This window comes from Helianthus annuus, chromosome 13, assembly GCF_002127325.2.
Source record: "Helianthus annuus cultivar XRQ/B chromosome 13, HanXRQr2.0-SUNRISE, whole genome shotgun sequence".
Classification (NCBI taxonomy): Eukaryota; Viridiplantae; Streptophyta; class Magnoliopsida; order Asterales; family Asteraceae; genus Helianthus; species Helianthus annuus.
Genome location: NC_035445.2, coordinates 46194009 through 46266097, shown reverse-complemented (window position 1 = coordinate 46266097; position 72089 = coordinate 46194009). Strand labels below are relative to the sequence as shown.

The 72089-nt window shown below is 35.5% G+C and overlaps 2 protein-coding genes across 2 annotated transcripts; both read right to left on the bottom strand.

Annotated features, from left to right (window-relative positions):
* Positions 1-31784: 31784 nt before the first annotated feature.
* On the bottom strand, positions 31785-35066 carry LOC110900960. Its single transcript, XM_022147814.1, has 3 exons — positions 34859-35066; positions 33536-34753; positions 31785-33448 (listed from the first exon to the last, which is right to left on the bottom strand). The coding sequence occupies exons 1-3, from the start codon at positions 35064-35066 to the stop codon at positions 31785-31787; spliced, it is 3090 nt and encodes a 1029-aa protein (XP_022003506.1).
* A 69-nt stretch (positions 35067-35135) lies between these two features.
* On the bottom strand, positions 35136-43920 carry LOC110900961. Its single transcript, XM_022147815.2, has 22 exons — positions 43771-43920; positions 43409-43676; positions 43207-43306; positions 42976-43103; positions 42790-42874; positions 42518-42681; positions 42258-42465; positions 42024-42144; positions 41876-41939; positions 41749-41807; positions 41587-41655; positions 41370-41514; positions 40214-40306; positions 39919-40122; positions 39665-39805; positions 39300-39527; positions 38968-39216; positions 38684-38888; positions 38448-38573; positions 38224-38335; positions 37997-38163; positions 35136-35337 (listed from the first exon to the last, which is right to left on the bottom strand). The coding sequence occupies exons 1-22, from the start codon at positions 43918-43920 to the stop codon at positions 35136-35138; spliced, it is 3288 nt and encodes a 1095-aa protein (XP_022003507.2).
* Positions 43921-72089: the final 28169 nt, after the last annotated feature.

Below are 72089 nucleotides of genomic sequence, written 5' to 3'. Positions count from 1 at the left end.
AAGAAGGATATCGCCATCTTCGTTGTGAAATGTCTTACTTGTTCGAAGGTTAAAGCTGAACATCAACGTCCCTCAGGCTTGCTCGAACAACCAGAAATTCCTGTCTGGAAATGGGAGAGCACCGCTATGGATTTTATCACTAAGCTCCCTCGTACTTCTTCTGGTCATGACAGTATTTGGGTGATCATGGATCGATTGACCAAATCAGCTCACTTTCTTCCCATTCGTGAAGATTTCAAAGTTGAGAAATTAGCTAGAATCTACACTGATGAAATCATTTGTGTGACAACTGGCACCAAACCGGTAATTTTCGTACACTTTAATTATTATTTAATGACAACAATTATGTGCTTAAATGTCAACATTGTTTGATTTCATACTATAGAAGTGAATTCATGCATGTTTTATACTACAAAATATTGCTTCATGCATTAACAAGAGCGTTGCGTCAGAAATACTAGTAAACTCACCGGTAAAGACACAATATGCCAACAACTCTGCGGAAAGCAGTCAGGCAATAAAATTAGGGCCTAGGAGTAGGTCCAACAACAAGAATATATTAAAACCCAAGAGTACATACAAGAGTTTATATATAGACTCTACAGAAGCTAAAATACGCACTAAAAGCACCCGAAACGCACTTTAAATGCAGAAATCTGCATAATTCAGCACAATTCAGCTATAATCAGCTTTTTAACACATTAATATCATGTAGAAACTGTGCTTAATTGTCCAAAATAACTTACAAAGTGTCGGGAATCGAAACTGCCACAAAAAGGGGCTCCATACATGGTGAAACTGCGTAATTCAGCACTTTAACGAACGGTAACGAACCGAACAACCGGACAATAACCGGGACATCAAAATTTGACTAGAAGTAATGTTTTTATGATATTAAGCTAGTATTGGTGCTAGAACACCTTAAAAATCATAAAAACACCTAAACAAACTTATACTAACTTAAACCTTCTAGTTTGCATTATAAACCCTCAACCTCCAAAAAAATTTACATTTTAAACCCCCCCCCCCTTCACCATAAATGGCTCCAAATAGGCCCCACATGCCTTTTGATTATTTTATTTACTCTTGTCCCCTAATCGTGTGCAAGAATCTCTAAAGGTGATCATGTGTTGGAAAATCTTTTATAAAAACCACAAGTAAGTATACTTTGTCCATTATCACAAAACAACTTCATCTTCTTCCTTTCTTTCTTCCTTGGTCTCGGCTCACCATCACCACACTACCACCACCATTTTTAAGCTTCAATCTCATGATCCAAGGTCACTAGGAGGTGTAAGAAGCTTATCTAAGAAGGTGTAAGGTGCTAGAAGTGGAAGGACCTCACTTTGGAGCTTTTAACCACTTGATTTCTTTCTTGTTCATCTTCTTCATTCTTGTGCCACTTCCCTAGCCATTAGAGCTAGTAGTAAGCTTCTTGATCACTAAATATGTCATGTTTATGTTATGTACAAGTTTCACCATCTAAACAACTTAACTTCTAATGTTAAAAATAAGAAGATCTAACATATTTATGAAGAAAATAAGTGATTACATGAATTTTTAGTGTGTGTAATGAAGCTGTTGATGTGGTATCTTGCTTTTATGATTAGATCAAGTATGTTAAAGCTAGGATCTACCAAGTTTAAGCATGGATCTTGAAGGATCCATGGTTAAACTTGAAGGTGAACATATGAAGCATAATGTGAACTTGAAATATTTTCTTTCTTTCTTTTTTTTTTAAAAAAAAGATCAAAGTAAGATGATAAACATGTAGATCTAAATATCCATGAGTGGTTTTTCAAAAGAACCAAGTTAAAAATACAAGTTTTACTTAATCTTGGTTCTTAAACAAATAAACCTTATTTTTGGTGGTTAATAAAGTAAAGATACACATGTGTAACAATAAAAATACAAGAAGTAGTATTTTTAGAAAACATGAACATAAGTTGTAAAGAATTATATTCTTTAAAAATGAAGCTTTTAAAGAAGCAATCACACTTTAAAGGGTAACAAGACTTACTAGATACCCTAGTAAGTTACTACACATTTTTATAAATTTTCAAGTTCATGAAATATAGAAATTAGTGTATGTTGTTGATGATTGTTGTTGAAATTGATTGATGATGATTTCTAAAAGAAAATAAACACATGTTTTGAAAACATGGGAAACCTCCATTTTTAGGGGAAACTCTGTCAAAATTTTTATAAATTTTGACACTTAGAAAAATATATAAGTTTTGAGAAACTTATTCCCTAAAAATGTATACCAAGGTAATTACCAGGGTTTCCCAAATTTTTGAGTTAAGAAACGATGATTTCGTCAAGGTTAAAAATTGACATTAAGTATGTATATTTTTGAGAAAATATATATATTATTTTATCACCAAACTTTGTGCTAGTGTATGTAGTATGTATTATACGTACTAGTGTATTAGGACTTGAAAATACACTAAATATTCTTGAGAAGTAAAAACACAAAAATACACATACAACATACTTAGACAAATACAAGAAAATATATTTGTGAAAATATATTAGTTGATAGAATAAATAACTTGGACAAGTTATGGACATAAAATGAAGTTTGAACAAAGATACATAATTCGGGTGCAAAGAGCAAAATACAAGATACTTATATTAATTTTTGAGAAAATAATATAGGTAAGATACATAGTTAAAAATATAAAATATTTTTAACACAACAATATATATACAAAAGATAGTGACTTGTGCTTATACGATACAAATCTAGTGACTAACGATAATAAAACACGTTTAGGTCACGACGCACTATAAGCAAATCCGGTGAAGTTTACGACGCAAGGAACGTAAAGTTGTGAGTTCATGCTCCCCCTTTTCTTTAAACTATTTTTGTTTTACACTTCGGGGGTGAAATACATGTTACAAATTTTACAATGTTTACATGTGTTATGATGGGTACAAAAATATTCAAGTGAAACATTCTAGGCCATGTCTCGAATAGGGTACCATAAGCACCATTAATCAACGTATACATTCAGACTGCGGAACAAAAGGTTAGATCTAATGGGTTTCAGGCAACCCCACTCTTGGCCTACTTCTACCAACGAGTGCTTCTGTGTCTCAGTCAAAGTTGACAAAAAATGCCTAGGTTTGGTGACTTCCTATGTCGTGACATATGTTAGTGGCCTTGCAAACCACTAGCAATCTCACACATTCAAACAGTCATAGTACCCAGTTACAGATACGTCTTACAAGTTACCTTCAAACATTCATACATTCTACAAGTTTCATACTATGTTTTCATTCGAGTATTTTAAACATTCAAAACAATCACTGCATGAATTCACACCAACATTATGTTGACGTTTTTTTTCCAAAACTCACATGTATTTCAGGTAACTAAAGGTGGATGTGCGCGCGGTCTTACTCATGCTGGTGGATGTCGTCTATGTTTATGTTTAAATAAAGTGTAAACTTTTAAGAAAATGTTTCATGCTATCTCGCGATGTAAACACTAAACTTATGTTTTCAAATTATGAAATGTTTGGTATTTGAAGTTATTTTATGAGCATGTAGTATGTTTACTTTTCGTATGCAATGAGAACCTTTCATGATCACACCTCGTGCTTCCGCCGTAGAAAGGGGTGTGACAGATTGGTATCAGAGCTGCGATTGTAGTGAACCAGGATTCCTTCTCGAGTCTAGTCTACAATCTCTAGGATCCTATCACGAAAACAATTTTTCAAAATGTTTTCATTGCATAAAACGTTCCGCGACATCCACTACCTGAAACTGTTCACAAGAGTCTAAAAAAGACACTACGAAACTTAGGGTGCACTGGAGTAGCACTTGTCTTTAACTAAGGAATTACTTGCAATTGTGTGTGATAACTAGCATATACATATACTAGAAGTAGAATACCACTAGTATACATGATTTTACCTGAAAACAATGGCCTATCTGGAAGAAGAAATACGAGGATGAAACGAACTGTGCGGACTGTACAAGGAGTTACGTAATTATGGATGCATACATAATTATGGAATTCAGTGCACGGAAATCACAGCAAGTCTTGTCACGTATAGCTTCCCTCAGTGCAAGAAAAAGTCAAACATGAACACCCCTCCCCCAGCCTACTAAATGCTCTGCTAGAGTAATAATTGTTTGATGTCATTTATGTGGCATATGCCTGTGTATATATATACTACTATTATGACTATGTCGAACAAATGTCTAACCCTGTTGTGTTATGTTCTGTCAGAACATGGCACCCAGGAAAGCTGTGAACGCTCGTGATCAACCTCCTCCTCCCCCACTGCCAAAAACTGCTGAAGAGCTGAACGCTCTACTGGAAGAGAGGATCTCCGCTGCTATCGCCCAGTACGAGGCGAACCGTACTCAAGACAGTGGAGGACCAAGCAATGCCAGACGTAACGGACATGGAGATTTGTCCGGAGGAAACGCAGCTCAAGGTAACCTTAAGGAAATTTGCTAAGCATGGAGAAATTTATGAACGGTCTTTGTTTCATTATTTCTTCGATTGCTCACATGTGAGTTGGTTGGATCAATTTCAGGCTGCACTTTCAAGCAGTTCCTCGACTGCAAACCCCTGAACTATGATGGCACTGGTAGTGCAGTGACATTTGTACGTTGGACAGAAAAGACTGAAGCCACCATCCGTATGAGCAAGTGTACCGCGGATCAGCAAGTCACTTTTGCTACTGGGTTGTTTGTCGATGAAGCTCTGACTTGGTGGAACTTGCAAGTCCAAACGCTGGGTGATGATGCCGCGTATGGCATGACTTGGGATGAACTGAAAGAGAAGATGAGAGAGAAGTATTGCTCTCGTGCTGAACTCCAGAGGTTGGAGACTGAATTCTGGAAACTATCCATGGAAGGTGCTGACATTACTGGTTATACCCGAAGGTTCCATGATCTATCAAGAGTGATCCCTTACATGGTGACTCTTGAGTTTAAGCGCATCGAGCGCTACATCTGGGGATTGGCGCCCGAATTTCGTGGCATGGTAACTTCGGCCAAACCACAAACAATCACTGAGGCTGTAACTCTGGCTGTCAGCCTTACTGAAGATTGTGTTCGTATGAAGAAGTTATCGCTGAACCCCACTGAAAAGACCGAGACGCATGCTGAGTCATCTGATGACAAAAAGAGAAAGCATCCAAATCTGAACCAAGCAACCCGCAGCAACAACAAGGGTTTGAACAACAAGAAGCGAAATACTAATTCACCTACGGAGGCAAAAACATTTGCGGCTGCAAACGACACTGGAACTAAGAAGTATCAGGGCACTCTGCCCAAATGAAACTGCTGTGACTTTCACCACGTGGGAAATTGCCGCGTTGGAAAATGCGAGAAGTGATGGAAGCCAGGCCACCGTACCAAAGATTGCCGGGGAAAAGGTATTGGAGGCCGCAATGGTAATGGTAATGGAAACAATGGTGGTAATGGTAATGGAAACCATGGTGGGAATGGCAATGGTAACCGGAACGGTAATAGAGTTGGGCGGAAGCAAGGATGCTTCAGCTGTGGAAGCAACGATCATTTAATGAAACATTGCCAAAAGAAAAACAACGTTCAGGCTCGAGCATTTGTGATTGGAGCAAGGGACGCACGCGAGGACCCTAACGCGGTCACCGGTACGTTTCTTGTTAACAATCACTTTGCATCCATATTATTTGACACTGGTGCCGATTATAGTTTCATGTCTGTGGAATTTAAACGTACGCTTGGGATAGAGTCTAGTAGATTGGATATTCCTTACTCCATAGAACTAGCGAATGGCAAACTGGTCGAATCGGGTGAAGTGGTTAGAGGTTGCTCATTAAAACTTGGCGAACGAAATTTTAGCATCGATCTCTTACCTATTCAATTGGGTAGCTTCGATGTAGTGGTCGGAATGGGTTGGTTGTCCAAGAACAAAGTTGAAGTTATTTGTCATGAGAAAATCATTCGCATCCCTTTGGCGAATGATGAAACTCTCATCGTACATGGAGAAAAACGAGACGCACCCCTGCGAATCATCAGTTGTATGAAGGCACATAAGTGCTTAAGGAAAGGATGCTTCGCTTTCCTGGCACATATTGTAGACAGGAAGGCTGAGGAGCCGAAACTCGAAGACATTCCTGTGGTGAAGGAATTCCCTGATGTTTTTCCCGAAGATCTACCAGGACTACCTCCGCAACGACAAGTTGAATTTCGTATAGACTTGGTTCCAGGAGCCGCTCCTGTAGCCAAGGCACCCTATCGACTTGCACCATCCGAAATGCAAGAATTATCTACACAACTCCAGGAGTTGTTGGATAAAGGATTCATAAGGCCAAGCTTCTCACCTTGGGGAGCTCCAGTATTGTTCGTGAAGAAGAAGGATGGAACACTGCGGATGTGTATAGATTACAGAGAACTGAACAAGCTCACTATCAAGAATCGGTACCCACTACCGAGGATTGATGACTTATTTGATCAATTGCAAGGATCAAGCTACTATTCCAAGATCGACCTTCGATCTGGTTACCATCAGTTAAGGATACAATAGGAAAGCGTACCAAAGACTGCATTCAGAACACGCTATGGGCATTACGAATTCCTTGTGATGCCATTTGGACTGACGAACGCGCCAGCGGTATTTATGGATCTGATGAACCGCGCATGCAAACCATATCTTGATAAATTCGTAATAATATTTATCGATGATATCCTGATCTACTCACGGACGAAAGAAGAGCACGAGCAACACCTCAGAACCATACTGGAACTACTGAAGAAAGAGAAACTCTATGCAAAATTCTCAAAGTGCGAATTCTGGATTCGCGAAGTTCAATTTCTTGGTCATGTTGTGAATGAGAAGGGCATTCACGTAGACCCATCCAAGATTGAAGCCATAAAGAATTGGGAAGCCCCCAAAACCCCAACTGAAGTTCGTCAATTTTTGGGATTAGCGGGCTATTATCGACGGTTTATTGAGAATTTCTCAAAAATAGCTCAACCGCTAACAGCCCTTACGCAGAAAGACAAGAAGTACGACTGGGGCGTTAAACAAGAAGAAGCCTTCCAACTACTCAAAAACAAGCTATGCGATGCACCAATACTGCCATTACCCGAAGGCACTGAAGACTTCGTGGTATACTGCGACGCTTCGCGCCAAGGTTTGGGTTGCGTGCTTATGCAACGCCAAAAAGTTATCGCTTACGCTTCAAGACAATTGAAAGTGCATGAAAGGAACTACACCACGCACGACTTGGAACTTGGTGCGGTGGTATTCGCCTTGAAGATCTGGCGACACTATCTGTATGGTACTCGATGTACAATCTTCACAGATCACAAAAGCCTGCAACACATACTTTATCAGAAGGAACTGAACATGCGCCAGCGGCTATGGGTCGAGCTGCTAAATGATTACGACTGTGAGATTAAGTACCATCCTGGAAAGGCAAATGTTGTAGCGGACGCTTTAGGTCGAAAAGAAAGGGTTAAGACCCTAAGGGTACGAGCATTGGAAATGACTATTCGAACGAACCTCACTTCACGTATTCGTGACGCACAACAAGAAGCCCTTAAGATGGAAAACCATAAGGCTGAATACCTTTGGGGTGCATTAAAGTACATGGTGCCAAATGAAGAGGGCGCCTTATACTTTAAGAAGCGTATTTGGGTTCCGCTCTATGGCGGTATTCGAGAAGTCATCCTTGTTGAAGCGCATAAATCGAGATACTCAATCCATCCAGGATCGGACAAGATGTATCAAGACTTGAAAGAATACTATTGGTGGCCGAGACTCAAGAGCGACGTTGCTGTTTATGTTGGAAAATGCCTAACCTGTGCTAAGGTTAAGGCTGAATATCAGAAACCGTCTGGCCTACTGCAACAACCAGAGATACCCATGTGGAAGTGGGAACAAATCTCGATGGATTTCATAACGAAATTACCCAAGACCCCTAGAGGACACGATATGATATGGGTGATTGTCGATCGGCTAACGAAGTCTGCGCATTTCCTACCAATCCGAGAAAAGGATAGCACTGGAAAGCTTGCTGAGATATACCTGAAAGAAATTGTGACGCGTCATGCAGTGCGTATCTCAATCATTTCAGACAGAGATGGACGCTTTGTCTCAAGAATCTAGCGATCCTTTCAAGAAGCCTTTGGATCTCAGCTAGATCTAAGCACATCATTCCATCCACAAACGGACGGCCAGAGCGAACGAACCATACAAACACTAGAAGATATGCTTCGTGCATGTGTCATGGACCTAGGCGCAGCTGAGATACTCACCTACCTTTAGTTGAGTTTTCCTACAATAACAGTTATCATACAAGCATAAAAGCCACACCGTTCGAAGCTCTGTATGGCCGCAAGTGCCGATCGCCCTTATGTTGGGCAGACGATGGAGATAAACGTATGGTTGGTCCTGAACTTGTACAAGAGACAACCGACAAGATCACGCAGATCCGAGAACGTATTAAGGCGGCTCGAGATCGACAAAAGAGCTACGCTGATCGAAGACGAAAGCCATGGGAATTCGAGGTGGGAGACAGGGTTTTGTTGAAAGTCTCACCTTGGAAAGGCGTAGTCAGATTTGGAAAGCGTGGAAAGCTGAATCCACGATACATCGGACCATTCAAGATCTTAGAAAGAATTGGTACCGTGGCATACAAGTTGGAATTACCGGAAGAACTTAATGGAGTACATGATACGTTCCATGTATCCAACCTCAAGAAGAGTCCAACGCAAGAAAACGTGATCATCCCTGCAGATAAAGTACATATTGATGACGCCCTCCGATTTACAAAACAACCCGTTGAGGTTACCGACTGGAAAGTCAACAAGACCAGGAGGAGCAGTGTGAAACTTGTCAAAGTACGTTGGAACTCTAAGCACGGACCCGAGTACACGTGGGAACGTGAAGACCAGTTCAAAGAAAAGTATCCCCACCTGTTCAAGAAGACTCCTGCGAGAGTTAGTTCAGCCTGAATTTCGGGACGAAATTCTTTTAACGGGGGAGACTGTGACAACTGGCACCAAACCGGTAATTTCCATACACTTTAATTATTATTTAATGACAACAATTATGTGCTTAAATGTCAACATTGTTTGATTTCATACTATACAAGTGAATTCATGCACGTTTTATACTACAAAATATTGCTTCATGCATTAACAAGAGCCTTGCGTTAGAAATACTAGTAAACTCACCGGTAAAGACACAATATGCCAACAACTCTGTGGAAAGCAGTCAGGCAATAAAATTAGGGCCTAGAAGTAGGTCCAACAACAAGAATATATTAAAAACCAAGAGTACATACAAGAGTTTATATATAGACTCTACAGAAGCTAAAATACGCACTAAAAAGCACCCGAAACACACTTAAAATGCAGAAATCTGCATAATTCAGCACAATTCAGCGATAATCAGCTTTTTAACACATTAATATCATGTAGAAATTGTGTTTAATTGTCCAAAATAACTTAAAAAGTGTCGGGAATCGAAACTGCCACAAAAAGGGGCTTCATACATGGTGAAACTGCGCAATTCAGCACTTTAACAAACGGTAACGAACCGAACAACCGGACAATAACCGGCACATCAAAATTTGACTAGAAGTAATGTTTTTATGATATTAAGCTAGTATTGATGCTAGAACACCTTAAAAATCATAAAAACACCTAAACAAACTTATACTAACTTAAACCTTCTTGTTTGCATTATAAACCCTCAACCTCCAAAAATATTTACATTTTAACCCCCCCCCCCTCACCATAAAGAGATCCAAATAGGCCCCACATGCCTTTTGATTATTTTACTTACTCTTGTCCCCTAATCATGTGCAAGAATCTCTAAAGGTGATCATGTGTTGGAAAATCTTTTATAAAAACCACAAGTAAGTATACTTTGTCCATTATCACAAAACAACTTCATCTTCTTCCTTTCTTTCTTCCTTGGTCTCGGCTCACCATCACCACACTACCACTACCATTTTTAAGCTTCAATCTCATGATCCAAGGTCACTAGGAGGTGTAAGAAGCTTATCTAAGAAGGTGTAAGGTGCTAGAAGTGGAAGGACCTAACTTTGGTGCTTTTAACCACTTGATTTCTTTCTTGTTCATCTTCTTCATTCTTGTGCCACATTAGAGCTAGTAATAAGCTTCTTGATCACTAAAATATGTCATGTTTATGTTATGTACAAGTTTCACCATCTAAACAACTTAACTTCTAATGTTAAAAATAAGAAGATCTAACATATTTATGAAGAAAATAAGTGATTACATGAATTTTTAGTGTGTGTAATGAAGCTGTTGATGTGGTATCTTACTTTTATGATTAGATCAAGTATGTTAAAGCTAGGATCTACCAAGTTTAAGGATGGATCTTGAAGGATCCATGGTTAAACTTGAAGGTGAACATATGAAGCATAATGTGAACTTGAAATATTTTCTTTCTTTCTTTTTTTTTTTTTAAAAAAAGATCAAAGTAAGATGATAAACATGTAGATCTAAATATCCATGAGTGGTTTTTCAAAAGAACCAAGTTAAAAATACAAGTTTTACTTAATCTTGGTTCTTAAACAAATAAACCTTATTTTTGGTGGTTAATAAAGTAAAGATACACATGTGTAACAAGAAAAATACAAGAAGTAGTATTTTTAGAAAACACGAACATAAGTTGTAAAGAATCATATTCTTTAAAAATGAAGTTTTTAAAGAAGCAATCACACTTTAAAGGGTAACAAGACTTACTAGATACCCTAGTAAGTTACTACACATTTTTATAAATTTTCAAGTTCATGAAATAGAGAAATTAGTGTATGTTGTTGATGATTGTTGTTGAAATTGATTGATGATGATTTCTAAAATAAAATAAACACATGTTTTGAAAACATGGGAAACCTCCATTTTTAGGGGAAACTCTGTCAAAATTTTTATAAATTTTGGCACTTAGAAAAATATATAAGTTTTGAGAAACTTATTCCCTAAAAATGTATACCAAGGTAATTACCAGGGTTTCCCAAATTTTTGAGTTAAGAAACGATGATTTCGTCAAGGTTAAAAATTGACATTAAGTATGTATATTTTTGAGAAAATATATATATATTATTTTATCACCAAACTTTGTGCTAGTGTATGTAGTATGTATTATACGTGCTAGTGTATTAGGACTTGAAAATACACTAAATACTCTTGAGAAGTAAAAACACAAAAATACACATACAACATACTTAGACAAATACAAGAAAATATATTTGTGAAAATATATTAGTTGATAGAATAAATTGTGACAACCCGTACTCTCGTTGTCAAGAGAAGGGCATTTTAGTAATACGCACACTTATTTCTTTTATTTTTAATATTATTATTATTATTATTATAATTATTATGATGTAATTACATAAAAATAATCCGCGATGAGAGGGTTGTCCGGCTATCTATTTTATTTACCGTTATCTTACAGATAAACCGGGCCAGTCGGTTGAGACACGTAGTTGTTAGATGAACTCGCACACTTGGGCTAGGCCCAACCTAACCAACCCAAACCGTACACTATTTAACTATCTTAAACCCCACCCCCCCTCATTTTGGACAAAACCCTACAAGATTTATGGCAGCCGCACAACACCAGACACCCCTCTTTCTCCCATCCCGAGTCCGGCGACCGGAGCCACGATTTCCGGCGATCGGTTTTCTGTCCGATCAACACCCAACTCCCAGAACTCATCCCCTCCATGTTCATCTTCTCCTAAACCCACACGTACATCCCCTCCTCCCTCAGCCACGCACAACCATCACCTCATCCCCTCTGATTGAACTAACGGCCAACACTCACGTTCGTTCCTCCGATGATGACGACGGCGGTGGATCTAAACATCGACGTAAGAGAGAGAGACGATAGAGGAAGAGAGAGAAACAGAGAATTCCGGCGATGGCGTTGTTCCGGCGACGACGCTAAAGTCGGAGAAGACAGCAGCAGCTGCTGAGAGTAATGGATGTTGCAGCGGCGGTATCGGTGATTGTTCTCCGACGAACCTGTAGCGCCGGCGACGGAAACAATGGCAACAATGGGTGGTTCGTTCAACCCACGAATCAATCGGTCAGTATATGTTGGCTGTGTTTATATGCATTTTGTGGTTCTTGAACAATATTAGTGGTTTGCTTTCATTCACAGTTGAGTTGGTAGTGTTGGTAATTATTGAGATTTTGAGTATATAATTATTAAATGTCTGTTGTATGAACCAGTTTGAAAGAACGACCGCTGTTAACTGACTATTGCTAACTGATATTAATAGGGATGATATGACTCTTTTTGTATAAGCTGTTTTTGTGTATTGTGCGGATTGACCAGCCGTATGCTTTCGTCTTACAGCTTGAGCTTAGTCTGTTTCTTGTAAATTGTGCTGAATTTTGTGTAGGATGTCTAGTATATAAAAACTTGCGTCCGTTGTGCACATTTTCTTTGTCAACAATATTGATAAAGTGCTAGTGATGAACAATATTGATTGTTATTATGACCTAATCATATGTGTGAAATAACGCATGTCTTTGAGGTGTATGGTGGTAGACTTCATATAGCAATCTATTATGTGTTTGCTTGATGATTAGTTATAAGCAAGTGTAGGAATCTCATTATTTTGGCATGATAGGAGTGAATAAGATTATGAATCTGATGGTTGATACATGGACAAATTGCCTCATGATGGTTTGTAGAAATTTATAATATCCGTAAATGAAGTTGTGATGACTAGATGATTGGTGAATTATTTAAGCTATAAATTTGATAAGGAAGTAATAAGAAATATCATGATTTTAGACTGAATAAATTAAAAGGGGCTACAATTTGAAATCTACTGTGTTGATCCGATCTGATGATTGTACGACATTTGGAGCACGTTAATAAAATCTGATTGGATAGTACATGTTAATGAAATTTGATTGGGTAATACGAATATGAAAAATTCTAGAAGCATCTGCATAGTCTACGAGTCAAGGCCTTACGGTTACGACTCGAGACCATTGAAGGACAACTCGAAACCAGATAAGGCACTCCAGGAGTCGAGACCTGCACGGTTGCGACTCGAGATCTCATGATCTCGACTCGAGACCTCTACGGTTGCGACCCCAATATTCACAACTCGAGACCAACCGTTGCGACATAGAATCTAGTGGTTGCGACTCGAGACCTCATAGTCTCGAGTCGAGACTATCCGGTTTCGACTGGGCTACTAAATTGTTATTGGGCTACACAATGTGATGTCATGTTTTGGACTATGTGTTATTAACTGTTTAAACTGCTCATATGCTAGGATAGGCCCGAAAACGTATATGCCAATATGACTTACGTGCTACGTGTTAAATACATGTTAAATACGTGTAGTTTGTGCGTGACATTACTTACATACAAACCTAATAAATATTTACAAACCATAATAGGGTATGGTTGATCAAAGTAACACAAGTAAATTAACTACCGAGCAAAGCAAAGGTGAGTTCACTACTTTCTACTTAAAGCATGCGTTCCCGGTGGTTGGGAAACGGAACGAAACAACTTTTCCTGGTTTGGAATTGCTCACTATCTCCTTATGAGGGATGCGGTATTTCTATCTCCTTGTGTGGGATACGGGTAACAACATTATCCCCGGTGAGGGATACAAACTTACTTTTCTTCCCTGGTTACTGGGAACTTTTAGTTAATTACTGTTTATACGGAAATGCAACGAGCAACACTAAACGAAACTCTATCACTTAAGTCCCTACTACATAATACCGATTAGTCGCCGGGGCCAGGCGAACGGGTTATTAGTTGATAGCGCTATTTAGGTCTTACCAACCTCACACCGTGCCATGGTATGGGATCGGTCGTGAACTAATGTACTCAGGCATCCGTCAATGATGATAGAACATTGACATCGGGGCATCCTGCGGAAACGCAACGGTTACCTAGTGTTCGATATTGGAAAAACAGTTTAGTCGCTTACTTATGGGGTAGCTCCCCATGGCATGTATAAACGGGTAAATTAACTGGTTAAAACAAGTTTTTTTGGAATTAAAACTGGAAAACTGCAACCACGTGAACTCGCCAACATTATGTTGACACTCTACTGCATGCTTTGCAGGTTGCTCGATACAGCTTTGGACGGACGTTGCAATCGGATGGAGTGCGTGGTTCGTAAGTAACATGTTAATAAACTTGTGGTTTCAATTATGATACGTTTTCTTCCCCTTTCCGCTGCGAACATAAACTATGTTTTGAAAAATTTAAATTAGGTCACTAAATATGCTAATGTTTATAACCATAACTAATCCGTTCAAAATAATTAGTGGCTAAGATCCTGGTCAGTCACGCCTCCAAGCGGTGATACTCCGCATGTGGATTTTGGGGGTGTGACAGATTGGTATCAGAGCCATTGGTTATAGCGAACTAGGTTTTAAATATAAAATATTTTGGTTTAGGAAATAAAATATTTTTATAAGAAAACCAGACTATAACCGTTCTTTAATGAAAAACCACAACAACACCACACTCCGGATTGCAAGGTTCGTCAACCTAAGATGCTCACCTGGTAATGGTAGGCTAACGGCATTTACTTGTGCATAACTTATGTCTGCGAACATGCATGTGTGTATGTGTATAATTAGCATATATGTGTTAGTATGTATGTGTATATTTAGTATTTAACACAGTGGATCGTACGAAGGCTAGGCAAGCGTGTTACGTGCTAAACAGGAGCGAGTCCTCCTAAACCTGGTTCGAAACCACGATACACTAAGGGCAAGGAGCATGTTATTCCAAGTCCTCGTCCACGTATTTCCTGATATCATCCTTGGACTGCAAATCGACACGAAGGACGTTTACCCGACAAACCTGCTCAGGAAAGGTCTGCTATGGACCAAATAGAGGAGTTACGAGAACGAATCGACAAAAGGGAGCCATTCTTACATCATGGGATATTAGAAGGAACGACGTCATTCGCATCCTTTTACTCGCGTATTTCCTTTCTCAACTTCAATAGTGAGACTTGTTCCCTCACACGACTTATCACCAGGACTCTTGGGGCATTCTAGTAAGTCTACACTTTTCGGGTTTCTGTTTGCATGTCTCGGAAACGAAAAGCATGCGTGGTGTATGCTTCTCATTATAGTGCCAGTAATTGAATCACCTTTCCATGGACCATAGAGTTATTTCTCCCTAATCCCTCGTTACATGGTTAATCCTTATTCAAGTTGAACCTTATACCATAGCACGCCCCGAAACCCCGCAAATTGGCATCTTTCTTACTGGTATGTTTGAAAACGTGGCAAGACGAAGACACGAGCCAATCAACCTACCGACGAGTACGGTGACCTAGATCCTTACCTTATCCTTTATTTACCAGACCCGTTATTCTTTGACAACTTTTCTGATCCCGTGAATCCTTTCGCTAACTTTCCTACGAATTCACGTTTATTGCCCAGAAGGTATCCCCACTTCTATCGTTTCTTTATCACGACATCCGCGTTTCTTCATATAGAAACCTTGACCAGATGCCCCTTCGGTTTGGTGAATTCAACAACTCGACCTTTAGTCAACAAACTTTTTAGCCCTTGAAATTCAACAACGTGTTACTTCAATCGTACTTTCTCGAAAACCTGTTTTCGCAGTTTCACATCGAAACCCCCCCCCCCTCGACGCAAGCGCTACTTTAAACCCGTTCACTCGACTTAGAACAATTCACTCGAACTTGATTTTCTACCGACCTGAGAAACCACATCCTGGCGGACGTCTCAGTAGGACCTGTAACCTACAAATCCACGCAACGATCATCCCTCGCTAGCTACTCCTTTTTGTGCTAACACAATCGACGTAACACCCCTTGTCAGCAAACGACATCCTTTTACACCCATAACTTGTGTACGACCAGCTACCTCATCGACGCCAGATTAACCCCTATTGCTGATCCCAAAGCCTTTATGTTTTGTCACAGGTTAAACGCACCAATTCTGACTACCCTTCTTGCATTATCACGCTACTCGTGTTATGTTTCACAGATTCCATGATCCTTATCCTATTCTACTCTGCACAAATTCCCGTCTGGACGAATTACTTTCTGCAAATGTTACTCGTTGGAGCAACGAGCCAAAAATATACCCCGGGGGTAAAAAGGGTATCGCAAGCACTGTTCTTCGTACTCGGTACGATCAACACTTAGCTACGATGCTCGAATCCATTCCATCCTGTCGAAATTTCAACACGTGATTCTTTCGACGATACCTGAACCTACTCTGAAAATCCGAGGTGGTCCGAACGACTCCTCCGCTCTACCCTGGTACTTCTACGACTCAAACCGCCTATGTTAAGTTTTCAATGCGCGACTTTTAACGTCGCAAAGCCCGCTTTTCTCGACCGTATACGCAACCCCCCTCACGATTTGAATTCGAGAGGGCAGCACCTAGCATCCGAGAGATGCTCAAATATCCGCAACTCAGCAATTGGAAGATGATCTACGAGGTGCTTCTATCTTACTCTATCCTATCCAAAGCATTGATGAAATGCCTGCCAGTAACGGCACGTGACCAAAGAAACCAACAGGTTTTCGAACTTGCAACCATCTACTTGGTAGAAGTAGATACTAGGCACAGGATGCCAACTTCTCTTATATTTGATCGTAACCCACGTTTTGCATCCGATTCGTCACAAGGCTGTGCACCAAAGACTTTTGACTCACGGTTAGACACGAGCACCGTTTATCGCCCGCAAACTGATGGTCGGGCCAAACGCACCATCCAAACATTCAAAGGCATGTTAGGAACATGCGTATTGACCATGGATATGAGGGACACCTCCCTTATGTAGAAATCTCTTCCAACAACTACTACCGCACTAGCATTCAGGCAACACAGGTTGAGGCATTGCACAGACGCAGATGCCGGTCACCCCTATGTTGGGCGGAAGCCAAATTTCCGGCCCAAAACTTGCACTTGACACAATGGGTAGGATTGCCCAGGGCAGACAACGCACGGCGGCAGCTCCAGACCGTCAGAAAGGCTACGCGGATAAGCATAGGAAACCTCTAGAACTCCGAGTCGGAGACTGGGTTCTACTTAAAGTTTCACCCTGGAAGGGTGTGGTACGTTTTGACAAACAGGGCAAACTTAATCCGTGATATGTTTGGCCGTTCGAAATTTACCGAGAGGAACGGTAAGGTTGTTTTAGACTAAACCTGCCTGAAGAGCTGAATGCGGTACACAACGTCTTTCGCGTGCCTAATCTGAAGAAGTGTCTATCAGATGAAACATTTGTTGTTCCTTTTAGGAACCCGTGATCAGCCACAAACTACGCTTCGTTGAGAAACCAATTGAGATCGAGGATCAGGAAATCAAAACCCTCGAGCGTAGAATAACCAACAGAACGAGTTCGTTGTAACTCACGTTGTGGCCCAGAGTTTACCTGGGAACGGGAAAACCAGCTGATGCGCATGTATCCCCAGTTGTTTACGAACATAACTTCCAGCACTGAAGCTACAACTGAATTTCGGGAAGGAATTTCCAGCCAACATGGGGATGATGTGACACCCCACGAAAACGTTTAATCACACTAGCTTGCCAGTGGCTGCGCGCTAAATTTCGGGACGAAATTTCTTGAACTTGGGGATAATGTGACACTTTGGGTCTTCCTGTATGTTTCATGGATGTTATAATTAAATTTGTGAAATTCTATACTATGTGAAATACATACACACTCTGTGGATCTTGTGCTACGTGACTTTTCGTACTATGTGACTTTATGTGCTATGTGACTTGCATGTTCATTTTGGTGGACTTTGTGAAAATGCTTGTATCTACGTATAGTAATGGAATCTATGTTTGCATATAGAGCGCAACGTACGACCTTAGCTTAAATTTCGAGGACGAAATTCCAGTAACATGGGGAGAATGTGACAACCCGTACTCTCGTTGTCAAGAGAAGGGCATTTTAGTAATACGCACACTTATTTCTTTTATTTTTAATATTATTATTATTATTATTATTATAATTATTATGATGTAATTACATAAAAATAATCCGCAATGAGAGGGTTGTCCGGCTATCTATTTTATTTACCGTTATCTTACAGATAAACCGGGCCAGTCGGTTGAGACACGTAGTTGTTAGATGAACTCGCACACTTGGGCTAGGCCCAACCTAACCAACCCAAACCCTACACTATTTAACTATCTTAAACCCCACCCCCCCCCCCTCATTATGGACAAAACCCTACAAGATTTATGGCAGCCGCACAACACCAGACACCCCTCTTTCTCCCATCCCGAGTCCGGCGACCGGAGCCACGATTTCCGGCGATCGGTTTTCTGTCCGATCAACACCCAACTCCCAGAACTCATCCCCCCCATGTTCATCTTCTCCTAAACCCACACGTACATCCCCTCCTCCCTCAGCCACGCATAACCATCACCTCATCCCCTCTGATTGAACTAACGGCCAACACTCACGTTCGTTCCTCCGATGATGACGACGGCGGTGGATCTAAACGTCGACGTAAGAGAGAGAGACGATAGAGGAAGAGAGAGAAACAGAGAATTCCGGCGATGGCGTTGTTCCGGCGACGACGCTAAAGTCGGAGAAGACAGCAGCAGCTGCTGAGAGTAATGGCTGTTGCAGCGGCGGTATCGGTGATTGTTCTCCGACGAACCTGTAGCGCCGGCGACGGAAACAATGGCAACAATGGGTGGTTCGTTCAACCCACGAATCAATCGGTCAGTATATGTTGGCTGTGTTTATATGCATTTTGTGGTTCTTGAACAATATTAGTGGTTTGCTTTCATTCACAGTTGAGTTGGTAGTGTTGGTAATTATTGAGATTTTGAGTATATAATTATTAAATGTCTGTTGTATGAACCAGTTTGAAAGAACGACCGCTGTTAACTGACTATTGCTAACTGATATTAATAGGGATGATATGACTCTTTTTGTATAAGCTGTTTTTGTGTATTGTGCGGATTGACCAGCCGTATGCTTTCGTCTTACAGCTTGAGCTTAGTCTGTTTCTTGTAAATTGTGCTGAATTTTGTGTAGGATGTCTAGTATATAAAAACTTGCGTCCGTTGTGCACATTTTCTTTGTCAACAATATTGATAAAGTGCTAGTGATGAACAATATTGATTGTTATTATGACCTAATCATATGTGTGAAATAACGCATGTCTTTGAGGTGTATGGTGGTAGACTTCATATAGCAATCTATTATGTGTTTGCTTGATGATTAGTTATAAGCAAGTGTAGGAATCTCATTATTTTGGCATGATAGGAGTGAATAAGATTATGAATCTGATGGTTGATACATGGACAAATTGCCTCATGATGGTTTGTAGAAATTTATAATATCCGTAAATGAAGTTGTGATGACTAGATGATTGGTGAATTATTTAAGCTAGAAATTTGATAAGGAAGTAATAAGAAATATCATGATTTTAGACTGAATAAATTAAAAGGGGCTACAATTTGAAATCTACTGTGTTGATCCGATCTGATGATTGTACGACATTTGGAGCACGTTAATAAAATCTGATTGGATAGTACATGTTAATGAAATTTGATTGGGTAATACGAATATGAAAAATTCTAGAAGCATCTGCATAGTCTACGAGTCAAGGCCTTACGGTTACGACTCGAGACCATTGAAGGACAACTCGAAACCAGATAAGGCGCTCCAGGAGTCGAGACCTGCACGGTTGCGACTCGAGATCTCATGATCTCGACTCGAGACCTCTACGGTTGCGACCCCAATATTCACAACTCGAGACCAACCGTTGCGACTTAGAATCTAGTGGTTGCGACTCGAGACCTCATAGTCTCGAGTCGAGACTATCCGGTTTCGACTGGGCTACTAAATTGTTATTGGGCTACACAATGTGATGTCATGTTTTGGACTATGTGTTATTAACTGTTTAAACTGCTCATATGCTAAGATAGGCCCGAAAACGTATATGCCAATATGACTTACGTGCTACGTGTTAAATACATGTTAAATACGTGTAGTTTGTGCGTGACATTACTTACATACAAACCTAATAAATATTTACAAACCATAATAGGGTATGGTTGATCAACGTAACACAAGTAAATTAACTACCGAGCAAAGTAAAGGTGAGTTCACTACTTTCTACTTAAAGCATGCGTTCCCGGTGGTTGGGAAACGGAACGAAACAACTTTTCCTGGTTTGGAATTGCTCACTATCTCCTTATGAGGGATGCGGTATTTCTATCTCCTTGTGTGGGATACGGGTAACAACATTATCCCCGGTGAGGGATACAAACTTACTTTTCTTCCCTGGTTACTGGGAACTTTTAGTTAATTACTGTTTATACGGAAATGCAAAGAGCAACACTAAACGAAACTCTATCACTTAAGTCCCTACTACATAATACCGATTAGTCGCCGGGGCCAGGCGAACGGGTTATTAGTTGATAGCGCTATTTAGGTCTTACCAACCTCACACCGTGCCATGGTATGGGATCGGTCGTGAACTAATGTACTCAGGCATCCGTCAATGATGATAGAACATTGACATCGGGGCATCCTGCGGAAACGCAACGGTTACCTAGTGTTCGGTATTGGAAAAACAGTTTAGTCGCTTACTTATGGGGTAGCTCCCCATGGCATGTATAAACGGGTAAATTAACTGGTTAAAACATGTTTTTTTGGAATTAAAACTGGAAAACTGCAACCACGTGAACTCGCCAACATTATGTTGACACTCTACTGCATGCTTTGCAGGTTGCTCGATACAGCTTTGGACGGACGTTGCAATCGGATGGAGTGCGTGGTTCGTAAGTAACATGTTAATAAACTTGTGGTTTCAATTATGATACGTTTTCTTCCCCTTTCCGCTGCGAACATAAACTATGTTTTGAAAAATTTAAATTAGGTCACTAAATATGCTAATGTTTATAACCATAACTAATCCGTTCAAAATAATTAGTGGCTAAGATCCTGGTCAGTCACGCCTCCAAGCGGTGATACTCCGCATGTGGATTTTGGGGGTGTGACATAAATAACTTGGACAAGTTATGGACATAAAATGAAGTTTTGAACAAAGATACATAATTCGGGTACAAAGTGAAAAATACAAGATACTTATATTAATTTTTGAGAAAATAATGTAGGTAGGATACATAGTTAAAAATATAAAATATTTTTAACACAACAATATTTATACAAAAGATAGTGACTTGTGCTTGTACGATACAAGTCTAGTGACTAACGATAATAAAACACGTTTAGGTCACGACGCACTATAAGCAAATCCGATGAAGTTTACGACGCAAGGAACACAAAGTTGTGAGTTCATGCTCCCCCTTTTCTTTAAATTATTTTTGTTTTACACTTCGGGGGTGAAATACATGTTACAAATTTTACAATGTTTACATGTGTTATGATGGGTACAAAAACATTCAAGTGAAACATTCTAGACCATGTCTCGAATAGGGTACCATAAGCACCATTAATCAACGTATACATTCAGACCGCGGAACAAAAGGTTAGATCTAATGGGTTTCAGGCAACCCCACTCTTGGCCTACTTCTACCAACGAGTGCTTCTGTGTCTCAGTCAAAGTTGACAAAAATGCCTAGGTTTGGTGACTTCCTATGTCGTGACATATGTTAGTGGCCTTGCAAACCACTAGCAATCTCACACATTCAAACAGTCATAGTACCCAGTTACAGATACGTCTTACAAGTTACCTTCAAACATTCATACATTCTACAAGTTTCATACTATGTTTTCATTCGAGTATTTTAAACATTCAGAACAATCGCTGCATGAATTCACACCAACATTATGTAGACGTTTTTTTTAAACTCACATGTATTTCAGGTAACTAAAGGTGGATGTGCGCGCGGTCTTACTCATGCTGGTGGATGTCGTCTATGTTTATGTTTAAATAAAGTGTAAACTTTTAACACAATGTTTCATGCTATCTCGCGATGTAAACGCTAAACTTATGTTTTCAAATTATGAAATGGTTGGTATTTGAAGTTATTTATATGAGCATGTAGTATGCTTACTTTTCGTATGCAATGAGAACCTTTCATGATCACACCTCGTGCTTCCGCCGCAAAAAGGGGTGTGACAATTTGTCGTCATGGTATCCCCATTGACATCATTTCTGATTGTGATGGTCGCTTTACGTCCCTTCTTTGGCAGATTTTTCAATCCGCTATGGGTACTGTTCTTAACCTTAGCACCGCTTTTCATCCTCAGTCAGACGGTCAAACCAAGCGTACTATCCAAACCTTAGAGGGTCTGCTTCGTTCATGCGTAATCGATTTTGGTGGCAACTGGGATTCACAATTGCCTTTGATCGAATTCTCGTACAACAATAGTTATCACGCGAGTATTCAAATGGAACCCTTCGAAGCATTGTATGGTCGCAAGTGTCGTTCGCCTATTTGTTGGCACAAGATTGGTGAAGTTCAAATCACTAGTCCCAAGCTCATACAAGAGACAACGGATAAGATTTTACAGGTTCGAGACAACTTATTGAAAGCCAGGAGCCGACAAAAGAGTTACGCCGACAAGCGTCGCAAGCCCTTGGAATTCGAGATAGGTGACTTCGTACTTCTCAAGGTATCCCCTTGGAAGGGAGTGGCTCGATTTGGTAAGAAAGGAAAACTCGCACCTCCCTACGTTGGTCCTTTCTAGATTCTCGAAAGGATTGACAAGGTTGCATATAGACTGGACCTACCTGAAGAACTCAACAACGTTTATCCTGTCTTTCACGTTTCAAACTTAAACAAGTGTCTAGCTGAAGAAGGACTTCAAGTTCCACTCGAAAATCTTCAAATCAATGAGACTCTGCATTTCGTGGAGAAACCTGTCGAAATCATGGATCGAGGAGTCAAGCAATTGAGGCGCAGTCGAATTCCTATCGTCAAGGTTCGATTGGAAGGTAAACGTGGCGCTGAGTTTACTTGGGAACTCGAAAGTGATATGAAGGCTAAGTATCCGCAACTGTTCGTTACATCTTCCTAAATTTCGGGACGAAATTTCCTAAAGGAGGGGAGACTGTGACGCCCTGCTTTTTCGTAACTTTCCGTTTTTAGAAAGTTCGTCTTATATTTCTATTTCTGGAAGCTTGTATTCCTTGTAATCGTATTTCGTTGTATCGTTGTAAAATCCGAGACTTTGATCATAATAAAATTTGTTACTTCAAACATATTATACTTTGCTTATTCATTCAACCTTGTATGTTTCGATTCATTATACATTTTTTGTCTTATTCGGGAATCTTGTAAACATATGATAAACCTACAAATACATATCATATAATCATGACTCATATACTTCGCATACGCTTATACGAAATTTTGGACACTTGCAAATATTTATTCATAATTATCATACTTGTTACATTTTATATATTATGCACACTTACCTTTATCACAACTTTTTGTTCAATTAAAACATGTTAAATACCCATTTTAGGCTTGGTTGTATACTAACCATACAGTAAACTATATGTAACTTAACTAGGTTATAACCCGTGAATACTCACGGGTTGTTAATCTATCTTTCTTAACAAAAAGAATATATACAAATATATATATATATATATATATATATATATATATATATAAACAAATAATTGTATGATGAATAAGGTGTATAAATAAATGAAATGTGAATACTTCTGATATAAATGATTTATGTTAGGTAAGAATAACGGACTGTAGGGATAAAATTATAATGGCAATTTGAAATTAAAATAGTAAAAAAAAACGAACGCATTGTACCACAAACGTAAATAAAAGGGGGATCGAAAAGTAAATGTAAGATATATGTTTTTTCGGGTTTTAAAAAAACTGAAAGTCTATTACTGTAGCGCTTCTGCTTGCTAGAGTTTCGTAACCAATAACTTGGAATTCGTTTTTGACCAGTTGAAAAAACAATCTTCACCTAAGGAAATATGTTCAGCTTCAAGTATATCATGCCATCCAACAACACCATACCTATGATTGATAAAATATGAAAAAAATTGTTAGCAATACATATACAAATAGGGTAAAAGATACATAATAAATAAGATAATAAATTGATGGACAAACCTTTTTTGACCATCAATATTGTGTGTACGAAGATTCTTAACCCAAGTATTTCCTTTAATAACTTTGATCTTTACTTCAGAAAACTCATTTAAACCACTTAAGTCAGTAATCAATTTCTGAAGAATCTACATTTTGTAAGAACATTCAAAATATGTAAATGTTATTAAATGAAAAACACTAAAAACTAACAAAAAAATAAACATAAAAGAGCATAGTATAATACCAATTCACTAGTTACTGGCATTGCAAAAAAAGGATAGTTAGGATCGTCACTAACTTGTCGATAACGTTCCACGTTGCTAATATGTTCATATTCTTGCTCAATCAAAGGAGAGTTGTTTAACAAAACTTGACGACCGTGTTTATTGAATATAGTAATATTAAAATGTTTCACATCGTTTATTTTAAAACACAAAATATCCCCAGGATTTAACCTTAGATCTTCAATAAATTTAAACCAACCATCAGCAAAACAGTAATTTGGACCAATCTTTATAATACGCACTCCCATTTATGATTCTCGGATACGTTAAGTATAAACGGGTTATCCGGTAAAGGATAATCATAATGTTTGGAAAGAAAAGTATCTGGTAGAACCTGTAAAAAAATCAATTATTAAAAATTGATGAGTATTATGTTTTTAATAAACCGAGATAAAAATATAAAAATATATAAGAAAATTACGTACCATTGGACTTTGTAAAGGATTTTGAATAATTTTACAAAAAGGTTTCCCCCACTCTTGATTTGGATCATGACAGAAGAGCTTGAACTTGAAAGTACGATGACCAAGATAATTGAAAATAATAAAGAAATATCCATGGCCAAAGCAGTTTAACATTTCAGACCATCCATCGGTAAAGTAGAATACATCTTCTATTAATTTGATAACAACACGCCATGAATGTGTTTCATCAAATTTAAGAGTAACTGTTGAGGATTGTAACTTATTCATCCATATAAATCTACTCATACATATAGGTATTGCCTGAAAAGCAAACAAAGAAACGGAAAATTGATTTAGAAGAAAATATAAAACAATATGAATGATTAGTTTAAAAAAAATTAATGAAAGTTATGTACCTGTTGAATGGAAACCGGATCAAGTATAGTTATGATAAAATACGGACCATGACGATACATGTTAACCCAAACACGAAAATTCAGAAAGTAGACTAACAATAAAATAGCACTGTAGCACATAGAATGAAAGAAAAAATTATGAGTATGTATTTATAAGAGAAAATTGCAAATTTATAATTAAAAATACAATACAATCATAAGTTGTTGTAACTATTTATGTAAATTATTATTCAAGTGAATATTGGGACAAAAATATACAATTTAATGTAAATGGGTAATAAAAAATTTAACTTATTCGTAAAATGTTGGTAGTAATAAAAAATTTAACAGATTTTTAAAATCTGGGTACTAAATAGTCAATATCTATTTATGTATAATATTGAATAAATAATGGCCAAAAAAATACGTTAATGTAATATGATATAAGAAACCGATATATACAAAATAAAAATATCATTAGTTAAATATTAAATTTAAAATAACTAACAGAAAAATCACCTATCAACTGACATTTGCTTCAACACGCATAACATCTTCAATCAAAAGTCACAAGGCTCAAGAAACTTGCAAACGGCGGTTGAAGAAGAAATTGGTAAAGTTACTTTACCGACTTATTTTCCGATCATTTTACCGGCAATCTTCGCTTTGATTTACACACTACTTATCTAATCAGTTGAACGGGAAATTTCGCTTTCACTTACTTTACCGACTTGTTTCCGACGATTATTGCAAAATTTGACGTGAAATCAGGTTCTAGTTTTTTAATGAAAATAAATGTTGTGTATCTTATGTGTATCAAAAAGATATTAGATTGTATTGCATGTGTTGGAAAGTATAGAATTTCGGTTAATTATATTTTTTGGTTGATATATTATGTAGATCTTGTTGTGAAATTTAAAATTTCTTGATTTACTGTGCTTATATTTGGATGATTGAATACTTTATAACATAAAAATTAAAATTGAAAAGTTTTTTCTTGAATGAAAAGGGCTTTGTATGCGGGTACTTAAAATTTAGACGTCAAATCTGGTTTAGGTTTTTATAAAACTGAATGTTGTGTATGTTATGTGTATCTAAGAGGGATTAGATTGTATTGTATGTCTTTCAAAGTATACAATTTGGGTGAATAAAGTTATTTGGTTAATATATTTTGTGTATCTTTTTGTATGTTGTATTATTGAAAATCTACATATACAGATTTTATGTAGAATATGAATTAGGAATAGGAATACTGATATTATTGGTTAAATAATATCAGAATACAGTCTAGAAATATAAAAATAATACAGTAAAATTAAGAAAAACGTATATCTAGTATTGCTTAAGATGTAATTTTGTTATTCATATCAACTTATATGTATGAATTCAAGTTGAATACTAAATATTTTTAACAGTTGTTTATATGTTACAGGTATATAAAAATGAGTTTATCATGCATAGCTGTGTTAGATGAGGATTCATCGTTAAACGTGGTATGTTACAAATGTTAGAAAAAAAGTATATATAAATTGTGTTACATATGATCTATGACATAAATTTATACACAGGTCCTGCCAACTGATTTTGTTAAGACTGTATATGGTGATTATTGGCAAAGAAGAAAGTTATGGATACATCATGAAAGTGAAAGAAGTTGGCCAGTTTCTTTAAGAAGTGTAAGTGGGGAATCTGTTATCACTGACGGATAGCGTGACGTGGTAACGGATCTTCAGTTGACAAAGCAGACGTTATTGCGCTTAAGGATAATCGAAGATAAGAATATCCAAATGGATTGTTTCGTCGATAACATGTGTAGTGAATCCTTTATAACAGTAAACCTATTAAGGCATTTTAAAGATAATAGTAAGTATACTAATATGTACGAATCACTTTTTTTATAGTTGAAAAAGGAATGGTATACATCTATAATTAACAATAAAATGCTATATAACTTTTTAGGTGATTCCAGAAGCGTATGTCACGAAAAATTACTCTTACACGCCAGTGAACGATTCTTATAAAATATATGCAGCAGGTCAGATTTGGAAAGTTGGACAAAATAAATGATATCTATGTTTTTACAAAAGGTTGTCCAAAGTTATTTCATGATCTTGGTATAGAAGATGATGATATACTGTTGTTGATGAAGACGGACATCAACACATTTGAGTTAAAAATTTATCGTCGAGGAGTTGAGGTTGTTTTGACCAACAAAGAAGAAAGTGAAGATGATTCTGTGCAGGAAATACCTAAAGACACATACTACAAAAACGTTCAGTTTGTAAGTATTTTCAACTAAACTATAATGGTTTACTAATAAATACGACTTATTTACATATGTTATTATATAACAGACATTTTGTGATGATGATGAGTTGATGGATGAGATGCTTTCTGAGGTACTAAATTTACATTTATGTAGAATAAAATAGATTGCAATCAGATTTTGTAATATTTTTAATTATGATACACAGAATGATGAAGTTAGTAAGAAAGAGGAGGTGAATAAAAACATTGCTGGAAAAGAAAAGTGGAAGGAAGAAACAAATATTTCAATGAGAGAAGACACAAACCAACCAACAAAAGATGACGTAATTATTTCAAACTTAATAATAGATGATTTGTTTCATTAATATATGTAGACATATTTAGCTAATAATCATTGGTTATTGTTATCTAAAGTTAGTTTTTCTGTTAACAGGTTAACAATAAAGGAAAACAGGTTGAGGAGTACTGTCATGCAACTGACAATAAGGAGCTGATATGTGGGACAGAAGTTGATATGCCAAAAGTCTCCACAGTTGGACAGAGAACTCGGAACCGGTTGGTAAGTATATTTAAGATAACAACATTGATAAATCACTATTTATTATAAATTAAGATATTACTGTATATATAATGTATTTGTTATAAAATAAGGTAAACGAACAAAGAAAGAGAAATGATAAGGCTTTGAAGAAACCAGATGTTGAACGAAAAGTTGTTGCAAGGATAAATACTGTTCATGGAAGTGGTAAATATGAATTCACAACAAAAAGTGGAAACCTCATGGTATGTATTTTTTAACTTATTCAATAACAAACAGAAATAATATAACATGCATAAGCCTAATTTACTTGTTAATTATGGCATTCATGCAGAGAATGCCTGCCAATGTTGTAAAATTTGTCGGATTCAGAAATAAGGTGCATGAGTTAAAAGTGATAAACATGAATGGAAAAACCATCGATATGAATCTTAGGCGACAGAAGAATGGAGATGCTGTAAGGTATGCAATCGAAGGTTGGCCGATGTTCATGAAGGATAATGGCCTTCGTTTGGGTGACACATTGCATTTCACATTTGTAAGTGAAGGAAATCTCCTTATCTTATCACACGTGGATGGGGTTAATGCAGGTTAACAACTACTCTAATGATGAAGGTGTTAGTGTAGAACAAATCATGACTATTTTATGCTACTTATTTTATGTTAATTTTGTTTTGGACACGTAAATAGTGGTTATGATGTTTTATTTTGTTACTTGGTAGTTTAAGTTTAAAGACAATTAATGTTATATCATCACCCATAAACCATATTTTAGTATGTAAGTAAGGTTGCTATTGTGAATCAATGTTTGGTGATTATCAATGTTTAAGTATATATGTTTACATAATAAGTTGTTGATGTTTGTATGATATAGAAAATTTTGAAATGTACGTAAACTTAGTATCTTTTACAAATAGTTGTGAATCTATATATATATGTTGAATATATATATATATATATTTACAAATTAAATTGTAATTACTTATAGGTCAACCAGATTGTTTACGTAATTGGTGACTAATAAAAGAACCTGAATTAAAATTAATTTTTTTTTATAAAAATCAATCTCAATAGCAGTTATAAAGTTGGTTCTTAATATAAAAAAAATAATTAGTTAAATGAAACTATAAATTTGATAATATGTCTTTCTAAACTACATAGAAGTGTTATTAGAAACCGGTAAGCAATGTAGTAAATTACATCTTTCGCCATCCAAATACAATTTGCATACCTTACGCCTCTCATTGCACACGTCTTGTTTAACTGCTAGAGTTAAAGCTGTATTAAACTGGGAAACCAAAGAAACGATAAAATAGCATTGGGTATCTAAAAAAATAGTAAAATTTATTAAATTTAAATAATTATATATTAAATACTTTGAATATATATTTCGTATTGTTAGTTACATAATTATATATTATATACTTTGAATATATATATAAACTTTATATGATTTTCAAGTTATATATTAGTAAAATACTATATCACGAAATATATTTCATTTATTAAGTCAACATTATTTATATTTCAAAATTATAAATGAAAAATTTGGAATAAATGGTTGGATCCAATGCAAATTCATTTATAAATTGATTTTAAAATAAAGTTACCAAATATTTTTTTGATTAAGTATGTATGTAAGTTATTAGACTAAATATTGGAAATATAAAACAAAATAAATATAGGTAAATGTTGAACATAGAATCTATTGCATCTTCACCAAATAATTATGAATTAAGTATTTACAGTAATTATTTTAGTAAATATTGAAAATAGAAAACAAAGTTAAATGTAAATAATAAAATAAACGAATTTTAAATTACAAATAATTATCTCTTTTATAATATCTATGACAATCATCATTACACCATATACACATCAATAACTACTGAAACATCACTTCACTATCCTTCACATAGCTCAAGAAGAACACAAAAGAAGGTTGAAGAACACATTAGTAAAGGTATTTTCCGATCTAATCTCCGATAAGTTCTATGCCGACTGTTATGTTGTTACTCTCAACAGAAAATTCTGATAATTTTTCCAAATAACCCATATGATGTTTCTTTTTAAGCGAGTAATGAGTAAGTAGACGTGAAATCGGAGTGTAAGTAGTTGTTAAGAAAACTCAATTATTTAGGGATTATATGTATTATATGTATTTATGTAAAATTAAAAGGGATTATATGTATTGCATGTGCTTGTAACTTTAGTATTTTGGGTTAATAATGTGATTCCGTTTAAATATTCTGTTGACAATCTTATTAAACATAGGATTTTCTTGGTTTATAGTTTGATTTGGATGATTAAATGGTTTTGGTTGTTGCATAAAAAAATTTTGATTCAGTATTCTCTTTTCATCAATAACTGACATAAGATTTTATTAAAGTTATATATTTATATTTTATCTCATGAATTAAAATATGTGTATAGCATAATATTCAACAATGAATCATTCTTTATTTGTAATCAAATAGTTTTTTGTGATAGCAGTTCTATAATAGTATTGTTTATATGTGTGATAACAGATGTTGGAATAAACGATTATATGATAAATGTTAAAGTTCAATAAACTATCATTATCTTAAACGAAACAATTATGAGTTGTCTAATACGATTAGGGTATATAGAAAACTTGTTCCCGTCTATTGACTTATTGGGTAATAAAAGATGTAACAACAAAGACGTTTAACGTAATTTTGTTTTCTTATGTATTGTCTTATACAATTGGGTAATTTAGATTGATAAAAAATGATTAATAATATAGGATATGTATGACATACCTTTAAAGTAATTCAAATACAATAGAAATGAAACATCAAAACAAATAAACGTATTTAACGTATGTATGTCATTCATTTAAAGTACAACAAAATAATTGCATTATTTGTTATAGTTTGTATTATATTTTAAACGGGTTAACGTTTTATATGTCTCGTAGAATGGCTGGAATTGAAAACGATGTTTTCGTCATATCGGATTCTGAAGACTCTTCGGATGACTCAGAGGACCGTGATGATGATGATATTGGTCCGTTGATATTTATTGTGCCATACACGAAACGCTTTGTAAGTTCTGACAACAAAAATATGTTAATAGCCATCAAATATGTTTACATAATTTGATTAAGTTTTGTATTTTTTAAATTAAGTACGTCAATATAATTTTAATGGAAATTATTGTTATGTTTTGAAACTTATAGCGCATACCAGTTGAAGTAGCACGGATCACAGGAATTGACGAAACCTTGAAAGTTAAGATCGCCAACAGGCAGAATGTGGAGACAAAACATGATGTTAGGGCAGAAACAAATAAAAACAGTATCAAGTATGTGGTGAAAGGCTGGCCGAAATGGCTAAAGGATAACAACATACAAGAAGGTGATCATTGCAAGTTCCAGTACTTTCCAGATATTTGTGTTTTCTTCCTTTCCGGCGTTTTCCGCTAGTGGTGATTGTTTAAACTTTGAAACAGGGTTGAACCATAATATATAGTAATTTTGGCTAATGTTTAGAAAGTAAAGTAAGTTATGTAGTGTTATCAGTTGTTTTCTAGTAGGTTAACATGTTTAATAGTTACGATAATTATGTAGTTTGGACTTATATTATGTAACCGTGACTAAAAATATCTACATGTTCTAGTTTTTGTTTATATGTTATATTTATACATAGTAATATCATCTTCTATTGATATAACAATGAAAAACCATAAAAAAATAAAACAAAATACATAGTCATTATATAAATATCCTACAGACATGGAATTGAAAAAACCCAACATACAATAAAAGCATACAAAAAAACACACCATATTTCCCGAATACAACTCATAACAAAATTTTAAACTACAATTTCCCGAATATTTCTTTGTAAACAACGTTTGTAGTTTTATTTGTTGGCCTCCCATCTTTGTCGAATATTAAAACCTTAACGCCATCCTTAGTCTTTACCTTCGACAACGCAACATAAAGCTGACCATGTGAGAACACGGGGTCTCTCAGGTATATACCAACTCTCGATAGAGATTGTCCTTGACTTTTGTTAATAGTCATCGCAAAACATACGGTTATTGGAAATTGCCTTCGTTGAAATTTGAAGGGTATTTTCTTGTCAGATGGTATCATGCTAATTCTTGGGATGTAAGTTCTTGATCCAACATTACTTCCTGATAATATCTCAGCCTCAATAACACGTTTACCAAGACGTGTGATTTGAAGACGCGTACCATTACACAAACCGTTTTGCTGATCAATATTCCTCAAAAGCATAACCGGAACACCCAATTTTAATACCAATCTATGATTTGGTAACCCTGATACTTTCACACTGTTTAACACACCTGGATTATACAAATCTTGATGTAACGGATCGTTAATTTCCTCAGTCGGACGTAAACTATCAGAGCTAAGATACTCTACTTCTTGACCGGGAAACAAATCAAGCAAACGGTCATTTATCTCATGAAAAACTTCATTCTTAGGAGCGAGTATAGCTCTCTCAGAAAAGTAGTCACGGTCTTTGTAACGATGAAGAACTGAAGGATATACAAAGTCAATCAAACCTTGAATTGGATCATTTTCATCAGTTATTAAGAGATGAGCAGGTATTTCAATATTTGCATCACCATCGATAGAATCACCAACATTACCTTCGCCGATGTCAAGAAGCCATTTACCAAATTCATTTATCTCCTCGACGTTTGAGCTACTGGATCCAACCGACAAACGCATGTTGGTTGTCAATTTCAACACCTTGCAACTGGACCAGATGTGGGATGAACATAAAGAGGCGTTTACGATATCTTGCCTGCTTCCATTTTGTACAACAGGTACGATTTGTCTAAAGTCACCACCAAAGACGATAGCTTTCCCACCAAATGGAAGTTCTGAATTTCGTGAATCAAAAACACTCAAAACATCCTTCATTGTACGATCAAGAGCCTCGAAAGCATGTTTGTGTATCATCGGTGCCTCGTCCCAAATAATCAACTTGGCTTCATATAGAAGATTCGCAATTTCAGTATTAGGCTTTATATGGCAAACCGAATCTTCATTGACATTAATTGGAATATGAAATCGAGAGTGAGTAGTACGACCTCGTGATAACAACAAAGATGCAATACCACTTGAAGCGACATTAATAACAATATGTCTATTGCATCTAATGGAAGCACCTAAAGTTTTCCACAGAAAAGTCTTGCCCGTACCACCATAACCGTACACAAAAAACACACCACCCTTACCAATCCGAACAGCATCCATAATTTCATTATACACTGCTCTTTGATCGCCGTTTAGATACCTGTGAAGATTATTGAACTCAGCCGTAACTTCATCCGTGTCAAAAGAAAGCTCCTCGTTTATCAAACGGTTGCTCTCGGACATTAGATAGTCATCATCAGGATAAGGCATTGGTGAGAACCTGTGCAAGCTGGATCCATTACGAAGAAGGAATTTTTCGATTTTCGACAACATTATATTCTTTAAACGTTCGTCAGAAACAACGAAATCTACAATGATAAGAAAAATTATTTAATATAACGAAACAACTTGAAAATATAACATAACAAAATATAACAAAAGGATAAAAAACATACCGCTCATGCCAGAATCTTTCCGCATATTGTATAAAATGTCCTCGGACAATAGCTCCCACGTTTTCTCCCAAACAACTTCAGGTCTAGAAAGCGTATTAGACAATAGAAGTGTTGCAAACAAAGAACGAAGATAATGACCGTTTCCAGTGAAACTGGATTCTTTAATACACTCAATATATTCATTGTCATCATCTAACAGGCCACGTGCATAACACGCATCCCTAAACGTAGGATAAACAACACCATCATATGTTCTTATTTCTTCAAATGATCGTGGTCCTTTAACCTTAGTAAGAAGAATTCTTAGGTAATAAGCCTCACCAAGAGAAGGAGACGCAGAACAAATTCTCCCAATAACAACATAATTTTGGCGTTCCTGCCAGCAACGATCTTTTAACTTCCACACATATTTTGTAGGAAACTCAACATAAGTAAGTTCTCTTGCTTCAGGCTTAGAATTGTTCATCTTCATCCATTCTAAGAAAATAGAGGAATTTACTTGAGGTTTGTTTAGGACATCCTCAATATCATCGTCACAACTAAATACAACATTTTGTTGTCCTGGAAGATGAAAGGGTAATCTCATAACAGAAGGATACCGATAATGAACATCATTGGCAAATATTCTCCAGCTGGCTGCATATGCGGAAGCATATCTAGCTTCGTAATACTCTTTAATTTCATCTTTTGGAATCTCCTCATCGGGGCCTCTGTCTGAATCAAAAACAGCAACAGTGGCTCGATCAGGTCCTTTATTAATGTATTTAAACAAATACTTTATCGAGCCAGCCTGATTGCACCATTCCACGTTGATGTGCGCCTGATATCTTTTAAGTAGCTTTTTGTTGTATGGAACCACACTCCTATTGTCTAAAGTAATGCCTTTCTTCACAACTGTGTGACCAGAATCTCTTCTCCTATAAACGAGAAATCCATCAGAATCAATGGAAGTGGAATCCAAAAAACTCTTTGGAAAATTCTTAGAACAACGGTTCCCAACCATGCATGGACATTTCATGTTGGCATGTCCACAAGGACCATGAATCATAAAGTCACTCACAAGAGAATACAATTCAGGATCCTCGTTCTTATCAGGAATTTCAGCTGATATAAAGGGATCAATGTGTTCAACCGTAGGAAGCTTATGATCAGCTTTCATAAATAAGCAAATATGCGCATGTGGCAAACCACGCTTCTGAAACTCAACTGTATAAACAACTACAAAACAAAAAATATATTAACGATAAGTAAAAAAAATTAAATATAATGTATGGAAAGACCAAAAAATTGTATAAATTGAAAGTAGCTGATGTATTGACATACCTGCATTAATATCGCCAAAAAAAGTTTTTTGCTTCATATCTTTTATCAATTCATCAAGTTTCATCTTAAACAATCGACAAAGTATGTCAAGTCTGTCTTCTGGCTTAATTAAAGAGTCACCAATAAATCTTACAATCTCAGGCCATTTCGGATTACATGTGATTGTGATAAAGAAATCAGGATACCCATACTTCCGACATAACGCCATAGCATCTAAGTAATTTTGCATCATGTACCGAGAACCACCCATAAAAGATGAAGGTAATATAACAGGTTGTCATGTATGACTCAAATCACTCTGACCAACATCTTGAACATTTTTAAGACTGTTAAGCGAATCAGATCTCAGTTTGATTTGCTGAAAACGTATATAGTTTAGCCTCTCACTTTCAATCATTGTGTAGGCATCGACTAAAAACTGCTGAAACAACCTTCTTGCATTAAGAATTAGGGAAAACTTGTTATGCCTATCCTGAATTCTATAAGCAAAAAACTCCCTTATAGTACAAGTTGGTCTTGTCTTCTTTGTATTAGGACCAAAATCCCTATGAGAAATGTTAATCCTATATCCATCGTCTCCATACGGAAAAAGAATTGGATACTTGTAATGCTCCGTTTTTTCGTAACTTTCCTTAATTAGAAAACGTGTCTTGTATCTCTATTTTTGGAAGCTTGTTCCTTTTGTATTTCGTATTTTGTTTCAAACCATTGTAAATCCGAGACTTCGATCGTAATGAAATTCTATCTTTATACATGCTTATACGTGTCGCAATACTTTGGTTATACGTTACCAATCTCGAATGCATACGCGCAACCGATACCCGACATACTGATACTCATAACTTATACGTGCTTGTTAACTATTAAATACATGGTTAATTAATAATAATAATAATAATAATAATAATAATAATAATAATAATAATAAAAATAATAACTTTACTAAACATCAACATTAACGTTGATGTATGTTGTCAAAAAAAAAAAGATAGAAAAAAAAAAATAAAAGCTGAGCACACAGCCCCTTTGCGAACAGCAGCCTTTAAGGCATTTAGTTATTTTCTTTTTTCTTGAATATTAAACCATCTAAGCACATAATGTAGTTTTTTTTATTAAATTGTTAGTCATAGAATTTACTAATTCAACATAACAATACCTAACTCATGTTGTTAAAACAAAGAAAATATAGAAAGTTAATGGCTGAAGACAGCCATGCGTACGCAGCCAGGTGGTGTGCTTGGTTTTGTTTTTTTTTTAATGCCAAAGTCCCAACTACTAGTATTAAATGCCAACCCAACTTAACCCTAATCGTTTCCCCTATAAATACAACTTAATCTCAGCCTCCTTACCACTTTACAAACTCAAATCTCACTCTCAAACACACACAATTCGCAGCTGATTGCAGGAGCAAGACAGATTCATACCTCTTCACTAAAGTGAGCATAACTTCACTCAATTCTTGTCTGATTTACTCCATTCTTTTTTCTATGTGTTTGGATTGACCTTAACTTCGATTCCATGGGTTTTTCACAGAGAATAAGGCCCTGGAACTCCAGAAAATAGGCTCCAAAGTTCACTGTTTTTATTCATCTTTACTAAACATTGTTTATACTTGTGCAAACTTGAGTTTAACTCACTCAAACCCACATGCTTATGCTTATAACCTCTTCCATGGTTAGTTAAGCTTAGAAACGGGGCTAAGACATACAAAATCAGAGGTTAACCCTCAAATACTTTCTGTTTTATTTAGGGTTTTTGACGCACAAGTGGTGTTCGAGCTTCAAGCTTGATAAAGGTGTGATTGTGGACTAACTTGGGTTGTCCAACATAAAATCCCCACATCCCTTGATGATTTCTCATAGTGTAGATGTTTTTTATTCTTGTATTAATCTTAGTTCATGACCCTCCTTGGTTGTTTTTACATCAAGAGTAGTGGTGAACAATTAAGAGGTACCTAAATGGAAGCTTGTTCTTCCTACCTCCTACATGATTTCTATGACATTAGAGGTACCTAAATGAAGATGTTAATCTTCTACCTCATGCTTGAACTACTAATCTTTTGGACTTAATAATATGTATATAATATATGTAATACATAAATACATAATCCAAATAATCAAATCTTAGATGATGAACTAGTGTTCATATGTCCAAGTACTAGATTATATCATCCTATAGTATGATAACTTGATACGATTCTAATGGAACCTTGTTTCATGAAACCATATAAACTCCTTGGAGTACATAGTGTCAAAAACAAGTATCATATGTATTAGATGATTATTTTCACATGTTATTCTCATATGTTATTTTCATATTCTTTTATTCCGAATCTCGACTCTAAACATACTTGAACTTTAACCCTTACATATTCAACCTTCTAACCTCATCAACTTCGTCACATTGGATAATTGGAAAGCCTATGCAATATTGTGAGTATACTCGCAACCCCCTTTTTACTTTTACCACTTTTGGGGTGTAACATGTTTACCTATCAACAAACTTACACATGAACATTTTGCTTAAACACATGAACATTCCTATAACATGCTTGTATACGTGATGGCTTGATACTTTAAACTTGGGTGATTCTTATGTGTTGAACTTATCATTAACTTCGTACGAGCCTAACCGTGACATATGTAGCGCTATAGGATTAACGACCCGCCCTTTATCATCGGTAATGTCATGAGCATATTGCGTTTCCTTGGTTTGATATGTTAGACACATGCTATGTTTAAACGGTTATCTTGAATCACATGCTTGCTATGAGGAATTGTTTAAAACTTATCTTTTAATATGTATGTATCAAACTTGTATACTCGCCTTTTCTTTTGCATTGAATTGTATTTTAAACATGTTACAGGTTGATGATGACGATGCTATGAAAAGAAGTAGCGTTGATGCCTAGATACACATATAGACGTTAGGTTTAATATGTCGTATCAATTTTGCTTATGTTATCATGTATTTCTTTTGAAGTTGTTGTTACTTGAGTTTATGTAATGTTGACAATTGAAAGTTATGAAATGAAATGGGAATTATTTAATTATCGTCACAAATAGTGTTATGATGTCTTGAGCAATCTTCACACTTCTCATCCCGATGTTTCCGCCATTGGTTGGGGTGTGACAATACTGTAGAGCAAGATAAGAAGGATGTAACTCGCTAATACGCTTAAGATCTCCGGAACGCATTTCGACAATAATATCACGGCTTTCAATCTTGAGATCAGGTTCATCAACTATCAAAGCAGCAACTTCAGAACACGTAGGTAAATTGTAAGTCCTACCGTCTCGATCTCTCTATGAGATTATACAAAGTTTAAGAGTAACATTAGGATTCTCATGGAGATGGTCTCGTACCATCCTGTAAGTTTTAACCAACATATTTGTAGAATCTAACATGTTCGTAATAAACTTTATAAACTTAACATCAAGTTCCTTTGCCCTTATCAATGCTTTGCTTGAAGAATCACTGTAAGAAAATAAACAGTTTTAAATTATAGTTTCAAACGTTGAAATGGAAAAAAATATAAATCTAATTTGTAAGTTAACATTAACATACTGATAAGTAAAAAAAAAAATACCTGAATAACAACTCCCTATTAGCAAGCTCATTCTCAGTATCATAGATATAAAGCTGTGAAAATTTTGGCTGGGCTCCATGCTTAGGAAGAAGACTACCCATACTATGTGCATTCTGACCACTGATTCTATAAACAAATGGAGCATTACCTTTGTTTATTTTAGTATCTACTTTTCCTCCCATTGAAGTAAAGGAAAACATCGAATTGTAACGTCTTATGTTCTTTAAGAAAAAAACTTGCTTTCCTGATCTAAACAGCGAAAAAGCATCTGATAAGATGGATCAGAATCTTTATATTCAGGCAAATCAACTTTACCATATCCACAACATAAGCTATATGTTTGCTTTTGAAGTGTAATGCGACCCTTTCCACCTTCGGTTGGCCATAACTTTGCAAAGCATAAACCACACGTAAGAGATTGGTCACCATGGTCAACATAATCTGAAGATTTAACATAAATTGAATAATACAGTAGGAAAAATAAAATATGAAACAACAATGAATAACATTAATCAGTTACCTTTAGATACGCCTTTGGTGGTGTCTAACACAACCTCGTTAACATGATTTTCGTCATCAGAATCAAGAACAGCCATTGGTATGGGTTCTATTTCAATTGGTTTATGAATAAGTCTACGCTTTCCAGAAGACATCTTTTTTATCGAGCTAAATTCAGAGGTCAAAGATGTTGTGTTACGTTTATTGGTTATTCTGGGATTAAGAGAATAGCAATCATTCAATGGTAAAGTTGATGAGCTTGCAATATTATCTGAAAAACCAAAAAAATTTTTTCGTAAACTATTTGAATTAAACAATTAAAAATGTATGTAAAAATATAAATATAAAATTTACCCGATGATATACGATTCAAAGAAGACATAGCATTAGAAAACTGCGGTTCAGTTTGAACTTGAGAACGTATGTTTGTAATACACGAAGTTGGTGTTATGTCTTCTTTGTTTGACCTCGTCATTCGTCGTGTTGAGGTAGAAGAATCATGCAAAACATTTGTGTTTCTATTCTGATTTGAAAACGCTCCAGATGAATATGCTACATTACTCAAATAATTAGAATTATTTGCTGAATTAAAAAAATAAATAAATAAGATAATTCAAATAAGTATTTTACAAATAATTTGTTCAAATATTATATGTAGTAAAAACAAACAAAATGTGAAACTTCAGCAAGTAGTAATTATTTGATTTTGTTTTACAAACCTGGTATTGTGTTTGCTATGTTTGTAAATGGTGTACGGTTAGGTGTTATAAACTGATCTTGTAGTACATTTCCTTTCTTCTTCAAAGTAGATTGTGTAATAATGGAAGATCTTACATTAAAGGACGAATTTAAATGATTACCTAATAAGATATAAACAATAATTATATAATATGTAATATAATCGAACTGAAGTTGACGAACTAAATTAGTAATGTGAAATATGTAACATTATGTAACATAAATCTAAACTTACTTGTCCCAATAACAGTTGAAGATTCGGTAGGAAAGGTTGTGATTGAAATATTGGGAGTTAAATTCTCTTTGTTATTTAAAAGGATTCGTGTTGATGATGACGATGTTGAAGCACCACCTCTAGAAATGATTTTTTTAGTAATCTTTGATCTCTTACTATCAAGGTATAGTTTTCTTAACTTGCGCCTGTGTTTAGCCTCTACAGCTATAATATAAAAAAAAATAAGGAATAAAATATGACATATGTAACATTAAACATTAAAAATAATACAATATATAAATGATAGAAAGTTTACCTCTGACAACATAATCCGGAAAAGCAACTGCACTTGATTTCTTACTATCAATATATAGCTTTCTTAACGAACGCTTACATTTAGCTTGCTCAGCTAAAATGAAAAAAAAAAATACAACAAAATTAAATAAACAGAAACAAATGAATAATTTAGAACATAGAAACTTTTGAAAAAAAGAAATTGAAGACTATTAAAAATGTTTAACATAAAAGAAATAAAAAAACACTTACATTTATTTTCAAGGTCAATATGTGGACGTTCAGAAGAATACGACTTAAATTGTTCAAACCTATTATGCATTTTTTAAACAACAGAAAGAACTACAAAAAAAACACTAATACCTTTAGAATGAAAACCAAAGACAATAATTAAAAGAAATATAACAAACTACATAAAAAACTTACTGGAAATGTAAAGAATAATGAAAAAAGTTATTCGACCGGAGAAGGAAGCTAAGAATGCAAATTCAGAAAACCATGATGATGTTTCAAAAGTATGTGAAGTATCTGAATTTATAGACCTAAGGTAAAAGTTATTTATGGAATTCATAATATACATTACCAAAATCAATTTTTAACCAAATTAATGATCATAAATATAAAACAAATCTATATTTATTAGTTTCGTATATTTGAAGAAACTGTGTCATTTTGTAAAAATAGAATTGCTAAACTTACAAAATTTTTTAAAAAAAAGTTTATAAATGTAACAGAATAATATAAATTGACATGATTAGCATATTTCTTAAAATAATTTTTGAATTGTAACTGAATTGTCAATACTAATATTAATAGTAAATTGTAAATCTATATCTATATATAGATGAAAACTAATACCGTAAAATTTTTACATTTTTCCAGTATTTATATTATGGCATTATTACATTACAAATATAAAATCAGTAATCAACGTAGTATCATACAATAATCATACAATAAACAATATAACCAAACATAACTCTCAACCAAAAATATTATAGGATACCTAAAAAGTGACAATATATAGGCAAAACTTAAAATGTCTTGAAACATCAAAAAGTCTTACGAACAAACCAACATTCCGATATTGAAATACCAAATAAATACTTCTTATTATTAAAATCAACATTTCCCATATCTCCTTTAAGATTTCTTCTCAACACACATGCGAGGCTTACTTGCTGACGACGCCAATCCAACTTCATTCAAATAAACATCATCAAGGTTACGCTTCATATCAGAAGATGATTGTTTCAAGTCAACCGCATAATCCTTTGAAACAGGTGTGGTGTTATCCCCATCCCCAGTGTAAGAATCAGCATCCTTACAAAAATAAACAAATTATAAGTAAGACAACTATTAAAGTTATAGATAACTTAATTTTTTAAGTTATACCTTCAAACCTTCAGCAGCAGAAGTTTGCAACTCAGACTGACTCATACCAAAAGTTTCAGAAACATCAATCTGTGAAAACATGAAAAGCAAACAACAAATAGTTCAACTTAGATTAAAACGGTTTTGAAAGTGGAACTATATATTAATAAAACAATCACTTACTTGGTCTATTTTAAATTTTTTGTTGAGCTTATCCAAGATGTCATCATCAGTTGTAACAACTGATATTCCATAATTCTCGACACCATTAGCAATATTAAAGTCAGTTACTTTAATCACGAAAGCACACTTAGATTAACCAACTCTTCAAATTCAACGGGATATTCTCTTGAGAAATCATTTGTCTTCAATAACTATATTAAAAAAATATAATGTGTCATTACAATAAATATAAAAAACTTTAATTTTAATAAATATAAAGTATAACTAAATATAACCTCGTCCTGAATTTGAATAAGTTCCTTTGCAGTTTTCCCAACAAACTTCAACGCCTCATGGTCAAATAATGTAAGCGTCACAGTTCCGGTTGAATCTTGAACGCGAACCGGTATTTTAAACCTTAAAAACAGTTTTTAAATAATAACAAATAAATGTGAATAGATCATATAGACGACCTATGTCATTGTTGTTGTATGAAAAATAACTTAAAGTATTACTAACAAACGGTTTACCTGGACAGCGGGAAAACTTCTTTTCCATTACAATCCTTGTTAGAACATTGATACAACTTCGCATCTCTAACATCACTTGTTCCATCATCCTTATCATAGGTTTCAAACTTTTTCTCAACTTTTGACTTGCAATAGTTACACCCATCATAATACCACATCTTATCTGAAACGATTGCTACAATAGTTCCAACAACACAACTTTCTTTGGCTGTTTATTATTACAAAATCAAAAATTGCAGGTTAAAATTTTGTTAAAATACAAAACATAAAACAATAAATGTTAAGGAAAACCTCTAAGATTGATGGAAGATAAGCAATTGGTGAAAAAACATCATTCTTTAAAAGATCATCTTCGACAGAACACATCATATATGACCCAGCATGGCTACTTGACTCACTTGAAGCAGAAAGTTTTGCAAGAAACCTATAAGACATTTTGAATAAATAAAATTGTATAATAAAAAATAAATAATACATAAAATTACGAAAACTTGATAAAATTTTAAGAATTTGTTAAAATAATAACACTTACTTTTGCTTGAACAATAGCATGTCATCAAAGTTGTCGTTAATGAAAAGTCTTGAACCATCAAAGTTATTGGAAAATCCCCATTTGCCTATTGTTAGGTAAAAATAATTTAAGAAATAAAAAAATATAAAAAAGTAATAATTCTATTTATATGCATTTTTATAAAAAAATGCAGTATGAATTAAATACCTTTGTATGTTTTAACTGCACCAAAATGGACAACAACGACAACATGTGCTTCACGCTTTTCGTTAACCATGTAAGAATACATGTCCTTAGCGTAATCGTCCCAAAGAGTTAAATCGATCTGAACATCTCTACAATATAATATAAGAAAAAAATAATTTTAAAAACATTTTGTATATTTAAATGCATAAAATGGAAAATAAAAAATAAAACACAATTTATAAAATGTATTACTCAAGATCTTGAAGCTTAAGATTAAGGCGTTTCCCTTTACTACCATCCTTTTTGTTAGTCTCCTCAATGTTATAACAAACACCAACATACCCAATGAAATCTACCAAAAAAAATAGATAACATCATATATAAGAAAATAAAAAAATATATAAAATAAGTAAAAAAATATTATGCTATATAAAGATTGAAAAAAAAAACATACCTACTGTCGTACCCTCTTTTATTTTCTTAGAAAGAACATCATTAAACTCAACAAAATTGAAACCGTATTGCGAACCTTCCCATATATTGCACTTTTCCACAAAGGTATGATAATAAAAAGAGAGCTTCTGATTGTTAGGAACAATCTTGAAAGATACAGTGTTCCCAGCAAGAGATGGCCATTTAATGATAAGGCATTCATCAACATTAAGATGTCTCTCAAACTTTGAAAATAGCCTATGCAAGCAAGAAGCTTGAATCTTGCTACCCTATGTATAAATACAGAATAACATGCAAAGGGTATGTTAAAAGGCTAACAACATCAACTTAATATAAACAATAAACAAAAATTCATTAATTTACCTTTTTATCCATCAGTATCATATCTATTCGATATGTCTCCCTTTCATTATCCCTCATCTTTTTCCTCCACAAACTAACAATTTTAACCTTGATAGTGTAGTTTGTGGCATCGATATCGTTTAGCAATGTGATCCGATCATCGTTTTCCATGATAGCTAAGAAGAAATGGACTGTTGGAAAACTATTACTTTTTGGCTTACAAAGAAAACAAATGATCTATTTATATCAAATTAATAAAGTTCTAATTTTTAGTAATATATTATCATTATTTCTAATCAAAATAAAACTCCTTTCTAAAACAGTATAAGTAAGGAAACGATATAATTTATAATTAGATAATAACAATTAACATAAATTCAAATTTGTAAAATCGGAAACTGTATATATTAAGTATATTACTCCGAGTTTACATTAAGAATTTAAAAGTTATTTAAAATTATTAACGTAAAATTTTATATTTGAAACATATTTTATAACCTTTACTAAAATACAAAAAATATATTTTTTTTACATTTTTATGAATAATAAGTTTCCATAATTATAATTAACAAATTGTAAAATAAGATTATTCAGTTGCAAAATAAGGACTAAATTTTGAATTTGCAACAAACTAACTGACAGTTGACTTTCTATAATTAAAATGAATATAAAAATTGTTATTTATGAAAAATGTTATATAAAAAACTTATAATGAAACTTCGGAAAATTAAAATTCACGATTTAAAAATGATAATCAAAGTGTAATCTATCTATTGTATATGTAGTACTAAAGATTCATAATACTATGTTATAATAATAACAACTATATACTATATGTAGATTAATTAAAAAGATTAAAGAAAGAATGGGATCCAAAATTATTTTAAATCATGTTAAATGGTTAATTGATTAACATAAAATTGTTTTCCATATAATTTTTGAATAAATTTGTAACATCATTAGCATCAGACAACGATTTATAAAATTTAAGAAATTACTATTTAACACATAGATTAAACTTTCAACACATGACAAATGAGTGGTTAAAAGAAAAGAAATTATATGGAATAAATGAAATAACTTGAAATTAAAAACCATAACAAATGTGAAAAAACAAAAAAACCATATATAGAGTTAAAATGTAACATATGAAAGGCAAAAAAATTTCCATAAATGTAATATAACTAATGAGTACGCCTATCGTAAGGTTCAACTCGTTCAACACTAAACACTTGGTCATTCTCATCAAAAGAATAGTGAACCGTGTCAAGGACGTTAATTCTAGCAACTTTCATGAACTTCCTCCAACTGCTTAACGCGTATCGCCAACCTCCTCCTGTTCTTTTTTCCCGTCTTGTACCGTTGGTAAATTTCTTAGGTGGATCGAGATGCATAAGCCTAACAGTGATATCTTTTAAACCTTCATGAAGTCTAGCCATCCGTGAAACAGGATCAAGAATCCTCTGTCTAGATGTAAAAATAAAAAAAATAATAAATATGAAAGTAAAATAACAATGTATATTAAGTAACAAAAAATTGCAAAACTTGTTTTTTAAAGGTTGGTAAATTGATATTAAAACTTACAAAATAACGTTCACCAGCCATACGACTAAAACGACGAACAGAACCATGTATTTGTTCTCCAACTTCATTTTCAGCATCGATAGGTGCAACTTCAGCCTGCAAATTAGATATATAAAATGTATGACATTAACATATACAAAACATATAATTAAGTAACAAAATTAAACTTACCTGATCGATATCTACATGAGAAAAATCCATTTCAACACCGTTTTTTTCCAAAAATTTTTAAATGGAAAAAATTACCAAAACCTTTTGTAAATAACAAAATACAATCAACCTTCAACTGTAACATACTCACAATTACGTCAAAACCAACGGTAAATCCAACTTTACCGTCAGACGTTTCAGTGGCAACTTTGAAAATTTTGTTATCCAACATTACAGTAGATATTACATCATTTGAGGAATATTCATAAACTTTTGGCAGGATGCATTCAGGAATGACCTGTGGGAATAATAAACAAAGAAAAAAAAATATAGTCAGAATATAAGTAAAGTAATACATCAATACAATACGAAAAAAAAAGAATATATCTTACATAAAAATTCGATGATGGAGGGAGCAAATACGTCCAAAAAGAGCCACGACTAACGCCATCAACGTAAGATGTTGATTTAAAAGTAGTAGAAGATACATGATTAAATACTACCAAACAGCCTTTTGTTAGACTCAAATGTTCTACAACATTGGACCAACCATGGAAGAGGAATAACTTTCCTTTAGCAGCGCTTAAAGAAACATTAAATAATCGGCCATCTTGAGTGTGTATCATAACATTCGTAGAACCTTTATCAACACCCCATAGTTTGCAAGCAGCATCATCTTGAATGGACTAATAAAACAAAAAAAAAAGCAAAAATGAATTACAATATCATTAAATATAGAAACAACACAATAATAATAAATTGTATTTAATAAGAAGAAAACAAAAATTATGTAATAAATTATCATTTACCAAAATAACTGTGTCTGCTACATTCATTAGCCTTAAGAACCAGGGTTGTCTGAAACTGATTTAAAAATTATGATGTTAATAAAGTTTAACATGTTAAGGTTAGTGTAAGAAAAAAAATTAAAAACACCACAGATTGTACAAATGAAATGTTACATAAGGTAAAAAAAATGAACAAAAAAATACCTTGATGAACTTTCAGCCATATCAATAAGCTACAAAAACATGTTAAATAAAAAAACAACGTCAGATGAATTATTATAAAAAATATAAATAACAACAAAAAAAAATGTGAACAACATGTTATAATAACATTAAAAATGTAACAAACATCAAAAAAAATATCTTTTATTCCAAAATCTATAACAAATGGAGGCAACCGATGATATAAAGAAAATGATACCAAATGAAAAAATAACAAAATAACATCACATAAAACAATACATCAGATTGAAAAAATCACATAAAAAAATACAATCGGATTCGGGGTTTACTATAAACATCATATTCCGCATCAAATTAGATTCTAATGTTTTGCATAAGCATCATATTACGTAACAAAACCATATTCTTAAAACCCCTAAATAAACATATTAAATAAACATAAACATAGTTTACACAAATTAAATAAAAGGAAGAACACATGAATAATGATTAATGAATGAATTAAACAAAAACAACTTACAGGTTTGTAGAGCGATATGTGAAATTCAGATATGGATTGAATAAAAAGTAGATGTAGATGCAGAAGGTGACGAATGTAAAACCATCTATATATGTAGATCCACTGAAGAAATAAGTTGTTATATGGAAACCGATGGTATTCTTGGAAGAAGATTGGGGGGAAGTTGAAGAGTTGACTGGAACCATAACTGCAAAGGAAATTAAATTTTTTTAAAAAATAAAACGGCAACCTAATTATAGAAACAATGTATAATTACACAACCAAAATTAGAATTTTATATTCATAAATTAGGTTAAAAACATTACTCTGTTTAAAAAAATTAAAAAAAGTATATAAATCTATATCTATAATTATTTTTTAATTAACATTATAATTTTTTTATATTAATCTTATACATTGATATTATACTGGTAATTAATATAAAATTAACATAAAACATAATAAAATTATATATGATAAATTTTAAAAACATAAAATAAAAGTATAAGATTTAAGTAACCTTTTTGCTTGCAGAAAGATGGGATTCCGATTGTTATGCCGGAGTTCGGGATTGACATGAATAAAAAAATCAAGCAAAATCAGTAAGTGCGATAAATATAGTTGGATGTACAAAAATCAGAATAGTAAATCAATAAGTAGCTAATGAATAAACAACATACCTTCAAGATTTATGGTGGGATCTACAGAAATCAGACCAAAACAAATGTGATTTATGGTGGGATCTACAAAAATCAGACCAAAAGAAATCAGAGTATGGTGGGATAATGGAATAAACAACATACCTTCAAGATTTATGATGGGATCTACAGAAATCAGAGCAAAACAAATGTTAATATCAAACTCTGTTCTTGATTTAGAACATATAATAACAAAAATTTAGCTTCAAATTAGTGTATTTATCTTTGATGTTGACCTAATTTTTGTAAAATGGGAGAGAAGATAACCGAATCAAGAACAAAAGGAAGAGATAACATAGTAAATTGGGGTATGAATGACATAAAAAAATGAATTAGGTTATAAATGATCCAAATTTGAATGGTAAGTTGTATTCGGAGCAAAAAACCCGACCCAACTCAATTCGGATGCCGCCTCGTTTTCTATGGAATCGTGAATGTAGATAGCAAAATGGGATTTCCCTCCTAAATCAGATTGCCACATCATCCTACATGGCCAAAGACAAATGCCACCTAGCCTAAATCCATCTCATTTATATATATATATATATATATATATATATATATATATATATATATATATATATATATATATATATATATATATAGATAACAACCAACAATTATGTTTAACTTATAGTGTTATGACAAAAAATAAAAATAAATAAAATAAAAGTTGTCCATACGATCGGACAGCAACAACATCCATAGCTTTTTTTTTTTTTTTTTTTTTCCATAACCACATGGTGATTTAATAAGTTGGTTATATATTTTACTAACCTAAAATAGCATGTTTTACACTTAGTCTAATAGGTCTCACACAAAAAAGAGGTATTTAATGGCTGTTACAGCCATAACCGATTGGAACATATTGGCTGATTAGTTGGTTTTTTTTTTTTTTTTTTTAAATATATTCTACCACATGATGTTATAATGGATTTAGTGGTTAGTTTAGAGATAAATTAATATAACAACACATATTAAACACCACACCTAAGTTAGAACAAAACAAAAGAAAATAATAAGAAAGACAGCAGCTATGGCCGCAACTACAAGGCTGTTTGAGTGTTTTGGCTAAAACTATCTACACACTTGGTGTGTAGATAGTCAACTCAAAAAGAGGTTTTTTGTCTTATGTGCATACCTTGCAGTGTCGAGCTGTGGCCAAAGCGCGGTGTTTTAATCCGGTCAATCAGACAAAGACTGACGGGTGTCTGACGGGTCTGTTGACCGGATCAAAACGCCGAGCTTTGGTCGCGTTTTGGTCCTGTCAACCAGACCGGGTGTCAGTCTTTTGTCTGGTTGACAGGACCAAAACGCGGCCAAAGCTCGGCGTTTTGGTCCGGTCAACAGACCCGTCAGACACCCGTCAGTATTTGTCTGGTTGACCGGACCAAAACGCCGCACTTTGCCCACAACTCAACACTGCATAGTGTGCATATAAAACAAAAAATACCTTTTTAATGTGCAAATAGCCAAATAAGTGTCCAAATAGGTACACCCGTTATCAATTAACCCACCTAACCACTTATAATGACATTTGAATAAGTAGGTAAATTAATCCATCATAATAGATACCATATCTAAGTTACCACAACAAAATAAAATAATATAAAAAAAGAAGGATTGTATAAATGGCAGTAGGTGACCGCACCCTTTAAGAGTTGTTAGATTTTTTTTTTTTTTTTATGTTAAACACCCCACTACTTACTATTAATGGCCACTAACCCAACCCTAATTCATCCCCTATAAAACCCAAGCCTTCTCCAAGCATTTTTCACTTTCCTAACACTCTCTAATCAGTCTCAAACACCCTTAAAACGCAGCTGAATCAGAGAACAAAACAGATTCGTATCATCTTACAAAAGTGAGCATAACTCACTCATTTCTTAACCTTTTCACTTGATTCTTTTTCCCACTTGCTTGGAACAACCTTAGGAACATTTCCACAGGTTTTTCATGGAAAACCAAGATCTGGAATGTCACCAAAAAGGCTCCAAAGTTGACTGAAGTTTCTGTTTTGATTTATACTTTGTTAAATCATAGTTAAACTTGAGTTATCTCATCCCAAACCTTTGTCCTTATGCTCATAATCAATTGAATGGTTAGTTGGGCTTAAAAACAAGGTTGAGACATGTAAAGTTTAAGGATAAAACCTCACAAACTTTCTGTTTTGGTTAGGGTTTAACCCACAAATAGTGTTCAAGCTTGAAGCTTGATGATTGTGTGATTATGGAACAAGCTTGGGCTATTCCACTTGAAAATCCACAAACTATTTGATGTTTTTCCTTAGATTAGTTGTTCTTATTCATTTCATATTTGTAAGTTCATGACCCTCCTTGAATGTTTATAACATGAAGTGTAGTGGTGAACACCAAGAGGTACCTAAATGGAAGACTTGTTCTTCCTACTTCCTACATGACTTCCATGATAAACAAAGAGGTTCCTAAATGGGGGATTCATCCTCCTACCTCATGCTTGATCTATATGACTATATGAACATTATATAATACTATTATATTATCCAAATAATCGAACCTTTGATGATGAATTAGTGTTCATATGTCAAGGTACTAGATTATATCATCTTAGACTTTGATAACATGTCACGATTCTAATGGAACCTTGTTCTATGAAGACATTTAAACTCCTTAGAGTTTCCTAGTGTCAAGAACAAGTATCATGTACTAGATGATTATTTTCATATGTTATTTTCATGTTATTTAAATTCCGAATCTATAATCTTCCGATTAACTCCCAAAACTCACGCACATACGTTTCTTCGTGTAGAAGGACAAGGTGCTCCAAACTAATCAACCAAACAACACTCGCGGGATTATCAGGTAGGAAAGCTTAATACCATGAGGATACTCGAATCCCCTCTTTACGTTTACCACTTTTTGGGTGTAACTTGTTACTTATTAAACTTACACATGAACTTTATTCGTAAATGCACAAACGTTCCTATTACATGCTTGCTTACTTGACTACTTGATACATTGAACTTGGGGTTATTCGTTTTGTGTTAAACTTATCACTAGCTTCGATCGAGCCTATCCTTAACATATATAGTGCTATATGATTAACGCACCACCCGTAGACTTGAGGTTATGTCATGAGCTTATTGTGTTTCATCATTGGTTTGATATGTTAGACACATGCCGATTTTAATGTTTATCTTGTATCATTAGCTTGCCATGAGGAATCGTTTAAACTTATCTTTTTATGCTATGTATGTATCAAACTTGTATACTCGCCTTTGCTTTTGCATTGAACTTTATTTTAAACATGTTACAGGTTAAGGATGACGATGCTATGAAATGAAGTAGCGTTGATACTTAGATACACATATAGACGCTTTAGGTTTAATATGTTGTATCAATTTTGTTTATGTTGTTTTGTATTTCATTGAACTTGTTGTTATTTTGATTTCCTTGTAATTTTGACAATTTATTTTATGAAATGAAAACGGTTGATTTAAATATTATAAAAAATAGTGTTATGAAGTCTCTTGCAATCTCGTTTTCGTCTCACTCCGATGTTTTCGCCATCGGTTGGGGTGTGACATATTATTTGACTCTGGTGCGAACCAAAGTTTTATTAATACTTCGTTCTGCAAACTTCTCAATCAACCATTAACTAAACTTCAACAAGAATGCCTAGTATAAACGACAAATGGAGAATCCATTAAGATCACTGAAATCTTGCAGGGAGCAAGAATAGAAATTTTAAACCATAATTTTATTGCTAATCTATACCCAATGAATCTGGTTGGATTTGATAACGTATTAGGAATGGATTGGTTAATAGCCAACCACGCCAGTATTCTATGTGATCAAAAGTCAGTGCAAGTAAATTCACCAAAAGGTGAAAAGATCACAATTAAAGGAGATAAGCCAACTAGATCAACGAAATTCATCTCTGTGATGAAAACAAAAAGCTATGCGAGAAAAGGGTCACTAGTGTATATGATTTCCATAATATCTCAATTCTCATATGTTTTTCCCAAAGAGCTACCTGGACTACCACCAGATAGAGAGGTCGAATTCAAAGTTCATCCACTACCAGGAACATCATCGATTGCCAAGGTACCTTACCGTTTAGCACCAGCAGAGATGCAAGAACTGAAGAAACAATTGGGCGAACTTCTGGAGAAAGGATTCATAGAGCCTAGTTCATCGCTATGGGGAGCACCAATCTTGTTTGTCAAGAAGAAGGACGGATCATTGCGTATGCGCATTGATTACCGAGAACTGAACAAGGCCACGATTAAAAATTGGTACCCACTACCGAGAATCGATGATCCCTTCGATCAACTGCAAGGAGCTCGATTCTTTTCTAAGATTGACTTATATTCAGGATATCATCAATTGAAGGTATAGGAAGAGGACATTCCTAAAACCGCTTTTAGGACAAGGTATGGCCATTATGAATTTGCAGTTATGCCATTTGGTTTAACCAATGCCCCAGCTGCATTTATGGACATGATGAACAGAATATGTAAACCATATCTGGATAAATTCATAATTGTCTTTTTAGATGATATTTTAATTTACTCTAAGAGTAAAGAGGAACATGCAGTGCATTTGCATGCACTCCTTACATTGCTGAGAAAAGAAAAACTTTACGCAAAATTTTCAAAATGTGAATTTTGGTTAGAAGAAGTACAATTTCTTGGACATTTAGTTAATCGTGAAGGAATTCATGTGGATCCCACGATGATCGAGGTGATTACTAAATGGAAAGTCCCTGAGTCACCAACGGAAGTAAGAAGTTTTCTTGGACTAGCAGGATATTATAGATGGTTTATCCAAGATTTTTCTAGAATAGCTATTCCTTTAACAAAACTGACATGTAAATCAGTTAATTTTGAATGGGGACCAAAACAGGAAGAAGCCTTTAGAATCCTTAAGCAAAGATTAACCAACGCACCCATACTCGCATTACCAGAAGGAACTGAAGATTTTGTAGTCTATTGTGACGCTTCTAAGTTAGGTTATGGATGTGTATTGATGCAACGTCAAAAGATTATAGCCTATGCCTCTAGACAACTTAAGAATCATGAAGACAATTATACAACCCATTATCTAGAGTTAGGAGCCACAATTTTTTCCCTTAAAATTTGGAGACATTATCTTTACGGTAGTAAGTTTACCATTTTCACTGATCATAAGAGTTTAAGATATGTTTTCGGGCAAAAGGAATTAAATATGGGACAGAGACAATCGATGGAAATTCTTAGTGATTATGATTGTAATATCCAGTATCATGCAAGAAAGGCTAACGTAGTAGCTGATGCTTTAAGTGAAAAGTATCATGAAAAGCCAAGACAATACGTTCTCTTAAGTTAAATCTGCAGATAGATTTAAATGATCAAATTAGAGAAGTACAAGAATCAGTAATCAAGGATGATACTGAAAAATTAAAAGGAATGATTAAGGAATTAGAACAAGGAATAGATGGAATCTGGAGATTCCATAAGAAAAGAATTTGGATACCCAAACGAGGAAACCCACGCTACCGAATTTTAGAAGAAGCCCATAAGTCTAAGTATACGAGACATCCTGGAAGTGATAAAATGTATCAAGACTTAAGAAAGAATTTCTGGTGGATCGGAATGAAAAAGGATATAGCAGCCTATGTTGCTAAGTGTCTAACCTGTTCACAGGTTAAAGCTGAAAATCAGAAGCCCTCAGGTTTATTGCAGCAACTAAAAATGCCGATATGGAAATGGGAATTGATAACAATGGACTTTGTTACCAAATTACCCAAGACACGAAAAGGTAATGATACAATCTGGGTGATTGTAGACAGATTAACCAAGTCAGCTCATTTCTTACCAATGAAGGAAACTTTCAGTATGGAACAATTGGCCAAGTTGTATGTAAATGAAATAGTTTCATTACATAGAATTCCTTTATCTATTGTTTCTAATAGAGATAGCCGTTTTACCTCTCATTTTTGGACTAGTTTCTAAAAAGCGATGGGAACCAAGTTAAATCTAAGCACTGCTTATCATCCTCAAACGGATGGACAAAGCGAAAGGACAATTCAGACCATGGAAGATATGCTTAGAGCTAGTGTAATCGATTTTGGAGGAAATTGGGACGATCATTTACAATTAATAGAATTTTCCTATAATAACAGCTATTATACCAGTATTAATGCCGCACCATTTGAAGCACTTTATGGACGAAAGTGTCGTACTCCAGTCTGTTGGGCAGAAATGGGAGAAAAGCAACTGTCTGGACCAGAGATAGTTCAAGAAACAACAGACAAAATTATTCAAGTCAAGGAACGACTAAAAGCAGCACGAGATCGTCAAAAGAGTTATGTTGTTAACAGGCGAAAACCATTGGAATTTCAAGTAGGAGATAAAGTATTATTAAAGGTTTCTCCATGGAAAGTACTGGTCAGATTATAAAAAGAGGAAAGTTAAGCCCCAGGTATGTTGGACCTTTTGAGATTATTAGAAGGATATGACCATTAGCTTACCAGCTACAACTGCCAGAGGAAATGGCAGGAATACACGATGTATTTCATGTATGTAATCTCAAGAAGTGCTTAGCAGATGAAACATTAGTGGTACCTCTTAAGGACATAGAGGTAAATGAAAAACTTAAGTTTACATAGAAACCCCTACAAATTGAAGACAGGAAGATCAAGAATCTCAAACACAAGAGATTAGCTCTAATCAAAGTGAAATGGGATTCCAAGAGAGGACCAGAATACACATGGGAGCTCGAATCAGAGATGCAGAAGAAATACCCACACCTGTTCCAGTAGACCTCGAGGACGAGTTCTAAAACTGGGGAGGATATAACAACTCTCCTGAAATCCTTACAACACCCCTATACGTCCTAAAAAACACCCAGTATACGAAAAACGGCCCCGATATACCTTTATTTTAACAAAAATCAAATAAAACAAACTCCCAAGTCCGCTCGCGGGGCGCGACACAGACAGGGAAGCCTGTTACGGGCCGCGACCCTATGACACCAGGCGCAACCTTGGCCTGCCACCTGTCCCATTCGTGGCGAAGCTAGTCGTTGAGACGATAAGGCTAGGGCCTAGCCTAACCTTGTCGCGGGCTGCGAAGGGAGACCCTTAGTGGGTTGCGGGGCGTGAGAAACCCCCTGATCAGCCCTATAAATAGAGGTGAACGGCTTCAGTTCACAATCGTTCAAATTCTCGATCTCTCTCTAAATTCTCTAATAGTAAAAGTAATATTCGGGCATTATACCCACTAAAAAACGAAGCTCTGCCTCCTTGTAAGTATCATAACCCCCGGTTACGTAATAGTTACTCTGCCCGATTGATCTAGAAATTCGTAGCGCATGTCTAGGCTGTGCCTGACTCAGTCGTTGGAGTTCTGTCTCGGGGGAAGGGTATAGCTAATGTAAATTGGGTTATTATACTAACATGTGTGCATTGTTTAATTTAATAGATTATAACCAGGAAGTCACCAGGAAATACCTAAATTAGCAATGTGAGTTAATCCTTCTTTTCGTAAACCCTTTTTGTGAGTAATTCCTCTTTTTGTAAACTGTTTTTACCAAACCTCAATTGTTTTAAATTATATTTAACAGTGATTGAGTATTTGTGATTCTACAATTACTTTCGGTATGTTGGGGTTTTGTATACATAACTTGTTACTACACTGTGAGTAGTAGCATGACCACAAGTCAGGATTGACAGTACTATAGGTGGTAATTAAAGTAGATGTAAACAAATGTAATTGCGGGTTGCCCTCAATTTTGTAAAATGATAAAACTTGTTTGAATTAAACTAGGATTCACTCGCCAGTATTTCTTGCTGATAAAACTTTTTAGAACGTGTTTCAGGTAACAAAATGTGAAAGCCAAATAGAAGCCAGCTGGAGAGCACTGAAGGCTTGGAAAAGTGGCTATATAAGTTACCTAAATAAAGAAGAAGTTTTATTTCAATAAATTAGGGTTTATCCCTAAAAACATGTTTGTAATGGAAACTTGGGATTTTCCCATGTGTTTATTATTATAAAAATGTGGTGTTTTACTCTGATAAACTATTTCCTAACTACGGTCCTGATGAAATTTTCGCTGCCAAATTAACAAAATACCGATACCACCGAATCTGCGTGCCGCGGCCGCCCGCCTCCCGGGGAAGGGGTCGGGGGTTGCGACACTACATATAGGATGTTATAGACCTAGTATAAATAAATCAAGAGAATTTTTGTGTTTATGTTGTTTACAAACTATATGTTCTATTTATGAGTATGGAATTTGGTTTGAATAAATAAATTAGCTTTAATTAGTGTCATGAGTTATGGACAATCTGTACACCTCGACATATTCCGTTGTCGGTTGGGGAGTTACATCTTATAGTATTCCTAGAGATCTAAAAGGTTAGTGGAAGCACTAAGTGTCTTAATGATAACTTGTAAGAGTTGGAAGAGATAGGGGAGTGAAAACTTAATATTACCTTAATTTGCACCTCTTGTACAAGACACTACTCCATCACAACTTGCCTCCTTAAAATATAATGCAACTCTTACAAAAGTTTAATTATTGCTTAAATGTGGGTACACTTAGATTTCTTATCAAAACTAATACGAGTAACAACATTAACTTGTTTCTCTACTAGAATCTCTTGGTCTTCTAATGATAACCCTAAGCATATTGAATTCCTAAAGACTTCTGAGGTCAGTGAGAGTAGTAAAAGTCCTTACGATGACTTGTCAGAAATACAAGAGACCGAGGAAGGGGAGACACATTAATTTTTGTTTTGAATTTAACTCCGATTACATCACTTGTACACCATGCTGCACTGACTTTTACACACTTAGACTCTAATGTTTCTCCTAATATACCTGAAAGTAATAGCAACCTAATCAAGAGCTAATCCATAAAGAAACTCCTAATAAAACCAATAATCAACTCAGTAGGTCATCTAGATTTTAAAAGCCTACTAACTTTGATGATTATGTACCCTTTCTTACTGAAGTTGAAATAGATGTTGGAAAGTTTACCAATCCTATCTCTTCTAATTTAGCCATTAGCATCAATCAATCTTTTAAATAGAATAAAACTATTTTTAGCAAAACTGATATTATGAGTCAGAAGCACGATTGATTGCTAAAGGTTACACTCAAGAAAGAATAAATTATCAAAGAATCATGGTACCTTTTTTACGAAGGTTTCTTTCAGGATCATTACTATTCTAATAGCTTATAATGATTTAAAGCCAAATTAGATGGACATTAATGCAACTTTCCCTAAACAATCTGAAAGTTCTAAACTGAAAGTCAAGAACACTTACTTTGTAAGTCAATGAAATCCATGTATGGGTTAAAACAAACATCACAATGTGATGAAATCTTAATGCAATTATCTTCATCAAGAATCAAGTGTATTAATGCACGTACCTCAAGATGAGTGGGAGCAACTAATGTAAATTTGTCCTTATATAAATGACGTTCTTTTGACAAGTATATGTTATATAAGTCAAAGCTTTGTTCACGCATACTTTGATATGATGAATCTCAAATATACCTCTTACATGATAGATATCAACATATACTAAGATAGATCCAATGAGACATTAGTTTTCATTCCATAAGCTTTACTTTAAAGCAGGTTCTTACACATTAAAAAACAATATTGCTCTCCTTTAGAGGATAAAAGGATAAATGATTTGATTTCCTTACGCTTCATTAAATAGAACCCTTATGTAGGTTCAAGTCTATACTCGTTTAGATATTGCTAACATTGTTGAACACTAGACTAGTCTAGATTATTGTGAAGCATCTTACAATATCTTTAAGAAACGAGAGAGACTATAATTCAAAGAAGAAGTGAGAACTCAAATCGATTGATTACTATAACTTTGTTATGTTTAAAGGTAACAAAATGTCAATTTTGAGGTATATCCTTATGTCAGCAGACAAAACTATCTCATAGAGGAGTCATAAAGAACTGATAAAATAACATAAGTTATAATGACATAATATGTAGCTAATCACAACCCAATTGTCACGATGTTGTTGAAAATTCATCTTCGACTCATACTTTAATATAACTCCATACAAATACTATATTGAGGACTTGCTATGATAAGTCAACTACACATATAACACCACCATCTAACCCCCCCCCCCTAAAACGTGATCTTCAAGATCATCTTAGCCATCATAATTGTATACCCTAAACGGTAACCTAATCAATCAAGAACATGTTAGCCTCCATCACTGCAGTACATTGGCTAAATGAGGTACACATGTTTCATCTTATTGTTTCTATCATGTTTCTCTAAAGAACTCACCAACGTCTTCCACATGGATTGACAAAGGGTGAAAATCCGTAGAACAAACTTGCTCATTTCATTGTTTCATACTTAATAAGGTTATTCTTTCCTTTCACGCTTTGCTTTGATTATGTTATACTTAATTTGATTATGCAGTTTTGATAAACGTGGTATCACCTACATATGTATGGATTAAGTATTTCGTGACCATTATGGGTAAACAAAAATTTTAAAAGGTAACCATTATGGGTAAATAAATAATTGGTAGAACTGTTTGTGAAACTTTTGCTTGCAATTAGGTTTAGTGATAGTAAATCTAATCCGTATAATTAAGTAACTACATTCAAGAGAATGCTTGGTGTAAGTTATATTATTGAAGGTAAAGCCCTTCATTTTACGTAACCTGAGGTGGTTAAAAAAGATCTTTTAGTCTTTCAACAGTTGGACAAGTTAGTTTATTATTAGTTTTAACAAATGTGAGTTTGATAAAACTCTAAAACCAAATAATTAGAAAAAAAAATAGAATAAATGGTCTTCTTTGTTGACGTAAAACTTAAAAATCTCTAGAAAATAAAATATAATAAGATATAAGACTTTGTAAAAAATTTCTTAAGTTTCACTATTCGTTGAATTTCTTTTGTATATGTAACGACTATATAGCCGTCAGAAACATTCACGAAAACCTGGGTAGCAACCAAAATCTTGGTGCCAAAAATCGGGCCCATTGAGAACGGGTCGGCGTTCCCAATTGGGGTCGCCCACCCAAAATACCTTCCTGACACAAACTTATGGTCTTACAAGATCATAAGATCATAAGCATGTTATTTAGATACAACTTGTTTTCCAATAAAATTTATACAATAGTCTTTATATAAAACTTAGGAAAAACTAACAAATCCATTTGTTTAGTTTTTATAAAATACTATATGCTACATATTTAAAAAAAACTAAAAGAAAAATAGTTTCATAAAAAAACGTACCAATTTTTTCAAACATGTAAAAGACCTCCATGCCATTATCAACTTTTATTATTATTATTTTTTTTCTAAAAGAGTAAACTACAGCTTTCTTCATTGATTTTTTTTTTCGAACTTCAGGTTTTGTTCACCTTAACACATTTTGTCTCAGATGTTTCAAGTCTAACGAAATTTAATCTAAATTTACTAACCTTTTGAACTGCTTGAATTCAAAATTAAAAAGTTTAACGTACTGAGAGGGTGTTTAGTGTTGTGTTTTCAAAATAGATTATGCGTTTTCAAAATAGATTTTGTGAAGCATGTAGGTACATGCTTCTCCAAAACTGCGTTTTGAAGGCAGATAATCACTTTTTCATCCAAACACTTCAAAACGTAATCCCAAACACCCACTGAATATTGTTTGAGTCTAATATACAGGGACTCAAAAAGTAATTTACTCAATTTTTTATGTTAATTCTCGTCAAATGACCAAAATATTTAATTATATTTATAACTACCAAGGGTATTTTGGTAATTTGATAAGAATTATGTAGGAAATGGGTCACAGTTTTATTAAGGAAAAATTACAAGTTTTGTCCTTTATCTTTATACCACTTTTCAGACGGTGTCCTTTTTAACAAATGTTGACAAGCGGTGTCGTTTACTAGGTATTTTATTGCAAGTTTAGTCCTTTACACCCAACCCAGTTAAAAAACCCTGTTAATTGTTGACAGGCGGTGTCCTTTACTAGGTATTTTGTTGCAAGTTTAGTCCTTTACACCCAATAATTAACAGGGTTTTTTAACTAGGTTGGGTGTAAAGGACTAAACTTGCAACAAAATACCTAGTAAAGGACACCGCGTGTCAACATTCGTTAAAAAGGACACTGCCTGAAAAATGATATAAAGATAAAGGACAAAACTTGTAATTTTTCCTTTTATTAATAAAACTAATAAAAATAAAGATACTCTCTTTAAATATTTGGGATATTGTAGTACATGAAGTGTGTACAAATTCAAACGAAAATAAATATGAACTACAACATATTTAATAAAACAATCGATTCAAACCAATATCTTCAAAAGATAAAGTCTTCAACTTGATCTTTAACCACGTCTACTTGTATGGTTCGTTGTGTTTTCAGTCCGTTGTGTAGGCTTCAACGAGGTCTTGAACCACGTTTTCTTGTACGATAATTTCCTACAAAAATAACAAACAAATGTTGATGGTTTTGGCTGAGGCACGTGTTCAACATGCTTCCCTTAAAACAGATTTCGCGCCTCTACTAAAGACGACGCGTCTGTCTCCCAGGATACAACAGCCAAAGCAGTTTGTACTGCCGGAGAAGGCCACACGCCCGAGGTTACACCGGATAAAAACATAGTGTTAGACCTTTTGGAAACTAAGAATAGAAATGTAGTTGAATCATATAGAGAAACTTATCTCTATATGTTCCCAACATATGGGTTATCAAGTACTTCTCCAAGGACTCTTCATGGATATCTTTATGTCTCTTTCTTTGTATTCTTACTCGTGTAGTTTTTTTCTATAAAAACCCATTAAGTTATGCATATAGTCTACTTTTAATACAAAAAGATATGGGGTAGAGAAAAGTCTCACTTAATTATAGATTCATTAGACACATAAACTGTAATAAGAACTAATAAATTGATATAAAAACTCTACTTAAGAGTTTATGTTCCATATGAAGAGTCTAGTACTTAAATAGAGATTTATTAGAGAAATAAACTCTAATAAAAACTAATAAATTGACATAAAAACTCTACTTAAGAGTTTATGTTCCATACGAATTGTCTAGTAAATAATTATAATTTCATTAAATTATAATCTTACTAAATTAATATCCATTCATAATATCTAAATTTCTAACAAATAAATCAAAAAAAAAAAAAAAATTAACAAAATTAGTAAATTGGAATAAAAATGTTAAAACTTGAAACGTAAAAGATAAATAATGTTAAAGGTGGACGAAAATGTTTGAAATAAACCTTAGGGACGAAAACTACAGCTTATTTTTTCTAAAAACTAAAACGTAGAAGAAATGAGCAAACCTTAACAACATCAAAAGTTCACACGTATAAATGAGTGAATGACATTCGTTGTTCATTTATTCATCTAGATAAAGAATAAAGGTTCCATTTTCATTTGTTAAATAAGTAATTTTTTCACCGTTATATATATACAAGCAGGTTACGTCATATTTTTTTCCGATTAAAGCCTGTAACTTATTTCTATTTAAACAATTTCTATTTGATATTGACGACGGGCTAATGGGAAATCTCATTTCACCCGCTTTAGGCTACCTTCATGTGGGCCCAACAAGGCATAAGCCCAAACAACAGTTTACCTTGCCCGTTAAGGCTCTCTTCCTGAGAAATGGGTGGTAAACTAAAATCAGAGATTGCAGGCTACAATTAATGGCTGATAAGAAGAGTATCTTGGCAGGCATCGTACTTCTCCAGCCGGAGCATTAAATGAAGCTGATAATCTAACCGTTAGGGGTCAGACACGTGTCTGAGCCCCTCGAAGACTTCTTAAATCCGTCGGATCACCTTAACAAAATATCTCACATGGGAGGTAAGGATTCGTGGTTATATAAGAAACCGAGGAAGACGATCAGAGGGCAGATTAACAGTATCACATTAAAAGCTCTCTCATTTACTTCTCCCTCATTTATTCCGACCAATATTCTTACACATCAAACACACACATACATTTATTGGATTCACACCTTAGAGGAAACATTCCGGTGATCACACTCATCGGAATAGGCTCCTCTCACTTTCCGGCAAGGTAAACATTCTGGTGATCACATTTATTCCGACCAATATTCTTACACATCAAACACACACTTACTTACTCTCACGCCGGAGCTTGGTCACGGATCCCCCTCCCGGGGTCCTCCGTGATGAGGCTAACGGTTTATTCTTTTGTAGCAACACAGATCGGGATATCTGGACGTCAGCGAAGATCCATTGAACGTCAGCAGGGATTTGGGTATTCGAAATTGGCGCCATGCGTGGGACAACAGCCTGACTGCTGTCTCCACACTGAACTCCGACGTCAAAGATAACCCGTTTCAAAAAACAACAACATGGCCACCCCACCCGGTTCACATATCATTCAAACGGTATAGAACGACCATGACAAGGTCACAATGGAAGATATAACCCACGAAGATGAAAACGAAAACCAAGTGGAAGTCCTAGAGAGAGAGGAGACCATCACTCCAGATTGTGTCGCCATGCACAAGGACAAGCTAACAAAGTGCCTCGAAGATTTGGAGAGACAAGAAAAGCTCAACAGCCTTAGGTCCAGACTGTCCTTCGACACACCTTCCAACCAGGAAGGGGTGGACCCACAAAACAAGGGCAGTGGCAGTGACTCACTGGAAACGTTCATGACTGCCCTCAGGCAGATGTCCCCGGAAGAGAGGGAGGATCTCTTTGCGGGAAAGAAAGAAAAAGGGAAAGAAATGGAGAAGGAAGATCAAGGTGGTGATGGTCTGGATCAACCCTACCTTCCTAAAGACTTAGCCGAAATTTCGAAATTCACTAGAAGGATCGCTGAGGCACCTATGCCCCCAAAGACAAAGCTACCTCCAAACTTCGACAGGTATGACGGGACTAGAGATCCCGAGGACCATCTCCATGCCTTTAGAGGTGTAGGACAACTGGGGCGGTGGCCCATGCCGGTTTGGTGCCACATGTTTGTGCAGACCCTAACGGAGGGGGCAAGGCTATGGTTTGACAGCCTTCCCCCAGGGGGGATTGGCAGCTATGAAGAGTTAAGCGAGAAATTTCTGAGAAACTTTGGTCAGCAGAGGAAAGTGGTCAAGAATCCAAACGAGATTCTGCACATAACACAGAGGGACAATGAGCGAATTGACCAGTAAATGGAAAGTTTTGTCAAGGAAATCATGAATATCAAGGACGTCCCGGAGGTCATGAAGATCAGCAGTTTCATTAACGGGTTAAAACATGCACAACTGTGCGAGAAGCTGGGGGAGGAATTCCCACATTCGTTTGACAACCTCATGGACAGAGTCAGAGCCTTTGTTAGGGGTAAAGACACAGTTAGCAAAGCTAAGGAGATGGACACCACACCCCGAAGGCTCACCACGGCTGCTAAGCCCCCTGAAAAATGTACACCTTACTTAAGGAAACCTGCTTTTGATAGAATGTTGCATGACAGAACAAGGCCCTCGTACTCCCCATATAGGCCGCGGGGAAGAGGCTCATCCCCCTACTCTGACAGCTTCACCCCTCTCACCAAAACCCCAAGTGAAATATTGGATACTGAGAGGGTGAAGGGCTCCTTCCTGAGGCCACCACCCATAAAACCCGGGCCAAAAGCACAACCAAACGAGTATTGTGACTTCCACAAAGGGTTTGGCCATAGAACTGATGATTGCATGTATCTAAAGAGAGAATTAGAGGCCGCGGTGAAAATGGGAAAACTGGCCCATTTGGTTAAGGAAATAAAGGAAGGAGGGGGGGGATCACAAAGGGAAAGATGTGAGGGAGCCTGTAAGGGCAGACGTTGACATGATTAGAAGGAGGGATGAGCTTGATACCACCAGAAGTGTAAAAGCCAGAATTCTGGGCTCCCCGAACCATATGAAAGCTCCCATCTTGATGCCACACTTGGAGGAAAACGAAGTACAACGACTCCCCCTCAACATCTCAGCCATAATAGCTGGTCACAAGGTATCCCGAATACATGTGGATGGGGGATCGGGAGTTGAGGTAATATATGAACATTTTTTCCTCAGGTTTGACAGAGATGTAAGAGATCGGCTCGAGGAGTACTCTATCCCCTTAGTAGGTTTCAACAACACTGTGTCACACCCCTTGGGGAAAATCAGGCTCCCATTCACAGTCGGGGTGGGGGACCGCATCCGAACTATAAACCTAACCTTCATAGTGGTCCGGGCACCCTCGAAGTACAATGCAATCCTAGGAAGACTTAGGATTGGGGACCTACAAGCACAAGCGTCGACCCCTCACGGAGCTTTGGTGTTCCAGACGCCAAAAGGCTTGGCTTGGGTAAAATCTGCATGCGAAGTAATTTCCTCCGTGTCTAAGGGGGATACATCTGGGAAGCCACAGAAGGAGGGGATCGAGGAATGGGTCCTCTGTGATAAATTCCCGGAACAGACGGTCAAAGTAGGAAGTCACCTGAGTGATAAATGCAGGAGTGCTCTCAAAGAGCTACTACTCTTCAACATAGACGTATTTACATTTCAACATGGAGATATGACAAGAATCCCAAGAAGCAGTGGCGGAATCAGAACGATTTAGTTAGGGGGTCATCATAAGCTTATATTCTATATTGGTTCAAATTAGGGGGTCCATCTCTAAGTTTATTCTTCAAAAACTCAAAATTTATAAATAAAAATTCAAAAAGTTTCGGTGACCGGAGGGTCAACGGACCCTCTTGCCCCCCTCTGGTTCCGCCCCTGCCAAGAAGCTTAACCGAACACCGACTCAACACATACACCTGGGCAAAGCCAATCAAGTAGAAGAAGCGGAGCATGGGTCCCAGCAAAAGGAGGGCCGCCTGTGAGGAAACCAGGAAACTGCTCAGAGCCGGAATAGTCAGAGAAGTGAAGTACCCATCCTGGGTTGCAAACCCGGTTATGGTTCAAAAGAAAGACGGGGGATGGAGGATGTGCATCGACTTTCAAGATCTAAACAGAACGTGTCCCAAGGACTGCTACCCCTTCCAGAGATAGACGTACAGGTGGACTCTTTATCTCAATACCCACTGAAGTGCTTCTTGGATGCCTACAAAGGCTATCATCAAATACAAATGTCGATAGAAGATGAGGAAAAGACCGCCTTCATCACAGATGAGGGGACATTTTGTTATACCAAAATGCCCTTCGGCCTCAAAAACGTTGGGGCCACCTATCAAAGGTTCATGAATACCCTCTTCAGAGAGCAACGGGGACGAAATCTTGAGGTATACGTCGATGACATCGTTATCAAGAGTCTGACTGAGACGGCCATGATAGGTGATATAGCTGAAACTATCCATACCATGCAAGATGTTAATATGAAGCTAAACCCTGGGAAGTGTTGTTTTAGGGTAGAAGAAGGGAAATTCCTGAGGGTGGTGGTCACTAAGGGGGGAATCAAAGTAAACCCAGAAAAAAACTCAAGTTGTGGCTGAGATGCGGTCCCCCAGGTCCTTGAAAGACATCCAGCAGCTGAACGGAAGGTTAATCACCTGAAACCGCTTTTTGTCAAAAGTGGCAGACAGGACCCTTCCCTTCATGAAAGTGCTGAAGGACTGCCTTCAAATGGACAAGTTCAAATGGATCCCTGAGGCAGAAGCCGCTTTTCAAGAAATGAAGGCCTACATCTGCAAACTCCCAGCCCTGGCCACTCCAGTACCCGGGGAACATCTACTCTTGTATCTATCAGCCTCAAAAACAACCATAAGTGCGGTTATGATGGTGGAACGGGAGGGAAAGCAGATTCCAATATACTTGTTCGGATCCGAGTTTGGATTGATTGTGATTTGTGTTTGAATTAAGATGGAATTATGAGTGAGTTGTGCAGCGGAAATTAAATGGAAGAAAAATTTTCACAATCAAACAGAAGAAATGCTTTCAATCATACATTTTCAACACAGAATCAAATGATTAAATTTATTTCAAACTTTGATTACAATGCATGTATAATTCGCAAACTCCCCCTCAGCCCGAGCTCGGTATTTGTTCGTGCAGGAAGAAGATGGTGAATGAGCTAAACAGAACAATACAGAGTACTGTTCTATTTATAGGCACTAGCAAACTACTGAGCATCTAAGCTGACGTCACCATGAAAGTGACATCTAACCTCCTAACAAACTCTTAACAACTGACCTATACAAACACTGCTATGCCAACTACCGATGTTACAATTCAATACATAAAGTAAACATAAACTGCTGCTGCATCCTTCCACTGCTGTGAATCCAGTAGTACTTGTCATGATCAGCAGTGCTTGAAACAAGGCAGTAGATTGAGCAGCATAGCTTTAGTTCTTCAACAGACTTTGACTTGATCAGCAGTTGTAGGTCATCAGTTTGCATGATTAGCAGATAGGAGGTCAGCAGATGTTGAAACCACTTTCAAGGTGAGAGACTTGCAACCAAACATCTACTTATTCTGGATCCACTGCTCTGATCCAGTTTTGGCTTTCATTATCTGTTCCTTTGGCAGGGTTCAATCCCAACAATCTCCCTCTGGAACAGATAATGCCAAAACTCTTCATTATTGTAGATCTTTATTGCCTCATCAGCAGTTCCCTTATTTGCCCTTTGAGTTGCAATTCAAAAGTTCAGGCTGTATCATCATCATCCCTGCTAAGTGGAAGATTAAGGAGATACTGCAAATCTTCAAGACTCTGGCCAAGAGCTTGTTCCCTTGTTAATTTCTTCACTTCTCCACTAGACTTGAACACTGTCATTACGTGGGTCTGTTTATCAGTTTTCCACTTTAGTACTTTTGAGCCTGGTGGGTTTCTTGGGAGATTTTTATTTGAAGAGGTATTTGGTGATGCTGGCCTATTCATGACTGGCTGAGCAGTACTTGCAGATTGTTCCAGTTCAGATTCTTCTTTCATCATTAACATAATGCCCTCTTTTACAAGGTCATTTCCAGCAATTACATCTTGAACTGTTTCAGCACCAAACTGGTTTTGACTCCTTCTTTTGTAGATGGCAACACCAGCAGGAGCAGTGGTTCTTTTGGCTTTTAGCTTTGGTGGTCGTTTTGAAACCTATGCTTTGGAGTAGTCAGGTTTTTGTGGAGCTGTTAGATCTTTCTTCCTAAGTTCCTCCAACCTTTTATAGGTGGCCCTGACCCTGGGTTCTCCCCACTTTAACACAGAGTTCCTTGACCCATAATCAGTTGTAATAAGTTCCTCTTTCATTCTTTTCAACTCTAATGCCTTTTCAGTTTCAAATTGTTTGAATTTTTCAGGAGGAGTCTGCTAGACTTTATTTTCGATCATTTCATGAATCCTGGCTACTTCCTTTTCAAGCTCAGGAATGGTCCAGTGTTTGTACATGTGTTTCTCCCCCTTGTATTTCTTGTAGGTCATGATATTTTCAATGTAGTCTTTCTTAGGGTCTCATCAGCCCTTTCTGAAATTTGTTGACTAACATTTTTGGCAAATTGCTCCATTGTTCTGACCTGTGTGAGAAGAAACTGATAGTTTTGCTGAAATTCCCTATCAGATTTCCCTTGTTTATTTTTGTTAGCGATATCCTCAGCTTGCTTGGCTTTAATTTCTAAATATTCTTCAATGTTGTTTGGCCTAGGATATCCTTTAACTGAAGGCAAGCTCCTTTTGGCAGGGTTATCCTCATAGTAGAAAGATTTGATTTCATCTCTAACTGCTATGAGTTCTAAAGGAAACACAACACCTGCAGGAGGTAATGGCTTTTGAATTTGAGTTGAAGAGAGAGGAATGGGTTTTGGAACTGTGACAAGTGCTTGGGATTTTGAAGCTGTTGGTGGTGGTGATGGAGAATCATTATCTGATATGATAATCCTTCTCCTTTTTAATTTAGGAGAGGCAGATGATGTTTTGGGTGGAACAGTGGAGGTGGTTTGAGTGGCAGTGGTTTGTGACTGACAAACAGCTGTTGAAACAACTGGTGTTTCAACCACTGTTGTCATTACAACAGATGTTTTAACATCTGTTGTCTTCTACTTTATGGCAGGAAGTGATGGTGGAGATGTTGTTTTTGGTGGTGATAAGGCAGTGGTAGTGGTGTGTGTTGAAGTGAGACCAGTTGTTGTAACAACTGAAGTACCAGCAGATGTTGGTACAACAGAAGTTGCAACAGCTGTTTGGGTGGAGGTTTGATGTTGGTGGCTTTTGGACAGTGGTTTTGAAGTATGCTTTGGAAGACTGGATGGTGTGGACTTGGGTTTCCTTACTTTTCTAGTAAGATTTCTTTTTGGAACAGGATTTTGATCATCCTTTTCACCAGAACAACCCTGCGCATTCAGCTCCATGAAAGCTCTCTTCTCCTCATTCCACCTTGATAAATCCTTTGCCGCTCTATCCCTTTTTACACTTATGACACCATCATCAAGTGCATTCTGGGTAACATCAACCTTCTTGCTACCATCTGGCAAGGGAATATTTCTGAGCATTGCATCCTTTTCTGGATCAAGATACAATCCATTATCAATCCCTTTCTTTGTCCACTCCTTAATTTTCTCCCCATTTTGGCATTATCTATGGGGATTTCATCAATAATCAGAACTGTTGGAGGAGCAGTGCCAGTGGTTGCCAACAGATGTGATTTTAGAGCCTTGATGTTTGCTTGTGTGGTTTTGAAACTAGACTCCATTGTTTCTCTAAGCTCTTGAACATGTTTTTCATGCTGCAGCTCAGCCATCTGTTGTTGTTGGTGGAGAAATGGTTGAAAAAGATTCCAGAGCTCATTTGTAACATCTGCTAGGTGCTTGAGGTGGAACAGCAGTGGATGGTACCATTTGAACTGTTAACAAATGTTGCAGCATGTCTTTGATTTCTACAACTGATGTATCCAGCTTTTCAACTCTTGCCGTCAATTCCTGGTACTTTAAACCATCACCCAATTTAATGGGATCATCTGATTTCCCACTAGCAGTGGTTTTATCAGATGTTTGAGGTAGGGAGTGTACTCCAAACATCAACAACTGATGCCCCTTTTTCTTGGTACTGGGGTCTTCTTCCTTCAACACTTGATAATCTTTTTGTAACGCCATGCGTTTTCATAATTTCCCTATTTAGAAACCATTGCTTGGATTTCTATTTTCGGAAACCTTGTATTCTTGTAATCGTTTCTTTCTTTGTAATCTTTATCAAATTGAGACTTGGATCATTAATGAAGCTTATATTTTGTTACATTTATGTTAAACGCATTCTATGTATACTCGTATGTTCGATTTGGTGAATCAGTCTATGTTTAATCGTGATTCTTGGAAACTATGTGCGAAACTTGTAATTAAACTAAACTTATGCATTGAACGTGTTTTGAACGAGAACGATACTTAGTTTCGACATTCATGCACTCAATTATACTTGGCTTATGATAATCATACTTGTCTTGCCCTTAAACAATGCTTATATGACAAGAACATCCCCTAAAACTCTTAAAAACCCTAAACTATGAACTACAGGGGCCAAATTGTCATTTTTCAAACTTAATTTCATAATCCATGTGCTAGCGTAGCGCGACGGGTATAGCCTGGTTGCTAGCGCTACGCGAGCGCCTTGTTTCGGCAGACTTGTGTTTTCTTTCAAATTTTGCACGAAATCCAACTCTCCAACCTCACCCAATCACCTTTAATCCACCTCTAATCACCTCCAATCACCTCTAATCTCTTCCATTATAAATACTCACCTTCTCCAACCCATTTTACACTTTCACAACTCCTAAATCTTCACTAAATTGCTCTCTAATCAGCTGAGAATCTGAGTTTTGGACAGATTCGTGAAGCTTCACAAAAGTGAGTGTAACTTGTTCATTTCTCAACCAAATCACTTGGTTCTTCTTCCTAATGCTTTGTTATGTCCTTGGGTTCGAATCCTTGGTTTTTCTTTGGAAGAATCATGCTTGGATTTGCCCTAAAATGGACTAAAACTTTCTGTTTGTTTTATATTATTCAAATGACATGTTATTTCTTATCCAACTTGTGTCTAACACATCTCAAACCAATGTCCTAATGCTTACAACCCCTCTTATGGTTGGTTAAGCTTAAAAACATGGTTGAGACATCTAAATCAGAGGTTAAAACCTCATAAACCTTCTGTTTTAATTAGGGTTTTACCCACAAGTAATGTTCAAGTGTGAAACTTGTTGAATGTGTGATGGTTGGATTAGCTTGGGCTATCCTTCATAAGAATCCACTCATTACTTGATGTTTTACTATAGATTAGTTGTTGTTAATACTTTGATACTTGTATGTTCATGACCCTCCTTGTTGTTTATAACAACAAGTGTACTGGTGAACAATAGAGGTGCCTAAATGGAAGCTTGTTCTTCCTACCTCATGTATGTATTCTATGACACAAAGAGGTACCTAAATGGAGACATTAATCTCCTACCTCATGCTTGAATCTTAAGACTTGTAAAACTATATAATATCTAAGTTATTCTATACGTATACATCTAAGTAACTAAGACTTGATGATGACTTAATAGTTATTTGTTAAGTGGACGTTACATCATCTATGACCATGCCCTTGTTACGACTCTAATGGATCTTAGAATCCATGAAATCATACCAACTCTTTTGAGTTTCAATAGTGTCAAGAACAAGAGTTATGTGTACAAGATGATTATTTTCACCTATGTTACTTTCTTTATATTTTAAAAACTCCGAATCTATAATCTTCCGTATACGCCAAACTCACACACCTACGTTTCCTTGTGTAGAAGGACAAGGTGCTCCAAACTAACTCATCTACAAACTTGCTCTCGGAACTTCAAGTCACCACTTGTAAACCGTGAGTATACTCGAACCCATTTCTACTTTTAACACTTTGGGTGCAACATGTATTCTATATTAAACGCACACGACACTTGAAACTTATTAGAAACTTACTCTATCCATTTAAATATGAAACATGAAACTTGTGAATCTTGAGACTTTTTGTGCAATGTGAACGTTTAATTCTTGTGTGTAGTTCCGCCTTAACAATAGTAGTGCTATAGGAGTAATGCACCTCCCCGTTAGTCTTTGGGGTATTGTTAGGAGGAGACATATCAACCTCCCGTTAAACTTTGGGTTAGGTACTTTAAACGCATTGGGAAACTTGGGCTATCACTTGGACTACGTAAACTAGCACGTTGAAACTATTTTGTTATGTTCATGTTGGATATGAGTTTTTATTCTATTATGCTATGTAAACAAACTTGTATACTCGCTCTTTGCTTTTGCATTGAAACTCTATTTTAATACATGTTGCAGGTTGATTATTGAAGTATGGATGATTCATGAAACAAGTTTAGGGTGGACTAGATACACACCTAGATTAATCTATCATTTTGTTTGTTATGTTATGTTATGAAACAAAGTTGTTATTTCCTTTTGAATTATGTATGACATTTATTTTTGAAATGAAATTTGAATTTAAATTAATCATTGTCACATAGTGTTATGACGTTTTGAGCAATCTACACACTTCGTCTCATCCCGATGTTTCCGCCATCGGTTGGGGTGTGACAGATTGGTATCAGAGCCATAACTATAGGGAATTAGGAAAATTGCCATGCTTTTGCCCTAATCTATAGTTCTAGGAATTTTGTCTCTTATTTGTTGTTTAAAACTTTGTACTCTACCATGCATGCTCCCTAGCTATACTTTTGATTGAATTTATGTGCCTTTCCTAAGGCTAACACGAATACACTTATGCTATTTTTATACTCTTGTAACACCAACGAGAAGAATTTACCAAAATAGGCGTGAAACCCACAATTTGGTAAACGACTCTCACTCTACCTTAATCTATTTTTGCACGAAATTTCACCATTAAGCTAGGAGTGACATCCACATCTTAATGGTAATTTCCGTTTCAACTCTAGTGGACCCTCGTCAAAGTGTCAAAATTTTATTTTGGCCGACGAGTACCAACCACATTTAGGGTACGAAATCGTCAAGTTAGGGGTGAAACCCGCATCTTGTCGATTAATCCCATTCCTTGATTTTTATTCTCGCCAAAGTCCCGAATGTTTCAATCATTTAGAGATGTGTAGTAACCGGAAGGGTAAGATACCGTTAATCGCTTCTCGACGAGAGTATCTTACTTATAGGCCAAAGCACAATATCTCTAATTCGAAAGAACTTTCGACCCACTTTGGAATTGTCGACGTTTCTCTACCCGAAACATTCCTATGTTTTATTGAGCCTCTCTTTGATGTATCTCAATTTATATGTGATGTTATACTTGAACGTTCATTCATTTCGAAATGTCGTTTTAATCATTTCGCACGTTATCGCAATCACAAACAATAATAATCCCTCGTGAACAAACTAAATTTACAATGCTTTCATTTATTCATGTTATGTTAGGTGGAATTCATGATTATGCTATATGAGACGTTTAAACTTTTATACTATGCAAATCAACTTGAATCTTTACGCTATGTGACCCTTATGCTATGTGATCAATTTCATTTTCTTAAA

Coding starts and splice junctions, on each gene's coding strand:
- LOC110900960 (XM_022147814.1), bottom strand. CDS start 35,066: ATGGCGTTATGTCGGAAGTATGGGTATCCTGATTTCTTTATCACAATC. Junction 34,754..34,858: donor TTTTGGCGATATTAATGCAG/GTATGTCAATAC, acceptor TTTGTTTTGTAG/TTGTTTATACAGTTGAGTTT. Junction 33,449..33,535: donor GAAAGATTCTGGCATGAGCG/GTATGTTTTTTA, acceptor TTATCATTGTAG/ATTTCGTTGTTTCTGACGAA.
- LOC110900961 (XM_022147815.2), bottom strand. CDS start 43,920: ATGGAAAACGATGATCGGATCACATTGCTAAACGATATCGATGCCACA. Junction 43,677..43,770: donor TGATACTGATGGATAAAAAG/GTAAATTAATGA, acceptor ATTTATACATAG/GGTAGCAAGATTCAAGCTTC. Junction 40,123..40,213: donor TCCGGATTATGTTGTCAGAG/GTAAACTTTCTA, acceptor TTTATATTATAG/CTGTAGAGGCTAAACACAGG.